Genomic DNA, 71841 nt, shown 5'->3' with positions numbered 1-71841 from the left:
GTTATTCTGCACAAACCAGAGAAATGGCTAGGGCAAACCAGAATAGATCATCTAGAATAGAAGGGCATAGCAGTGAGAAAGAGAGAGAACCTTTTTTTTTAAATTATACTTTAGGGATACATGTGCAGAATGTGGACGTTTGTTACATAGGTATACATGTGCCATGGTGGTTTGCTGCACCCATTAACTTGTCATCTACATTAGATATTTCTCTGAATGCTATCTCTCCTCTAGCCCCCCACCCCCTGACAGGCCCTGGTGTGTGATGTTCCCATCCCTGTGTCCATGTGTTCTTATTGTTCAGCTCCCTCTTTTGAGTGAGAATATGTGGTGTTTGGTTTTCTGTTCCTGTGTTAGTTTGCTGAGAATGATGGTTTCTAGCTTCATCCATGTCCCTGCAAAGGTCATGAGCTCATCCTTTTTTATGGCTGCATAGTATTCCATGGTGTACATGTACCACATTTTCTTTATCTAGTCTATCATTGATGGGCATTTCGGTTGGTCCCAAGTCTTTGCTATTGTGAATAGTGCTGCAATAAATATACGTGTGCATGTGTCTTTATAGTAGAACAATTTGTCATCCTTTGGGTATATACCCAGTAATGGGTTTGCTGGGTCAATGGTATTTCTGATTCTAGATCCTGGAGGAATCACCACACTGTCTTCCACAATGATTGAAATAATTTACACTACCGCTAACACTGTAAAAGCGTTCCTATTTCTCCACATCCTCTCCAGCACCTGTTGTTTCCCGACTTTTTAATGATCACCATTCTAACTAGTATGAGATGGTATCCCATTGTGGTTTTGATTTGTATTTCTCTAATGACCCGTGACGATGAGCATTTTTTCATGTTTGTTGGCTGCATAGATGTCTTCTTTTGAGAAGTGTCTGTTCATATCCTTCACCCACCTTTTGATGGGGTTGTTTTGTTCTTGTAAATTTGTTTAAGTTCCTTGTAGATTCTGGATATTAGCCCTTTGTCAGATGGGTAGATTGCAAAAATTTTCTCCCATTCTGTAGGTTGCCTGTTCACTCTGATGGTAGTTTCTTCTGCTGTGCAGAAGCTCTTTAGTTTAATTAGATCCCATATGTCAATTTTGGCTTTTGTTGCCCTTGATTTTGGCATTTTAGTCATGAAGTCTTTGCCCATGCCTATGTCCTGAATGGTATTGCCTAGGTTTTCTTCTAGGTTTTTTATGGTTTGGGGCACATTTAAGTCTTTAATTCACCTTGAGTTAATTTTTGTATAAGGTGTGAGGAAGGGGTCCAGTTTCAGTTTTCTGCATATGGCTAGCCAGTTTTCCCAATACCATTTATTAAATAGGGAATAAATTTCTTATTTCTTCCCCATTTCTTGTTTTTGTCAGGTTTGTCAAAGATCAGATGGTTGTAGATGTGTGGTGTTATTTCTGAGGCCTCTGTTCTGTTCCATCAGTCTATGTATCTGTTTTGGTACCAGTACCATGCTGTTTTGGTTACTGCAGCCATGTAGTATAGTTTGAAATCAGGTAGTGTGATGCCTCCAGCTTTGTTATTTTTGCTTAGGATTGTCTTGGCTGTGTGGGCTCTTTTTTGCTTCCATATGAAATTTAAAGTAGTTTTTTTTCTAATTCTGTGAAGAAAGTCAATAGTATCTTGATAGGGATAGCATTGAATTGGGTAGTCAGGCAGAAAGAAGCCACCTCTGGTTAATCTAAAATCTGCTCTTGAAGGAGAGCAGAGCTGGTTTCAGCAGCTCCTGATCTCCCTATAATTGTGAGTATTCCACTGTCACACAACACCAGAGTCATCTCTCACTCTGCATGACTTACAGAGGCTCAGGGCAACTGAGCTACCTTTTTCCAGAAGTGGGACTCTTGCAGAGAGAAGAGGGCCAGCAAAACTCCCTAGGGGCTGTGCCAACCAGGGTGACAGAAAAGGTGGAGAGCTGTGTGCTCAATCATTTAGTCCTGCTTTCACTTACCTCTTTCTTATCCCAGGGGAAAAAAATGTCATTGTGGGGTAAAGGTGTACTTAATGATCTTGTCTTTTAAAGTGATTTCTACTCATCTGTTATTTTATTTTATAAATATTTATTGAATATCCAATGTGGTAGTTACTAGTGCTCTTCACCAAGTATTTCTGACTCTGTGCTTTGTTGCATATTGTAGGATTGCATTTTCATGTTCTCCTCATGGTTGGGCAGAGGCATGTGACATCTTGGGCTAATGAACTGTAAGTGGCCAGAGCATTTAATTTCCAGTGTGAAACCCTCAAGAACCCTCTTTCTTTCAGCCATTGTGACCAGTAACATTTCAGATGGAGGCTATTCTATTGTCTTGGGTTCTTAATTGAGGATATGTGGACAAAAGTCCCCAGCTTGATCCCTGTGAACCTGAAGCATAAGTAACAAATAAACCTTTGTTGTTTTAAGCCACTGCAACCTGGGAGGTGCTCCCTGCTGCAGCATAACCTGGCCTATCCTGGCCTATATGCCTACTGTGTACCAGACTGTGCTAGACATTGGGGACACAATGCCTCACTCCAACACAATGGATCTCTTTGGGTGGAATTCTGGCTGTGCGGCAGCAGATGGAGAAACACAGTTCTTTTCGCAAAGATGACGTAAGTCTGTCCAAGGTGATGGCATGCCATGTACCATGGAAAGGTACTCAGGGTAACTGATGATTTTAAAAATAGCTATTTTGTGCCACAACTTTCCCTCCTCCAATTCGTGCTGCTGCTACTAGGCCTAAAGAAGACTGAGAAGCTTAGCTGAGATAGTGCTTCCCCAGAATCACCAGGGTAAAAATAGACATGAGGACCCCCATTTAGAGGGGTGATGTTTCAGGGAGTTTCAGATAGGGCCAAGGGATGAGTGTTTTAGTAACAAGCTTTCCAAGGGATTCCAGTGAACCACCCAGGGTTAAGAGCGATTGGCCTGGAGGCCAAAACTGTGAGGAAAAAGATCAGTCATGTTGCCTGATGCTTTCTTGGGTATCTTCAATAGGAAAAACCAAGTCCAGAGCAAACTCAGGGTTCACTGGCTAGGGCTTGCCCTGGAAAATTTGGAAATAAGCCTGTCTCAGCCTTCCTTTCCCTGGTGAGCTTCTGTCATTCCTCTGCCAGCCCTTTCCAAACCCTGTCCCTCCAGCAGAACCTGACTTCTAAGCCACTCCTTCAGGGCCTGATTAGGTACTGTCAGCCTGCAGATTCTACCATACGCTATTCCCAGAGTTAGTGTTTCATTATGGTGACTGTAAACCATGACCTCAGCATGACATTGTGGAACTCAGGGCTGCTGATTCTACTTGAGCCCACACTATCTACTTTTACCACCTATCCTCTCAGGTCACTCCTGTTGGTGTATTTGTTTGTCATCTCAACTGGATTATAAACTCCTTTGAGAGCAGGGACTATAATGTATTCATATTTGCTATGTCTTTATTCATCTCTGGATAATAGACAGTTGGCTGTACTTTGTTTTAATTGTTGTTTTGGAGTCTTTAGTGATCTCTTTCCATTTTCATTACCCAGGTTAACAGAGATTAGAATCTACATAAAAATTGCGGTATTATCCTTAGAAACCTAGAAACCAAGGGGTTTAATAGAGCCTATTCTAGGATAACTTATGTTGTACTAGAAACCAAAGGTTTGAATAGAGCCTCCTCCAGAATGATTAAGTCACAGCCAGCCTGATGGGGATGAGAATGGCCAGGGCTGGGGGCTGAGTTAGGGAGGATGCTGGCTGCCAAGACTTGCGTAAAAGTGATATGAGCTCTCCCCACTAAGCACCCAAGCCACTACTAGTCTTCTTGAGGGAGAATCTAGATGAAAGGGGCAGATGGGAGGACCAAACTGGTCAAGAACTAAGCTGCTATATTCTCTCTCCATTCCAAGATGTCTGAATAGGAACAGCTCTGGTCTACAGCTCCCAGTGTGATCGATGAAGAAGATGGGTGATTTCTGCATTTCCAGCTGAGGTACCTGGTTCATCTTACTGAGAATGGTTGGACAGTGGGTGCAGCCCATGGAGGGTGAGTCAAAGCAGGGCGGGGCATTGCCTTACCCGGGAAGCACAAGGGGTCAGGGGATTTCCCTTTCCTAGCCAAGGGAAGCTGTGACAGACTGTACCTGGAAAAATGGGGCAGTCCTGCCCAAATACTGCACTTTTCCAACTATCTTAGCAAATGGCACACCAGGAGATTATATCCCACGCCTGACTCAGTTGGTCCCACGCCCACGAGGCCTTGCTCACTGCAAGCACAGCAGTCTGAGATCAACCTGCAAGGCAGCAGGCTGGCAGGGAGAGGGGCGTCTGCGATTGCTGAGGGTTGAGTAGCTAAACAAAGTGGCCAGGGAAGCTCGAACTGGGCGGAGCCCACTGCAGCTCACCAAGGCCTGCTGCCTCTGTAGACTCCACCTCTAGGGGCAGGGCATAGCTGAACAAAAGGCAGCAGAAACTTCTGCAGACTTAAACATCCCTGTCTGACAGCTCTGAAGAGAGGAGCGGTTCTCCCAGGATGGTGTTTGAGCTCTGAGAATGGACAGACTGCCTCCTCACATGGTTCCCTGAACCCTGTGTAACCTAATTGAGAGACACCTCCCAGTAGGGGCCAACTGATACCTCATACAGGCAGGTGCCCCTCTGGGATGAAGCTTCCAGAGGAAGGATCAGGCAGCAGTATTTGCTGTTCTGCAGCCTCCGCTGGTGATACCCAGGCAAACAGCATCTGGAGTGGCCCTCCAGCAAACTCCAACAGACCTGCGGCTGAGGGACTTGACTGTTAGAAGGAAAACTAACAAACAGAAAGGAATAGCATCAACATCAACAAAAAGGACATCCACACCAAAACCCCATCTGTAGGTCACCAACATCAAAGACCAAATGTAGATAAAACCACAAAGATGGGGAGAAACCAGAGCAGAAAAGCTGCAAATTCTAAAAACCAGAGCACTTCTTCTACTCCAAAGGATTGCAGATCCTCGCCAGCAATGGAACAAAGCTGGATGGAGAATGACTTTGATGAGTTGACAGAAGTAGGCTTCAGAAGGTTGGTAATAACAAACTTCTCTGAGCTAAAGGAGAATGTTCGAACCCATCACAAGGAAGCTAAAAACCTTGAAAAAAGATTAGATGAATGACTAACTAGAATAAACAGTGTAGAGAAGACCATAAATGACCTGATGGAGCTGAAAACCATGGCACGAGAACTATGTGATGCATGCACAAGTTTTAATAGCCAATTTGATCAAGTGGAAGAAAGGATACAGTGATTGAAGATCAAATTAATGAAATAAAGCGAGAAGAGAAGTTTAGAAAAAAAGAGTAAAAAGAAATGGACAAAGCCTCCAAGAAATATGGGACTATATGAAAAGACCAAATCTACATTTGATTGGTGTAGCTGAAAGTGACGGGAAGAATGGAATCAAGTTGGAAAACACTCATCAGGATATTATCCAGGAGAATTTCCCCAACCTAGCAAGGCAGGCCAACATTCAAATTTAGGAAATACAGAGAGCACCACAAAGATACTCCTCAAGAAGAGCAACCCCAAGACACACAATTGTCAGATTCACCAAGGTTGAAATGAAGGAAAAAATGTTAAGTGCAGCCAGAGAGAAAGGTTGGGTTACCCACAAAGAGAACCCATCAGACTAACAGCGGATCTCTCTGCAGAAACTCTACAAGCCAGAAGAGAGTGGGGGCCAATATTCAACATTCTTAAAGAAAAGAATTTTCAACCCAGAATTGCATATCCAGCCAAACTAAGCTTCATAAGTGAAGGAGAAATATAATCCTTTACAGACAAGCAAATGCTGAGAGATTTTGTCACCACCAGGCCTGCCCTACAAGAGTTCCTGAAAGAAGCACTAAACATGGAAAGGAACAACCAGTACCAGCCACTGCAAAAACATGCCAAATTGTAAAGACCATCAATACTAGGAAGAAACTGCATCAACTAATGGGCAAAATAACCAGCTAACATCATAATGATGGGATCAGATTCACACATAACAATATTGACCTTAAATGTAAATGGGCTAAATACCCCAATTAAAAGACATAGACTGGCAAATTGGATAAAGAGTCAAGACCCATCAGCGTGCTATATTCAGGAGACCCATCTCACATGCAGAGACACACATAGGCTCAAAATAAAGGGATGGAGGAAGATCTACCATGCAAATGGAAAGCAAAAAAAAAAAAAAAAAAAAAAAAAAAAGGGTTGCAATCCTAGTCTCTGATAAAACATACTTTAAACCAAGAAAGATCAAAAGAGACAAAGTCATTACATAACAGTAAAGGGATCAATTCAACAAGAAGAGTTAACTATTCTAAATATATATGCACCCAATACAGGAGCATCCAGATTCATAAAGCAAGTCCTTAGAGACCTACAAAGAGACTTAGACTCCCACACAATAATAATGGGAGACTTTAACACCCCACTGTCAATATTAGACAGATCAACAAGACAGAAGGTTAGCAAGGATATCCAGGACTTGAACTCGGCTCTGCACCAAGCAGATCTAATAGATATCTACAGAACTCTCCACCCCAAATCAACAGAATATACATTCTTCTCAGCACCACATTGCACTTATTCCAAAATTGACCACATGGTTGGTAGTAAAGCACTCCTCAGCAAATGTAAAAGAGCAGAAATCAAAACAAACTGTCTCTCAGACCACAGTGCAATCAAATTAGAACTCAGGATTAAGAAATTCACTCAAAACCACACAACTACATGGGAACTGAACAACCTGCTCCTGAATGACTACTGGGTACATAACGAAATGAAGGCAGAAATAAAAAGTGTTCTTTCAAACCAATGAGAACAAAGACACAGTGTACCAGAATCTCTGGAACACATTTAAATCAGTATGTAGAGGGAAATTTATAGCACTAAATGCCCACAACAGAAAGCAGGAAAGATCTAAAATCGATACCCTAACATCACAATTAAAAGAACTAGAGAAGCAAGAGCAAACATATTCAAAAGCTAGCAGAAGGCAAGAAATAACTAAGATCAGAGCAGAACTGAAGGAGATAGAGACACAATAAAACCATCAAAAAATCAATGAATCCAGGAGCTGATTTTTTGAAAAGATCAACAAAATTGATAGACCACTAGCAAGACTAATAAAGAAGAAAAGAGAGAATAATAAAATAGATGCAATAAAAAACAATAAAGGGGCTATTACCACCGATCCCACAAAAATACAAACTACCATCAGAGAATGCTATAAACACCTCTATGCAAATAAACTAGAAAATCTAGAAGAAATGGATAAATTCCTGGACACATACAGCCTCCCAAGACTAAACCAGGAAGAAGTTGAATCCCTGAATAGACCAATAACAGGCTCTGAAATTGAGGCAATAATTAATAGCCTACCAACCAAAAAAGTCCAGGACCAGACGGACTCACAGCCGAATTCTACCAGAGATACAAAGAGGAACTGGTACCATTTCTTTTGAAACTATTTCAATCAATAGAAAAAGAGGGAATCCTCCCTAACTCATTTTATGAGGCCAGCATCATCCTGATACCAAAGTCTGACAGAGACACAACAAAAAAAGAATTTTAGACCATATCCTTGATGAACATCGATGCAAAAATCGTCAATAAAATACAGGCAAACTGAATCCAGCAGCACATCAAAAAACTTATCCACCATGATCAAGTGGGCTTCATCCCTGGGATGCAAGGCTGGTTCAACATACACAAATCAATAAATGTAATCCATCATATAAACAGAAACAAAGACAAAAACCACATGATTATCTCAATAGATGCAGAAAAGGCCTTCGACAAAATTCAACAGCCCTTCATGCTAAAAACTCTCAATAAACTAGGTATTGTTGAAACGTATCTCAAAATAATAAGAGTTATTTATGACAAACCCACAGCCAGTATAACACTGAATGGGCAAAAACTGGAAGCATTCCCTTTGAAAACTGGCACAAGACAGGGATGCCCTCTCTCACCACTCCTATTCAACATAGTATTGGAAGTTCTGACCAGGGCAATGAGGCAAGAGAAAGAATTAAAGGGTATTCAATTAGGAAAGAGGAAGTCAAATTGTTCCCTGTTTGCAGATGACATGATTGTATATTTAGAAAACCCCATTGTCTCAGCCCAAAATCTCCTTAAGCTGATAAGCAACTTCAGCAAAGTCTCAGGATACAAAATCAATGTGCAAAAATCACAAGCATTCCTATACACCAATAACAGACAAACAGAGAGCCAAATCATGAGTGAGCTCCCATTCACAATTGCTTCAAAGAGAATAAAATACCTGGGAATCCAACTTACAAGGGATATGAAGGACCTCTTCAAGGAGAACTACAAACCACTGCTCAATGAAATAAAAGAGGACACAAACAAATGGAAAAGCAGTCCATGCTCACGGATAGGAAGAATCAATATCGTGAAAATGGCCATACTGCCCAAGGTAATTTATAGATTCAATGCCATCCCCATCAAGCTACCAATGACTTTCTTCACAGAATTGGAAAAACTACTTTAAAGTTCATATGGAACCAAAAAAAGAGCCTGCATTGCCAAGACATTCCTAAGCCAAAAGAGCAAAGCTGGAGGCATCATGCTACCTGACTTCAAACTATACTACAAGGCTACAGTAACCAAAACAGCAAAGTACTGACACCAAAACAGAGATATAGACCAATGGAACATAACAGAGCCCTCAGAAAAAATGCCACCCATCTACAACCATCTGATCTTTGACAAACCTGACAAAAACAAGAAATGGGGAAAAGATTCCCTATTTAATAAATGGTGCCTGGAAAATTGGCTAGCTATAAGTAGAAAGCTGAAACTGGATCCCTTCTTTACACCTTATAAAAAATTAATTCAAGATGGATTAAAGACATAAATGTTAGACCTAAAACCATAAAAACACTAGAAGAAAACCTAGGCAATACCATTCAGGACATAGGCATGGGCAAGGACTTCATGTCTAAAACACCAAAAGCAAAGGCAACAAAAGCCAAAATTAACAAATGGGATCTAATTAAACTAAAGAGCTTCTGCACAGCAAAAGAAACTACCATCAGAGTGAACAGGCAACCTACAGAATGGGTGAAAATTTTTGCAATCTACTCATCTGACAAAGGGCTAATATCCAGAATCTACAAAGAATACAAACAAAATTTCAAGAGAAAAACAAACAACCCCATCAAAAAGTGGGCAAAGGATATGAACAGACACTTCTCAAAAGAAGACATTTATGCAGCCAACAGACACATGAAAAAATGCTCATCATCACTGGTCATCAGAGAAATGCAAATCAAAACCACAATGAGATACCATCTCATACCAGTTAGAATGGTGATCATTAAAAAGTCAGGAAACAACAGATGCTGGAAAGGGTGTGGAGAAATAGCAACGCTTTTACACTGTTGGTGGGAGTGTAAACTAGTTCAACCATTGTGGAAGACTTTGACCTTGGTCACCATGGCCATGACCTGGGCCAACTCATGATGAGTAAGAGGATGGCAAGTTGAGGCAAGCTTGGCAGCCCTGATATTCCACAGTGAAGCTCAGAGGTGAGTTGGGTCATCAGTTTGTTAGAGAGTAGAGAGCTTTTTGAAGGCTTTCTGAAAGCAAGCACTATTTCCTTCCTCCATCGACTTAATGGTCAAGAGAACTTCTGATAAGAGCTGCTCACAGAACACATTAGAAAGAGAGCAGGCTCTCTTGCAAAGCTCATAGCATTTCCCCCAAAATCTTCCTGAGTGAGCTTTTGAAAACACACCTCCATCCCTTTATTTATATAGTCTAAAACCTGTTAAGGCAGCTATAGCAGGTACTTTCTTAGGGTCCATGAGCCTCTTGGGATTGATGAAAATGTAATGTGTATGAAAAATTTTTTGGTGAAAATCATCAAAAGCTTTCTTTAGATTCTCAATGAAGTTCTTTACCTACAAACCTAAAAAAAAAAAACTCAAAACAAAACACAACAACAAACAACAACAACAAAGAAAGATTGGTCTAGAGAATAGAGAGTAAAAGTCTCAGCTCCTTGGCATGGTAAAAAAACTCATCACAACCTAGTCCTGTCCCACCCCAGCCACACTTTCTGTGCATTGTGAAATCTAGGCATTTGGTACTCCATTCTTTTTTTTTTTTTTTTTTTGAGATGGAGTCTCACTCTATCGTCCTGGCTGGAGGGCAGTGGCATGATCTCAGTTCACTGTAACATCCGCCTCCCAAGTTTAAGCAATTCTTCTGCCTCAGCCTCCCGACTAGCTGGGACTACAGGTGAGTGCCACCACACCCAGCTAATTTTTGTATTTTCAGTAGAGACAGGGTCTCACCATATTGGCCAGGCTGGTCTCGAACTCCTGACCATGTGATCCGCCCACCTCGGCCTCCGAAAGTGCTGGGATTACAGGCATGAGCCACCGGGCCTGGCGGTATTCCATTCTTGAAAAGCCTCGTGGACTATTATCCTTAAGGATATTTGCATGTACAATCAATGTGATCTTTTCAAGTAACCAATTTTGATTTTGTTGATTTTCTTTATTGTTTTAGTATAGTCTATTTCATTTACTTCTGCACTAATATTTATTTAGTTTTTCTTTCACTTGCTTTTGGTTTAGTTCACTCTTCCTTTTTTAGCTTCTTAAGGTGAAAGGCTAAATTATTGCTTTGAGATCTTCTTTTGTGATATAGGGGGTTGTAGTTATAAATTTCCCTCTAAGCCCTGTTTTTGCTGCTTTCCACACATTTTGTTATGTTGTGCTTTTGTTTTCATTCATCTTGGAGTGTTTTCTAATTTTTCTTGTGATTACTTTTTTGACTCATTGGTTATTTAGGTGTGTGTTATTTAATTTCCACATATATGTGAATTTCCCAAATTTTCTTTTGTTGCTGATTTCAAATTTCATTCACTTGTGGTCAGAGAACATACTTCGTATAATTTTAATTCTTTTATTTACACTTGTTTTATGTGCTAACATATGGTCATTCATGAAGAATATTTTGTATGTGCTCAAGAAGAAAGTATATTCTAGTGTTGTTGCATGGAGTGCTCTATTATAGATGTTATTAGGTCTAGTTAGTTTATAGTGTCCTTCAAGTCTCCTATTTCCTCATTGACTTTTTGTCTGGTTGTTCTATCCATTATTGTGGGTATTGAAGTATCCAACTATTATTGTCGAATTGTCTGTTTTTCCCTGATATGATAGTTTCTGCTTTATATATTTTGGGGCTCTGTCAGGTGCAGGTGCATATATTTATAATTATTATATATTCTTTTTTTTTTTTTTTTTCCAAGATGGAGTCTATCTCTGTCACTCTGGATGGAGTGTAGTGGCGTGATGTCAGCTCACTGCAAACTCCGCCTCCTGGGCTGAAACGATTCTCCCACCTCAGCCTCCTGAATAGCTGGGATTTCAGGCACGTGCCACCATACCTGACTAATTTTTGTATATTTAGTAGAGAAGGGGTTTTATCATATTGGTCAGGCTGGTCTTGAACTCCTGATATCAAGTGATTCACCCACCTCAGCCCTCCAAAGTGCTGGGATTACAGGTGTGAGCCAACATGCCTGGCAGGATTAACTCTTTTATCATTATAAAATGTCCTACTTTGTCTCTCATAATGAATTTTGTCTTAAAGTCTGTTTTGTCTCATATTATTATAGTTATTCCAGCTCTCTTTTGGTTTCTGTGTACATGGAACCTCTTTTTCCACCCTTTACCTTCAACATATTTTGTCTTTAAAACTAAAATGTGTCTCTTATATATAGCATATAGCTTGATCATGGCTTTAGAAATTCATTCTGCCAATTTCTACCTTTTAATTGAAGAGTTTCATCCATTTACATTTAGTAAAACTACTGATAAGGTAGGATTTATGTCTATTATTTTGCTATTTGTTTTTTATATGTCTTACATGTTTTTGTTTCATTTCTGCTTTGTGTTAAACAGTTATTTTCTAGTGTTCCATTTTAACTCCTTTGTCATTTCTTTTACTATATAAATTTTAAAAGTTATTTTCTTAGTATCCTGATAATTTCAATTAACATTTTAAATTATAACAGTCTATTCAGATTAATACCAATTTAATTTCAATAGTATAAAAAATCTTCGCTCTTATTACTTCCATTCTCTTCTTACTTTGTGCTGTATTGTCATACAAATTGTATATTTTTGCACTGAATGCCCATCAATACAGATTTATAATTATGGCTTTATGCAATTGTCTTTAAAGTTAGATGGGAGAACAAAAAGAATTACAAACAAAAAAATACATTTATACTGTCTTTTATGTTTACCTATATACTTTCCTTTACTAGCATTTTTTATTTCTTAATATGGATTTAAGTTACTGTCTTATATCTTTTTATTTCAGCCTAAAGGACTCCCTTTAGTATAGTTATGCATCACTTAATGTTGGAGATACATTCTGAGAACTGTGTTGTTATGCGATTTTTCATTGTGTGAAATAGAGTGTACTTACAGAAACCTAGATGGTATAGCCTACTACACGCCTAGGCTGTGTGGCATAGCCTATTGCTCTGAGGCTACAAACCTGGATAGCATATTACCATATTGAATACTGAAGGCAATTGTAACACAATACTAAGTATTTATGTATCTAAACATAGAAAAGATGCATACAAAATATAGTATAAAAACTTCATTATAATCTTGTAGGATCACTGTTGAATATGTGGTACATTGTTGATTGTCATGTGGCACATGACTGTATTTCTTATAGGACAGGTTCACTAGCAATGAATTCTCTCAGTTTTTCTCTACCTGAGATTATCTTAATTACTTTTTCACTTTTGAAGGATAGTTTTGCTAGATACAGAATTTTGAATGACAATCTTTTTCTTTAAGGAATTTGAATGTGCCATTCTGGTTTCCATGGTTTCTGATGAGAAGCCAACTCTTAACTGTTAAACTGTTGATTGAGGATCCCTTTGTATATGATAAATTGCTTTCCTCATGCTGCTTCCAAGAATCTTTCTTGTCTTTGGCCTTAAACAATTTGATTATGATGTGTTTATGTGTGGATCTCTTTGATATATCCTACTTGGAGTTTATTGAGTTTTTTTCCATGTGCAGATTGATATTTTTCATCAAATTTGGAAAGTTTTTGGTAATTATTTTTTCAAATATTATTTCTACTTCTCTCTTTCTTGGATGCTCATTACACACACACACACACACACACACACACACACAGAGTACATATTTTTGATGTTATCTCAAATGTCTCTGAACCTTTGTTCATTTTTCTCCATTCTTTTTTCCTTTCTATCCCTTAGACTGTATAATATCAATTTACTTATCTTTAATTCACAGGTTCTGTCTTCTGCTTGCTCAGATCTGCTTTTGAGCCCCTCTAGTAAATTTTTCATTTCAGTTATCGTGCTACTTAACTCCAGAATTTATATTTGGTTCTTTAAAAAATACATAATTTCGATCTCCTTATTGATATTCGTTACCTGATAAGATTATTCTCATACCTTTTTCTAGTTCTTTGGATATGGTTTTCTTTAGTTCTTTGAATGTATATAGAATAAATGATTTAAAGTTTTCATCTTATAAGTTCAATATATGGGCTTCCTCAGGGACAGTTTTTATCAATTATTTTTTTCACACTGTGTATGTGCCTCACTTTCTTGTTTCTTTGTGTGCCTCATAATTTCTTACTGAAAACTGCATTTTAAATAACATAATACAGCAACTTTGGAAATAAGATTCTCGCCCTTCCTCGGGGTTTGTTGTTGTTGATGTTGCTTCTTTGTGTGTTTAGCGACTTTTCTGAGCTAATCCTGCAAAGTCTGTATTTTTTGTCATGTGTGGCCACTGAAATTTCTGCTTAGTGTTCAGCTAATAATTAGACAGAGGGTGCCTTGATGCTTGGAACCAATAAGTCACCTTGTTTTTGCAGAGTGGCTCTGTGTGTATGTTGGGACATGCCTTCAACACTCAGACAGGACATTTGACAACTCCACCTTAGCCTTCCTGCTTGGGCAGAGCCTTAAGCTTAGCCCAGGTTGAGAGCTCAGGACCTTCCTTAGTTTTTTCCTGCAAATGTGCACAGCCCTAGGCATGTGTACCCTCCTGTGCGTACATATGGCTTTCTATATTCCTAGGAATATTTCAGAGCCTTTCAAGGCCCTTTATAGATATTTTATTCCCCCAGATTTTCTTTTTAAGGTTTTTGGTTAGCCTGTTTTTTTTTTTTTTTTTCCGCCTCAACTGTTATCCATTGTTTTAGGCAGCCACAAAGTCCAACAATTGTCTCCAGTTGTTTTCAACAAATACCCTTGAAGAAAAAGCTGTTCACTCCAGGCAAGTTTTGAGACAGGTGAAATAAAGACAGTCTTGCAAATAGTATCTTCCAGGAAACCACTAGACAGGTCAAATAATTACAACTCTCTGGGAATGAGGATTTGAAGGAACTCCAAGGCTGTTCTACCCCTTCTTGTAGCTGCCAGGCTGCTGGTTTCCATGGTGATTGTCGTTTGTTGGTTTTCAAGGCTACTGCAGAGTTGGGGTGAGGGGGCTGGAATTGTAGCAAGTTAAAATGCCACAAGGCTCACTCTTCTTACTAAAATTATGTCATTTTTTTTTCTTGAACGAAGACTTCCCAGATTGCTATAAACTTTTGATTAACTTCCAGAGTTCTGAAAAATTTGATTCTCACCATTTTTGCCATTTTTCTCATTGCTTTGAGGGAGGAGGGAATTTTCAGAGGATTTTACTCCTACCATTTTCATTGACATTACCTGCAAAATATTTTAAATATCCTTCTCTGTGATTGCTTTGTCGCTTCTCAAAACTCAGTTCAAATGTCTCCTCCATTGCGAAGCCCTCTTCTTTGTATCCTCAGGGCAGCTATTCCTCTATTCTCTTATACCTCTTGGTTTATGCCTTTGTTATTTCACTTTTCATAATAACAATTAGTTATATCTGTTTCTATCCCTTTTTTCAGTCTGTAAGCACCCAGTCTTTGACTTGTTCATCCCCCATGCCCAGGCTCGTTTCTGACACACACTAGATACTTAGGTTTGTAGTCTGAAGAATATTGTCCTAGGATACCTCAGAGCCTAGCCAAAGCTTCTGAGTTCCAGCCACCATTTCTTTCCTTCTCCTTCTATAATTCACAGCTGACCTCTATCTCTTCATTGTCTTATGTGTGCCCTGGTGTGATGACCATAAGTTCAGAGTTGACACAGAGTGTATGATATAGTTTGGATCTGTGTCCCAACTCAAATCTCATGTCAAATTATAATCCTCAATGTTAAAAGTGGCCCCTGATGGGAGGTGATTTGATCATGGGGGTGGATCCTTCATGATCAAGAAACCTTCATGATTCATCATCCACTTGGTGCTATTCTTGTGACAGAGTTCTCATGGGATCTGGTTGTTTAAAAGTGTGTGGCACCTCCCCCGTCTCTCTCATGCTGTTGCTCCTGCCATGTTAGAGGCCTTGCTCCCCCTTTGTCTTTCACCATGATTGGAAGCTTCCTGAGGCCTCCCCAGAAGCAGAAGTCACTGCTTCCTGTACAGCCTGTGGAACCGTAAGTCAATTAAACTTCTTTTCCCTAGAAATTATCCAGTCTCAGGTATTTATTTACAACAGTGCAAGAATTGACTAATACAGTGTATGAGGAAAATAGGGAGCAAAAGTTAAATCCTGTGTGGGTGATATTCAGCAACAACAACAACAACAATAACAATAGCAGCTACTGTTTGCTGAATACAGTCTGTGCTAGACACCAGGCTATGGGCTTTATAGGCAATATCTCAATGAATTCTAACATCAACCTATGAGGTAAATACTATTATCCTCATTTTACAGGTGAGGCTGAGTAAGGGAAGTGGGAGAATTGAGGTTGGATGAAGGCCTGACTCTAAAGCCTATATTCTTAACTGTCCCATCTGAGGGGTTTTTGAGCAGCCAGTTGGAGGAAAGGAAGCCCCACTTGTGTTTACCTTCCCTAGGACCTATTCTGCCTCCTTGTCTAAAGAGATGTGCCTGCTCCCAGGTGTGTTTAGCCCCGTGTGGGCTCAGCTGGGTCACCTTGTGCTTTGAAACAAGATAGCACTGAGGGGCTCCTGCTGCAACTGGCTCCCAGGACAGACAGGGGCAGAGGCCCCACTTCCCTGGGCATTGGGGTGACAGATGTGGCCCTGGGGCAAGAGGTGACAAAGATCTTCCATCATCACCCCAACAATTCCAACATAGTGACAGCCCCAGACTGCTAGAAAAGCCAACCCACATGGAGGCGAGATAAAATCCAGAGGGCTCAGAAACGTTTCAACAAATGCTAGTATCAGTCTCCCCAATACAGCTCTGTCAGCAGGAAGGGAGAATTCTGCCAGCATGCATGGGGCACACTTTTTGGCACACGGGACCTTGTTGCTAAGCAACAGTAGTTGGCCTCCCCTCCTCCCCATAACCTTTTCCTCTGTTTCTGTGTTTCCAGTTAGCAGATGGGAGGGGCTGGGGTTGCCTAGCCCAGCCCAGCCCTTGTGCTCCTTTCCTGCAACAAGGGGCCTATTCATGGGTCCTGAGCAGGGTTCATTGTCTCTGTGGCGCGTGTCTGTGTGAGTGTTGGAGTAGGGATACAGGGAGGGGCCATGTGTGAACCAGGGAGACCTCATCTTCCAACCAAGCTTGCTGGGCTAGCTTTAATCAATGCTGGCCTGAGAACAGGAGCAGAACGCTGCCTAGTAGACCCTGAGGCTTTACAACAGTGTCACTGACCCTTATGGTAAGGCTATGCCTCTGTGCCACCCCTGCTGTGGCCTCTCTCCCTTTCTTTCTCTCTCCCTCCTCTGCCCTTGGGATTCTAGGCTGGTGGAAAGAGCCTCCTGAGGCAGCTGTGGTACAGGGGCTGGATCCTAGCAGGGGCCCTGTGCGGCCAATTTCCTGTTTCCTCCTCAGGGACTGCCTTTTATTCTCCTCTTTTTTGTCCCTCTTAGACCTATCAAGTGCTTTGCACATACGTGGTGCTCAACAAATCATTATTACATTGAACTTCCACTCAAAAAGAGGAGCAAGGAGTCCTATAATTTTAAAGGCCATTTTTTTTTTTTTAGGCTACCACATGAGCTTGGGCAGTTGAATTTTGAGGTGGAGCAGTACATGAGGTGAGGCCAGTTTGTTCAGAGGCTGGGTTTAAAGCCAAGCTTCCTTGGTACTGAGGCAGGAGAAAAGACTGGCCATGCCCTAGAATTCTCTAGATCAGGCCTGCCTCTCCACTCAGAGGGACATCAGCTCAAGAGCAATCACACAATCCCAGAGAAGAAATCCAAACCTCATCCTCTGTTGCTGCTTCTCTACTCTCTTATGGGTGCTTGACTGGCTCTCCCAAGGCTGCTGTCCTCCAGCTTTGCTGCCTGTGTCCTGTGAGTCTCATCTCTAGGCACAAAAAAGAATGTGTGTGGTATGATACAAACCATGACCTCTGTTTCTCCTGGAAAAGCAAGGCTTGCAGCTCTTGGGAGGTCCAGTCCTATAGGTTCTGGGCTGTGGTTGGTGTGGGGAATAGGGAGGTGGGGCTGGTAGCTCATTCTATAGGCAAGGTGTTGGGGCTGCTGCCCTGGCTGTGAGCTGAACTGGCATGGGTGCTTTGGGTCCAGTGGAATGATTTTTGGGACAATTTGGAGGTGACTGACCTAGGTGAGTCTGACAAAGGCTTTCCTTCCTCCTGCCGGAGGGTTAGGAAGACTGGATCAGTGGAGTACGAAGGCATGACTGGGGAGGTTTTGGTGTGAAAAGAACATTTCATGCGACACATGAAAATCACATTTAAGCCAATGCTGTCTTGGAGTCAGCATTTCAGGCTTTTATTCTCATTGGGTACAACCCTATGTGCTGATAGGGAAAGATGCAGGGGAGACGAGTCTGCAGGGGAAATGGGAGTTGCTTCAGTTTTGAGAGATTTTATCTACCCTACTGGATTATAAATTTTGGGGGGAAGGATCCACAGCTTATGTGTAGTTCTTATTAATATTATTATACTTAACATTTATATTGGGCTTTACAATTTATACAGCCATGTTAATTCATGTTTTCTTATTTGTACCTCCCTCTCTCCCTCCCTCCCTGTTTCCTGTCTTTCCTTCCCTCCTTTAATGTACTTTAACTGAATTCCCACTTTGTGCCAGGCTCTGTGCTTAGCCCTGGGATGCAAAAACCAGTGAGGAAGGAGAGAAAAGGAAGTAAATGAGCACAATATAGGGCCCAACAGGTGCTGTATGCATTGAAGGAAGCTTCCTGGAGCAGTGACGTCTGTGCTGTCTTGAAGGGTCAGTAGGAGTCAGTTACATGGGGAAGGGGAGAGCAGGTGCAAAGTCTCTCTGTTGTGAGAGTGACTGCAGGTACTGAGGTATGGCATGTATGTCAGTGTGACCCCAAATTTTGCTGTGGAGGGAGAAATGCTGGCAGTGAGGATGGAGAGGTGAGGCAGGGCGAGATCATGGAGGACCTTGTGAGCCATGCCACGGAGATCTGGTTTGATCCTGAAGGCCACAAAGACTCATAGGGTAGAGATGGGGCTCACATGCTCATATTTGCATTTTAGAAAGATTACTCTGACTTTATGGCGTGGAGAATAACTGAGGGAGACAAGATACTCAAGGAGGGAGATTATTCCTTGGAAAGTAGGAGTTATTACTCTTATTTTACAAATGAGACAATTGAAATTTGAAGAGATGGCCTGAGTTGTCCACGTTCACATAGTAGGTTGTAGACCTAGCTTTGAACTGTCTGGTGTTTTTTTTTTTTTAAGATCTTATTTTCATTACTCCTTTTCATGGCTCATGAGCTTCAGGCACACATATGACTTACTCTGCTCTATGCTTTCTTATCCCCATGCCTTTGCTAATCCAATCCTCTTCGTCTGGACTACCCAATGCCCATGTATATAAGCTCAAACCCTCTTCATCCCTGTGGGCCTCAGAGGCTGCTTTTTCTAGGAAACCTTCTGTGATCACCTCAATGAGAAGTAAGCTCTTATTCTTTTGGATGATGATGGTAGTGTATTAGTCTGTTCTCACACTGCTATGAAGAACTGTCTGAGACTGGGTAATTTATAAAGGAAAGAGGTTTAATTGACCCATAGTTCTGCATGGCTGGGGAAACCTCAGGAAACTTACAATCATGGTGGAAGGGGAAGCAAACACACTCTTCTTCACACGGTGGCAGGAGAAAGAAAGGCAGAGTAAAGGGGAAAAGCCTCTTATAAAACCATCAGATCTTGTGAGAACTCACTCACTATCATGAGAACAGCATAGGGGAACTGCCCCATGATCCAATCACCTACTACGAGGTCCCTCCCCTAGTGCGTGGTAATTACAATTCAAAATTACAATTCAAAATGAGATTTTGGGTGAGGGGAGAGCCAAATCATATCATTCTATCCTGGTCCCTCCCAAATCTCATGTCCTCATTTCAAACACAATCATGCCGTTCCAACAGTCCCCCAAAGTCTTAACTCATTCCAGCATTAACCCAAAAGTCCGAGTCCAAAGTCTCATCTAAGACAAGGCAAGTCTCTTCTGCCTATGAGCCTGTAAAATCAAAAGCAAGTTAGTTACTTCCTAGATACAATGGGATGCAGGCATTGGGTAAATACACCTATTCCAAATGGGAGAAATTGGCCAAAACAAAGGGGTTACAGTCCCCATGTAAGTCTGAAATCCAATAGGGCAATCGTTAAACCTTAAAGTTCCAAAATTATCTCCTTTGACTACATGTCATACATCCAGGTGACACTGATGTAAGAGGTGGGCTCCCATGACCTTGGGCAGCTCTGTCTTTGTGGCTTCACAGGGCACAGCCCCACTCCTGGCTGCTTTCATGGGCTGGTGTTGAGTGCCTGCAGCTTTTCTAGGCTCACAGTGCAAGCAGGTGGTGGATCTACCATTCTGGGGTCTGGAGGACGATGGCCTTCTTTTCACAGCTCCACTAGGCAGTACCCCAGTGGGGACTCTGTGTGGGAGCTCCAACCCTGCATTTCCCTTCCACACTGCCCTAGCAGAGGATCTCCATGAGGGCTCCACCCCTGCAGCAAACTTCTGCATGGGCATCCAGGTGTTTCCATACATCCTCTGAAATCTAGGTGGAGGTTTTCAAACCTCAGTTCTTAACTTCTATGCACCCACAGGTTCAACACCATGTGGAAGCTGCCAAGGCTTGGGTTTGCACCCTCTGAAGCAATGACCTGAGCTGTACCTAGGCCCCTTTTAGCCACAGCTGGAGCTGATGCAGCTGGGACACAGGGTACCATGTCCCAGGCTGCACAGAACAGGGGGGTCCTGGCCTGGGCCACAAAACCATTTTTTCTCTCCTGGGCCTCTGGGCCTGTGATGGAAAGGACTGTTGTGCAGTCTCTGACGTGCCCTAGAGAGATTTTTCTCATTGTCTTGGTGATTAACATTTAGGTCCTCATTACTTATGCAAATTTTTGCAGCAGACTTGAATTTATTCTCAGAAAATGGGTTTTCCTTTTCTATCACATCATCAAGCTACACATTTTCCAAACTTTTATGCTCTGTTTCCTCTTGAACACTTTGCTGCTTAGAAATTTCTTCTGCCAGATACCCTAAATCATCTCCCTCAAGCCCAAAGATCCACAGATCTCAAGACAGTGTGGTGATTCCTCAAGGATCTAGAACCAGAAATACCATTTGATCCAGCAGTCCCATTACTGGGTGTATACTGAAAGGATTATGAATCATCCTACTATAAAGACACGCGCACACGTATGTTTACTGCAGCACTATTTACAATAGCAAAAACTTGGAACCAACTCAAATGCCAATCAATGATAGACTGGATAAAGAAAATGTGGCACATATACACCATGGAATACTATGCAGTCATAAAAAAGAATGAGATCATGTACCTTGCAGAGATATGGATGAAGCTGGAAGCCATCATTCTCAGCAAACTAACACAGAAACAGAAAACCAAACACCACATGTTCTCACTCATAAGTGGGAGTTGAAGAATGAGAACACATGGACATGGGGAGGGGAACAACACACCCTGGTGCCTGTTTGGGAGTGGGGGACAAGGGGAGGGAGAGCATTAGGACAAATACCTAATGCATGTGGGGCTTAAAACCTAGATGACAGGTTGAAAGGTGCAGCAAACCACCATGGCACATGTATACCTATGTAACAAACCTGTACGTTCTGTGCATGTATCCTGAAAGTTAAAGTAAAATAAAAGAGTAGACTATATGTCACATGGTTTCATTTATATGAAACTATAAAAAAGGGAACTCTAATATACAGTGAGAGAAACAGATCAGTGATTTTCCAGGGCTGTGGGTTGGGGAGGAGTTAACTGCAAAAAGGCAGAAGGAAAATTTCTGGGGTGACCTTAATGTCTTATATTTTGACTGTGTTAGTCATGTGGGTTATATCTTTATCAAAGTTATTGATCTGAGAACTTAAAATGTATGCAATATTTTGAATGTGCATTATGCCTCAATAAAGTTGAACAAAATACCCCCTGCTCCCCACCCCCCAAAAAAGAAAAACAAACAAAAAACCACCAAAGTTCCACAGATCTCTAGGGCAGGGGCAAAATGCCTCCAGTTTTTTGCTAAAGCATAGCAAGAGTCACCTTTCCTCCAATTTCCAAGAAGTTCCTCATCTCCATCTGAGACCACCTCAGCCTGGACTTCATTGTCCACATCACTATCAGTGTTTTGGTCAAAACCATTTAACAAGTCTCTAGGAAGTTCTAAACTTTCCCACATCTTCCTGTCTTCTTCTGAGCCCTCCAAACTATTCCAACCTCTACCTGTTACCCAGTTCCAAAGTTACTTCCACATATTTAGGTATCTTTACAGCAGCACCAATTTACTGTATTAGTTTGTTCTCACACTGCTATAAAGGACTACTAGAGACTGAGTAATTTATAAAGCAAGAGGTTTAATTGACTCACAGATCCTCATGGCTGGGAGGCCTCAGGAAACTTACAATCCTGGCAGAAGGGGAAGCAAACATGCCCTTCTTCACATGGTTACAGGAGAGAGAAGTGCAGAGTGGAGAGGGGGAAAGCCCCATGTAAAACCATCAGATCTCATGAGAACTCACTCACTATCATGAGAACAACATTTGGGAACTGCCCCCATGATTTAACCACCTCCCACGAGATCCCTACCCCAACACATGGGGATTCCAATTTGGACTGCAATTCAAGATAAGATTTTGGGTGGGGACACAGCTAAACCATATCAGGTAGTTTAGCTGAACTTTTCTTCTGTCATTTAACATATTGTGCTTTACATGACTTATCTTCAGGACCAGACTACAGGTTCTTTGATGCAGTCAGAGTGGGGAGTGGTCTGCACTGGTTTATTCTGAACTCCCGATAGTGTCCCTTATAGTGACCTGTGCGCTTGGACCAAATATCTATGGAATGAATGAATGGGTGGGTGGGTGATTTGTGGAGGGGCACTTCTTCTTCTGAGATAGGAGGGAATGAAGATGGGTGGGATCTTGAAGTTGAAGGAGGGTATTGAGGGACTTTAGCAGATGCCTTCAATGTTTATGGAAGATGAAGGAGTGGCTAAGAGTACGGGCTTTGGAGTGGGCCAAATCTGCATTCAAGTGTTTGCTACTGGCCATGTGAGAGTAATGACAGTGGGGTTAGGGGCCCCAGGAGGGCATGGGGGACCTGGCAAGGTGTTTGTGGGAATATACAGGGAGTCCTCAAGATGAATAGAGGTTTACAAGTGGCAATGGAAGCACGACTGGGGTTAAAGAATGGGGAATTGGACTTGGCTGTGACTTCTCTCAGCAATCCTTGATGTAGGAATCCTGGGTGTCTAACACTTACTTCCCCAGAGCCTGATGCTGGATGACCAAGCCCCTGTGGAGGCCCAGTATGCAGAGGAGGGCCCAGGATCTGGGATCTTCAGAGCAGAGCCTGGAGACCAGCAGCATCCCAGTAGGCCAGACTGGGTCATAAGGGAATGACAGGGTGGGGACAGTGGAGGGCAATCATCCTACATTTCCTGGATCCTCCTTGGGGTCAGCCCCACATGATTGATGGTGAGAGGCTGTCTCACTCTTTATCCCCAGACCTGCTTTTGCTTCCCATTTCCCACTTTAGGGATTGAGTGGGATTTGTGGGCCTCAGTGATCAGGCCCTCTCCATCCTCCCCTGCCCCCAACCCCTCCATAATCTGGGCTGATGGGACAGGAGGAGGTGTCCTGTTGGAGTTCTGTGGGTACCTAGCCCCATGGTGGTGACTTAGGGTGAAGTAAGGCTGGCTGGCAGGAGCAGAAGACCCAGATACCCCTCTGTCCTTTCCCACAGTTTCTCAGGTGGTGTGCTGGCGCTCCATGCGACGAGGCTGTGCAGTGCTGGGAGCCCTGGGGCTGCTGGCTGGTGTGGGTGTTGGCTCCTGGCTCCTAGGTCAGTGCTGGGGTCCCTTCTCTGGTGTGGGGGAGGTTGGAAGGGAGAAGCAGGTGCTGAGCAGGCATTAAAGGTAAATAGGACAAGTGTCTTCCTCATCTACTCTGCGCAGGCAAGGGGAGAAAGGGTGAAATCGCAGCAGGAGGGATCTAGACTCTACATAAAGAAAAACAAAGTGTATGATCCAGGGAGGCCTTAGTCAGACTTTTTCTGGAAATCTTTCCCAGTGAGAGAGGTACAGAGAGAACACACACAGAGAAAGACGGAGACATACTGAGAGACAGAGAGAATGAGAGAGAGAGCGAGAGAGAGAGAGAGAAAGAGTCAAAGAGGCAGAGATAGAGGCTGAGGCCAAGAGAGATGGAGCGCTGTGCCCCTCCTCAGTGGGTTGGTTGGGGACCTGCCTGAGAGCAAGGTGGCTGATGAGGAGGTCAGCACCTTGACCCCCTCCTTTGGAAATCAGACCCTTTCTCTTTGTTCTTCTCTGAAGTGCTGTACCTGTGTCCTGCGGCCTTTCAGCCCATTTCTGGAATCTTGCAGGATGAGGAGATAACTTTGAGCTGCTCCGAGGCTGGTGGTGAGGAAGCTCTGCTCCCTGCACTTCCCAAAACAGGTGGGCTGCACCCCTGAGGCTATGGACCTCCCTCCCCAGCAGGGACCTGTCACAGCTGGGGGCAAGAGAACCGACTCTGAAGGGCCATCTGTTCACTGCCAACCATATATATTTCCCTCCTCTAGTGTGAGGGCGGTGACAAGGTGTCACCTTGCAGAAGTGATCTCTGATTGGGGCTTTCAGCGCTCTCTGAAGACTGTCCTGATCTCTAGCTGGGGCAAGGTCCAGAGACCAGGCTGGCAGGAGGGATAGAAACTTGCCAGAAGTTAGAAACCCAGAAACTTGCCAGGATAGAAACCCCAGAAATTTGGGGCAGAGTGAGTCAGGGATGTGGGGGAGGAGGGGTCAGGTGTGTGTGGGAGCCAGTGTGTGACCAGCAGGGCCACCTATGGGTCTCGGAACATTAGCCCACCTTGTCCCCTGTCTCCCTCTCCTGATTGTCCCCTCTCCTCCACGTAAGAGCTGGGGATCAGAAGGTACAATGCTGCCCAGAGGCTACGGGTTAGAATAACCTCATTAGAATAAGGTTGGAGTCTGTCTTTGACTGTGTGGCTTTGGGCACATTACTTCTTGTAGCTTCTGTTTCCTTCTCCATAAAATGGAAATACAATATTTACTGCATAAATTTTTTAAGAATAAAACAAACTAATCTAGGAAAAGATATTAGCACAGAACTTGTGTAGTAGTCTGTTTGGTTTGCCATGATTAAGTACCACAGACTGGGTGGCTTAAACCACATTTATTTTCTCACAGTTCTGGAGGCTAGAAGTCCAAAATCAAAGTGCTATGAAATTCAGTGTCAGGAGAGAGCCCTTTTCCTGGCTTGTAGATGGCTGTCTTCTGCCTGTGTCCTCCCCGGGCCTTTCCTCTGCTCTTGAGGAGAGAGGGAGCTCTCTGGTGTCTCTTCCTCCTATAAGAACATTGACTCTATTGGATCAGGGCCTCACCCTCGTGACCTCATTTAACCTTAATCACCTTCTTAAAGGCCCTGTCTCCAAATCCAGTCACATTGAGGGTTGGAGCTTTAACAGATGAATCTGTGTGTGTGTGTGAGGGGTGGGGTGGGGACACAAGTCAGTCCATAAGAGCCTGGAAAAAGCATACACTCAACAACCGGTAACTATTATTATCACAAGATTTGATATCAGAAGACCTGGACTTAAATCCTGGATCCATCTCTTCCTGACCCTGTGATCTTGGGGAAGGTGCTTAAATTCCAAGCCTTAGTTCTCCTTCTGCAGAATAGAGAGGATGGCACTACCCATTGCAGAGGGCTGCTGTGACAGTGAGTGGCACAGCACACTTAAAAGCTCTTGGTTGAAATAGAAAACGGAAATGCTCTACCAGTAGGGGTGATACTGCTCTTGGGACTGGTCTCACTCCCTGGGCAGCAGGGAACTTGGCACTGGGTGACCCAGATACTGTCATTAAAGCCTCTTCAAGTACTACAGAGTCCTAGGTCCAGCTCTTCCTGTCCCACCCTACCACCATCTTTCCCCATGTGGTTTTCATGCTGTGATTTCAGTATCTTTCAGAATAAACAGCGAAGACTTCTTGCTGGAAGTGCAAGTGAGGGATCGGCCACGCTGGCTCCTGGTCTGCCATGAGGGCTGGAGCCCCGCCCTGGGGCTACAGGTCTGCTGGAGCCTTGGGCATCTCAGGTAACAGGAGTCAGATGTGGGTCCTGTGAAGGGGGAGGCCTGGCTGGCTGGCGAAGGATGGGAGTTGGAGACCTCTATCTGCCCATCACTGGTCAGTATGCTCAGGAAATGTCAAGAGGTCTTTTTGGCCATCTTTTGGCCTCTAGGCACAATGGTACCCCAGCCCATTTCTCTGTTTGGAGTATTACTGCTTTTTAACAAGCATAAATCCCAGCAGTAGTCATTATCACAGCCTTGTGGTTACTATACTAGTATTATATCTTGTACACATTCCAGTTATGATTTCCTCCTGTTCTATTCCCCTCCTCTGCCAAGACTCACTCACCACAAGGGAGTAAACCTCACCGACATCAAACTCAACAGCTCCCAGGAGTTTGCTCAGCTCTCTCCTAGACTGGAAGGCTTCCTGGAGGAGGTGTGGCAGCCCAGGTAGGACTACTGAGGCGGTTAGGTGAGTGGGTTCCCTTACTTCCTGGTGGTCAGTCCAGCAAAAATCTCCTTTCTTGGGATCCTGGTGGTGAGGACACTGGTGGCCTAAGATAGGAGGACAAAGAGAAACATTTCCTAATCAGAAATTAACAAACTCAGTTCACATGACCCCTGTCTGTCACCACTTCACAGGAAATGTAGGGTTGGTTATCACTGTCACAAGATTTGAAATGGTACTCGTGACCATTTTACAGGTTAGGACACTGAGGCTTAATAAGGTTAAAGGGTCTTGTCCAAGGTCACATAAGTAATAAGCAGCCAAGTCAAGCCTTGAAACCAGGCTCCTGTCTCCAAGCTCAGTGCTCTCTGAATCCTGTCACACATTATTTGGATAATTTGGGTATTTCAGGAGAGAGATGGTTGAGTTGCTCTGGCTAAGAATTGCTTGTAGTCTGGAGAGTCTCCCAGAGAAGAGGGCTGTGGAATGGAGCAGCCCCTGCCCCAGATCCTGGGGATGGTCTGGTGTGACTGGGGCACAAGCCGAGAGGGTTGCACCTTCCTAGGCTTCCTCAAGCTGCCTATCAGCCTCCTGGGATAGATGGGTGGGCACCCCCATTACCACATTTCCAAATTGAACTGTTCCTTCAGGCCCCTCCTGTCCAGCTCCTATGCTCAGGAATGTGGCTGGAGATGGGAAGGTTCTGACTGGGTTCTTGTCTTGGATACCTGAATGGGAAAATGGAAGTAGGGGTGGGGCTGACTCCTCCAGGGGAGCCAGGAGGGCTGTGTATTTGGGAAACTAGGAGACACTAAGAGGGTCTAGACATTGGGCTGCTAGGGGCAAGAGGTGAATAAATAAAGAGAAGAGAGTTTAGGTCAAAAAAGGAACTAAGCTAAGAGAGAAAAGGGGAAAGAGGAGAGCAAGAGTATGAATATGCAAGGCCCAGGCAGAGGGACCGGGATGGAGAATACAGCACACCTAGGAAGGAGCATGGGGTGAAGAACCCTGGTCACGCACCCACTCAGCTATCCGTTCATTCATTCATTGAGTGTGTATTTATTCAGGACACTTAGTGGTAACAGTTGATCTATGTCCCAGTTGATCTGCAAGGACCATGAAGTCCTTCTATTGCCCTCTGGGAGATTAGGCAGGAGGTGTGCTGCTGTCCTGGGGACCAGTGATGAGGAGGAGTCTGAGTGTTTGGGTGGGGGCAGGAAGGAAATGGTGGTATTCTTCAGGCTGTGGCTACATGACAGCCTTAAGAACTGTCTACCACCCCTACCAACCTCCCCCATTCTTCACATCCTTGGATGTGTGTGGCCGCAGCTTCTTGCTGGCACCTCTGTTTTGTAGGAACAACTGCACTTCTGGTCGAGTTGTTTCCCTCAGATGCTCTGGTGAGTCATGTCTTGGTCCTGGGGAGGTGGCAGGGGGAGGAAGGGGTGTTCCCCCTGCTTCAAGTGTGGAAGAGCCCTATGGTGAGGCTCTGCTGGGTCTGGGGTGGGGGTCCTTGCCCACCTGCCCATCTGCCTGACAGGCCCCTTGTTGCAGTTGCTGTTCTGCCCCAGCAGAGCCCTTTCTAAGCCTCCATCATGTCCCTCACCAGCCACAGATCTGGGCTGATGATCTCCTTCCTTCACTACCTGCCACTCTCTTCCTTGACCTCTAACACCCACTCCGCCTTTTTTCTGGAGAGCCCCAGAGGTGAAATTATTATTGGCTATTGAGTGACCCGTTAGCACCTTCAGGAAACTAAGGGCAGGTGGTGAATTAGGTACCAAACGGGAAGCAATCTGTGGAGTTCCTTTCATTGGTCTTCCTGTTCATCTATCCGTCTCTTCATCTGTCCATTCAGACATCCTTCCACACACCAACACTTCGACCTCTGCTACTGGACGGGCATTCTGTGAGGCACTGGGGCTTCATACCTAACACAGGGCTCCATGCAGACACAGTTTCTGCTCTCAGCAGGCCCACAGCTGGATGGGGCAGGCAGGGCTGAAATCAACACTTCTACCTTCCCATCCCCCACACTTAGGACCAGGAATAAGAAAGGAGAGCTGTCCACATTGGCTGTCTGGGGCTTGGCACTGGGTCACGTTCCCTGAGAGTTAGGACCATGCTGACACTCACCTCTCTCTCTCTTTCTGTCTCACCCATCTCTGTTGGCAGAGTGTGGAGCGAGGCCCCTGGCTTCCCGGATAGTCGGCGGGCAGGCTGTGGCTCCTGGGCGGTGGCCGTGGCAGGCCAGTGTGGCCCTGGGCTTCCGGCACACGTGTGGGGGCTCTGTGCTGGCGCCACACTGGGTGGTGACTGCTGCACACTGTATGCACAGGCAAGTCTCCGTGGCTGCTGAGGACAGACTGCCTCGGTTGCCCTTTCTGTTCAGCTGTTGGTGTGTCCTGTATCAAATGTTCATGTCCAACCGTCTCCAGCTTTTTGCTCCGAGAAGGTAAGGTGTTTGTGAAGTTCTCCCCATTCAGTATCAAGAACAGATCTGCACAAATAACAGTAAGGATATGAAGATTTGTTCTGTATATTCATCAGCTTTTTTTTTTTGTTTTTGATAGAGAGTCTCACTTTGTTGCCCAGGCTGTAGTGCAGTGGCGCAATCTTGGCTCACTGCAACCTTCGCCTCCTGGGTTCAAGCAATTCTTGTTGCCTCAGCCGGGAGCCACCATGCTCAGCTAATTTTTTTGTATTTTTAGTAGAGATGGGGTTTTGCCATGTTGGACAGGCAGGTCTTGAACTCCTGACCTCAGGTGATCTGTCTGCCTCGGCCTCCCAAAGTGCTGGGATAACAGGCGTGAGCCACTGTGCCTGGCCTCGTCAGCTTTTAAGTGTTAAAAATACTTTCACATTCACAGCACCCTGTGTTTCTTCAGGTTTATCTTTGGTTCAGTCATTTTCCATGTAATTATTTGGTTAATATCTTTCTTTCCCTTTAGACTGGAAGCTCTGCAGGAGCAGGGACTCTCGGTCTTATTTACCACTAAATCTCTTTGTAGATTTATCCACTGCTGTGTCCCCAGGGTCTAGAACAGTCCCTGGAATATAGTAGGTGCTTAATAAATATGACTTGGAGGAATGAATGGATGATGAGTGAATAGCTCTTTGATCTTCTCTTGGTGCCGAACAGGGCAGAGAGTGTCATCCCCATTTTACCAAGGCTGGGAGGGAGAAGTGCCTCTCTCATGATCACACATAGTAAGTCGAGAGATAGGACCAGGGGAAGCGTTTCCGACACAAGGCCCTCTATGTGTTTGCTATAAAACTTGGAGGGAAGTTATGCAGGAAAGAGGGAGTGATGGTTGCAGATGACCCATAGTCTTCTCCATCCATCAGTCCTGGAGCATTTATTAAGCACCTACTGCATGCCCAGTGTCTTGCCAGCTGCTGGGGTGATACTAAGAGGCATGGTCCCTGGGGCCTGCAAGCTCACCACCCGCTGATGGCCCCCCGACCAATGGCCGCTCTGGCCAGCTTCCTCCACCTGCTACTTTACTCAGGAACACCTCTTCTGCCCCTTCCTTCCCCGCTCAGCATGGCCCCTGTGTGCAGTTTCAGGCTGTCCCGCCTGTCCAGCTGGCGGGTGCATGCGGGGCTGGTCAGCCACAGTGCCGTCAGGCCCCACCAGGGGGCTGTGGTGGAGAGGATTATCCCACACCCCCTCTACAGCGCCCAGAATCATGACTACGACGTCGCCCTCCTGCGGCTCCGGACCCCTCTCAACTTCTCAGGTGCGGCGCTGGCTTGAGGGTGGGCAGACTGGAGACTATGTAGAGAGAGGGCGGGGGCTGGGCGGGAGAGTGGTGAGCTAATTTCTGAAGTTTCCTCTGAACACTGTAAACCTTAAGACATTTTATTTATTTGGGGACTGTAGTGAATTTTGGCATCACCTGGATGTGAAATTGTTATCAACTCTTGTACTGGCTCTTTTGGGAAAAAAGGTTCAGGCCCTTTGCATGGCTGGGCTGCAGGTGAGCTTTGCCTTGAGGTCCCACGCAGCTGCTCCATTCACCAATAGGCTGCTCCACTCCTGTCCCCAGGCCAGTCTTGGGTCCTAGCCATTTAGTGCCATGTTACAGTTTATGAGATATATTTTTTTTCAAATATCTTCTCTTTCAGTCCTCGTAACGACCCTGATAGGTAGATGAAACAGGTAGATACAGACAAGGGCACTGCGGTGTAGGGAGGGAAGCGACCCTCTTCAAGCTCATGTGGCAAACAGTTCCTAAGCCTGATGCCCGGGCTATTCCTGCTGTTGCACCTGCCCTAGGTGGTGAGCCCAGGCTGCAGCCATACCAGCAACCAATTTCCCCCAACACACACGTACACGTGGACATTCACCTACAAACACACACACATGCACTCACAGTCACGTGCACATAGACTCACATGCATTCACACATGCTCACACATATGTGCTCACATGAACACACCTGCACACACACACCACACACACAAACATGCACACTGTGCACACACATATACATTCACATATACTCAACACTCCTTCCTGTCATCACCTGTAGCCTTAAGTTTCCCAAATAACAGTCATTGCCATACACATTTCACAAATTTTATCACATATGTGAACTATCATTCAACAGATAATATTTCTAAGGCTGGGCGTGGTGGCGCATGCCTGTAATCCCAGTACTTTGGGAGGCCAAGGTGGGCAGATCACTTGAGATCAGGAGTTCAAGGCCAGCCTGGCCAACACGGTGAAACCCTGTCTCTACTGAAAATACAAAAATGAACTGGGCATGGTGGTGCACGCCTGTAGTCCCAGCTACTCGGGAGGCTGAGGCAGGAGGATCACTTGAACCTGGGAGGCAGAGGTTGCAGTGAGCTGAGATCGTGCCACTGCACTCCAGCCTGGGTGACAAAGCAAGACTCTGTCTGAAAAAAAAAAAATTCTTCGTATATTTAAAAGAGAAATACTACTATATTAGTATCTAAGTAGTAGATACTACATAGATATCTAATGTAGTAGTATTTCTCTTTTACATATACTTATTTTGTTATAGTTAATAGCACATTTACTATATAATCTAGTAAGTAAATAGCATATTTGCTATTTAAATATACAAAATAGATGTAGTAAATAGATAATAATTAGTATCTCTAGTTAGAAGACCTATATTACTTACCTAACTAGAGAGCCTATACCTAACTAGAGAACCTGTGTTACTTACAGTAAATAGATACTAACCACAAAAATATGTAGCATGAAAAGAAATCAGTGTGGAAGTTCTAGGTAGCCGAGTCTGCTGCAGAAGTTGCTGCACCCAGGCGTGCTGTCTCCTGTTTGGATGGGAGGTTGGCAGGCTCTAAGAAAGGCACAGACCAGCCCCAAATGAAGTCTTTCTCTGTGATGCAGTTAGAGTGACTGAAAGAGAATTGAAGGACATGGCATTCTCCCCAAGCGGATGTTTACTCAATGACGTGCCTACATACTACCTAAAATCATGTATGGCTGCACCCATCGGATATGTCACACGTTTTTGGAAACACTGTCCTCATTAGAAGTTGGGTACCCATGGCCTGAAAGAATTTTCACCCCTACTCCGTCCCCAGGTGTGGGGAGGGGGCAGCATGGGCCCTGTCCACCCGTAGAGGATGCCATGCACACTACAGTTTGCATGCTGTCCTCTGTGACAGGGGACCCCTAAGATGGGACAATACACCACTTGCATAGCCATCTAGGAGGCCTGACTGGTGGAACCCAGGAACCAGGACTGTTTCAGAATGGGGGTGAGGAGGACCTGCCAGTCCTGGGTCCTTTGCTCAGGCTCTGCAATGGGGGAAGCCGAGCCTGACTGGGGAACAGGATCACATGCCTCTCTGCAGACACCGTGGGTGCTGTGTGCCTGCCAGCCAAGGAGCAGCATTTTCCGAAGGGCTCGCAGTGCTGGGTGTCTGGCTGGGGCCACACCGACTCCAGCCATAGTGAGTCAGCTCCCTGGGCCCTTGGTACAGGAGCAGGTGTGGGAGGCATTCTTCCCCAGGGTGAGGCATGGCCACATCCCTTGGCCACATGACAGTGCCAGCCCTGTTTTTCCCTGGCATCACCCTTGGCCATGACTGGGGGCTCCAGTCTCCCCTGCCTGGGCCTTTCTGGGGAGAACGTCTACTGAAAGTTTTCCCCAAACTCAGACCCTTTTACGCCACCTGCCCTTGTCCCAGGAGCGCCATGGTCTCACATTTGGTGTATATGTGAGTCCTCCTGCTCTTCCACTCCCAGCCCCCAAGTCTGATAGCCTCCTGCTTCCTTCCTCAGGGTCCACAGCTCCCACCCTGGGCTCACCTCTGTGGGTCTCCATGTCTCTGGGACTTCTAATTACCTCCCCTCTTGCTGTTCTGCCTGCCTGGGTCTCGCTTTATGCCCGGCAGTTTTTCTCGATGTCTCTCATAGCTTACAGCTCGGACATGCTCCAGGACACGGTGGTGCCCCTGCTCAGCACTCAGCTCTGCAACAGCTCCTGCGTGTACAGTGGAGCCCTCACCCCCCGCATGCTTTGTGCTGGCTACCTGGACGGAAGAGCTGATGCGTGCCAGGTGTGGCCTATGGTGGCTGGGGTGAGGGTGGGGATGGAGGTGGGGGTGGGAGGACAGGGGGCCTGCTTTGACTTGGACCCCTGCCCTGGTCTGAGCTTGTCGGTGGTGTGAGACCGCCTCTCTAGAAGGAGGTGCACCTAGGCAAGTCTGGAGCTCATGCTAAGGGTTTAAGGAGGGGTGAGGCCAGTAGGTGTCTCAGCTAGAAGCAGGAGGGGCCCAGTAAGGAGATTCCACTTGTCATAGTGGTCTGGTGCTCTCCAGCAGTAAGAACTAACTGGCTGTTTCTCTGTGTCTCTATGCCTGGATCCCATAGGGAGATAGCGGGGGCCCCCTGGTGTGCCCAGATGGGGACACTTGGCGCCTGGTGGGGGTGGTCAGCTGGGGGCTTGGCTGCGCAGAGCCCAATCACCCAGGTGTCTACGCCAAGGTAGCTGAGTTTCTGGACTGGATCCATGACACTGTTCAGGTGAGTGTGGGGGCAGGAGTAGGACAGGGAGGTTTCTAAAGGACCTGCCCCTCCAATGCAAGGAACCTTACCCCTTAGGCCCAGGTCCTGCTGGGGGCTGGGGAGGGGACTAGGACATGTTCTCCAGAGTGGGTGGAGGAAGAAGTGAAGCTTAAACATTGAATCCACTGGATTTCTATCAATTTAAGGATAAACTGGGTAAGAGTAGCCCTGAGTTTGTATCCTAGATCTGCCTTTTCCTGTGTCGACCTTCAGCAAGTTTCTAACTTTGGTAAACCTTAGTTTCCTGATGATAACCATCATGGCTGCTTATATGCTATAGTTATATGCTATTAAATAAGACCTGTACAATGCCTAGCACAGTGCTAGGCTTAGAGGGCGTGATCTGTAGTACTTTTTGTTTTTTTGAGATGGAGTTTTACTCTTGTTGCCCAGGCAGGAGTACAATGGCGCAATCTCAGCTCACTGCAACCTCCACCTCCTGGATTCAAGTGATTCTCCTGCCTCAGCCTCCCAAGTAGTTGGGATTACAGGCATTCACCACCATGCCTGGCTAATTTTTTGTATTTACTAGAGACGAGGTTTCATCATATTGGTCAGGCTGGTCTTGAACTCCTGAGCTCAGGAGATCCACCCGCCTTGGCCTCCCAAAGCGCTGGGATTATAGGCGTGCACCACCATGCCAGGCCTGTCGTGTTATTTATGTGTATATCTGTTACTGTCACTCATCCCTGGTCTCTAAGGCAGTTACTAGTGGCCACATTCCCTGCACTGTGGAGAGAGCTCAGCATTTAGCAGTTTGGGTTCTGCATGGACGTAAATTGTGTGACTCCGGGCAAGCCACTCTCCTTCATCTGTTCAATGGGAAGGCCAAGTGAGACAATGGGTATAAAAACACATTAGTGGCTGGGCGGGGTGGCTCATGCCTGTAATCCTAGCACTTCAGGTGGCTGAGGTGGGTGGATCATGAGGTCAGGAGTTCGAGATTGGCCTGGACAACATGGTGAAACCCTGTCTACTAAAAATGCAAAAATTAGCTGGACGTGGTGGCATGCACCCAACTACTCAGGAGGTTGAGGCAGAAGAATCACTTGAACCTGCGAGGCGGAGGTTGCAGTGAGCTGAGATCTTGCCACTGCACTCCAGCCTGGGCGATAGAGCAAGACTGTCTCAAAAACAAAACAAAACAAAACATTATTTACATAAAGTATTTTACAAATTTAGGGCATGGTCATGAAAAGCATCTTCCTCTAAGGTTGGGCAGGGATGGGGGTTGGTAGATAATACAGGGAATGTATGTATCGATCTTCTCATAGAAATCTTACAAAACATCTCGAGCAGCAGATAATTTTAGCCCCATTTGATAGAAGTGAAAATCAAGGCCCTGCATGGTTAAGTGATTTACTAAAATAAACGTTGCTTGGCTAGTGTAGAGCCATGCTGTGAATCCAGTTCCTTTCCCTTTTGGTCTAGGACTCCCTCCTCTGAGTCCGGCTGTTTCCTCCAGTCTCACTGCGCACGGCCGCCTCATGCTTCCTGGGGCCTCTAGCAGCTCCACTAACAGAGGAGGGGCAGCAGCCTCCGATGCCGAACGCATGGACCTCCTACTACTGTGCGTGAGGAACAGTCACCACCCTCTGGCCAGCCACCCAGCCACCAGGTCTCTCCTCTTGGGCCCTGATCTCAGAGTCCTCTTTCTCACTAGAGACTCAATGACAGAAGAGAGGCTGGGGCTGGGTTGGGAGTACTGTGGTTGCTGAGGGATGAGGGGAAAGAGGAGAGAGGTAGGAGCTGGAGATGAAGAGGCTGCTGGAAGCAGCAGGAAGCCTACCCTTTTTCTGCCCTCTCCCCTCCCTGCCCTTGTGTGAGTCTTCTGGGAGGGTGCTGGGAGGTGCCCCCAGTCCTGCCTTTTCCCTGTGCTCTCAGGTGGGCTAAGTGCCTCCCTAGAGGACTCCATGGCTGAGAGGCTCCTGGGCAGATGGGGTCAAGGCTGGGCCAGCCCAGATGAAGCCTACAGGAGTCAGGACCCTCTCCACTCCCCTTCCTGTTCTCACCTGGCTCTGGCTGGCCCTGTATGGGGTGGGTACACTGGAAAACAAGAAGGTTGGAGTTGGTCTAGGACATTGATTTTAAATGACAGTTCTGTGAACTGGTCCAAGGAGTTCTGTTATTAAAGTGATATATGGTCTTGGTCCAGTTTTCTCTGTCTGCCTCTCTCTCACTTGCACAAAGACAGACAGACAGACACAAACACACACACACCCACCCACACAAGCACATATTGCAGGGTAGAATTACAATTTTCCTGCTATCTTCTATACATGTTGAAGCTTTGGTGCTGACTCCTGCTCATCTACTCTAGAATTTTGGTTTGTGCTTGTTTTGCCCAGGCTGGAGTGTGGTGGCACATCTCAGCTCACTGCAGCCTTGATGCTGTGGGCTCAGTGAATCCTCCCACCTCAACATCCCTGGTAGCTGGGACTACAGGTGCACGCCACCACACACGGCTAATTCTTCTTTTGTATTTTTTATAGAAATGGGGTTGGCCAGTTGTGGTGGCTCACGCCTGTAATCCCAGCACTTTGGGAGGCCGAGGCGGGTGGATCACGAGATCAGGAGATCGAGACCATCCTGGCTAACACGGTGAAACCCCGTCTCTACTAAAAATACAAAAAAATTAGCCAGGTGTGGTGGCGGGCGCCTGTAGTCCCAGCTACTTGAGAGGCTGAGGCAGGAGAATGGTGTGAACCCGGGAGGCAGAGCTGGCAGTGAGCCGAGATCACCCCACTGCACTCCAGTCTGGGCGACAGAGTAAGACTCCATCTCAAAAAAAAAAAAAAAAAAAAAAAAATCTACATGTCGTGATCTGCAATGAAAAGCCTTAGCCATCCAGGTGCTGTGAGGTTTTGAGTTTGAGAACCACCTAAGTCAATGCTCTCTTGGGAAGGTTTGGTTTCCCTGCAAGGTCCGTCTCTCCTTCTCTCTTTTTTTTTTTTTTTTTTTTTTTTTTTTTTTTTTTTTTTGAGACAGAGTCTTGCTCTGTCACTCAGGCTGGAGTGCAGTGGCGCCATCTTAGCTCACTGCAAGCTCCGCCTCCTGGGTTCAGGCAATTCTCCTGCCTCAGCCTCCCGAGTAGCTGGGATTACAGGCACACTACAGCCACCATGCCTGGTTAATTTTTTGTATTTTTAGTAGAGACGGGGGTTTCACCATGTTGGCCAGGCTGGTCTCGAACTCCTGACCTCAGGTGATCCACCTGCCTCCCCCTCCCAAAGTGCTGGTATTACAGGTGTAAGCCACCGCACCTGGCCCCATCTCTCCTTCTTAGCTCTTGTTTTGGAACTGGGTCTTTCGACTTGGCCTCTCTTTCAGAGTTTATGCCCAGTTAGCATTTCCTTGGTTAAGCCTCTCCCCTACTCTCTCCTCTCTAGCACTTAAAATGTAATTGGCATCTTGTTTCTAAAAACTGCAATGAATTTTTTTTATGGTGCTTACCCAAAGAAATGCAATCAGTATTTAGCAATAACAGAACTTTGTGAGTTTATCAGCATATTTTATGAGGAGTTGTACAAATGATTACTCATTTCTAGAGGGTCTGCTCCCTTTACATGAAGTGCACTATAAAATGAAGGTTTCAATTTACTGCCAGTTTATTAACCAGGGAAATAGTTGCTGGGAGTCTGCTGTCAAACTGTAGAAACAACGTGGGAGAAGTTCTGCTGAATGGCAAAATAGCCTCGCCCTGTGTCCCTGGAGGTCAAACCTTCAGCCTTTACCCTGAGATCAACATTTACTGCCCAGTTCCCTTAAGTCCCTGTCTCAGGAGGCACTGATGGGGTAGTGGATCCCCCTGGGCAGGGATAAGTTAACAGCAAATCCAGCAGCTGTGATATTTTTTTGTGTTTCTGATGTCAGTCATAATCATTTGCATATTTAAAGGGAAGTTTAAACAAATTACAGCCATCAAGGTCTTTCAGTAATCACTAACATTTGAATAGTGTTTTTCAGTGTAGAAAACATGCCCGTATGTGGGAGCTCACAACATCTATAGGGTGCAGATATTATTATTATTGTCCTCATTTTCCAGATAAGAAAATTCAGAGAGATTAAGTGACTCCCCCAAGAACACCCAGCTGGTAAGCACCAAAGCCAGGATGTCAACCGTGGGTCTTTTTACTCTAAATCCACATCACTGTCATGCACGTGGATGAATGAGATGGTCCAGTATCGCACAGCAGAACAGAATTGAAATGTACTTGCTCAGGTCACCTGGTCTAAGTCACCTGCTTACGGCAATGCATTGACACACCTACCTTTTAAAATTTGTTTTGTTTTGTTTTGTTTTTAGACAGAGTGTTACTCTGTCAGCTAGGCTAGAGTGCAGTGGCACAATCTTGGCTCACTGCAACCTCCGCCTCCCAGGTTCAAGCGATTCTCGTGCCTCAGCCTCCTGAGTGACTGGGACGACAGGTGTGCACCACCAAGCATGGCTAATTTTTTTTGTACTTTTCTTTTTTTAGTACAGATAGGGTTTTGCCATGTTGGCCAGGCTGGTCTCGAAATCCTGGCCTCAAGTGATCCACCTGCCTTGGTGTCCCAAAGTGCTAGGATTACAGCTGCAAGCCATTACACCCGGCCCTACTCTTTTATAGATGAAGGAACCAAAACCCAGGAATTTTAGAGGCTCCTGCCAAAGACCCTTCTCAGGAAGTATTCTTAGAAATTCCCAGTTCTCCCTGAGATTCATGGTCTAACTAAAACTTACAAATTAATATCTCCTATAGGAGAGCTATAAAGGGTACCCTAATTAGAGAATTTGCTAATAATAATTCCTTGCTTACCTGTACAGAAGCTCCTGTTCTCTTTGGCCAGGCAGTCAGATCTGCGGATGCAGAAGCTCTCACTTTCCTTGTTAGCATCTGCCAGTCCAGCTCTTTGGAAAGGGAAAGAAAGCGAGTGGCCTGGTCAGCTCTGTTCCCCTGAGCCTGCTCCTGGAATGAGGGGGTGGAGGTGGGGCCAGGAAGGTTGGGAAGATTCGGGTTGAGAAGGGCTTTAATGAGGACCAGCTGGGTTCCCAGTGCTCTTAAGCTCTGTAGGGAATTCGGAGGTAGAAAAGCTGACTGTTTTATTGGAGAAATGACTTACTTGCAATAAATTACTAGTAGCCAGCCAGGCACAGAGCTGAGTGGGGAGGTAGTAATTGCTCAGTGAGTTCCAAGAGCCTATTGTTAGAGAAGTCAGAGCAACGCTGTATGTGCGAAACCTCTGCCTTTCTCCGGTAGGATTCAGCATCACACCTGCTTGGGCAGAGATTTCCAGCCTCCTGAGATGTTCCAAGAGGGTCATTCCTGGCTGCCACGATGGGTGCAGATCCCTTCCCTCTTCTTCTATGTGCTTGTGGGGTCTCAAGGACTCTAGAGGGTTCAGCATCCCTCTAACATCAGATGCAGGTTCTCCCCTCCTGACACCTTCCGTGGAGTCGTGCTTTTCCTAAAAGGGTTTCTGGGAACAAGGGGCGGCCCTGCCATTCCTCAGGAACGTTTCTCAGGCTCTTTCTTATATTTTCTTTTTGGAGGTGCTTGGCTCACCCACAATAGGACAAAACTGGAAATGCTATAAATGCCTAGAGCCAGTTTGGTAGCTGTCAGATGTTTTCCCAAGTCCCTCTGATGCTTCTTCTCTCCTCTCTCCTCCGCCGTCTCCTGGCCATGCTCTCAGGACCCTCTTGCTGCTCCACGGCTACTCAAAGGAAAACCTACTTTCACCTGTCCCCACTTTCCAGTCCAGCATCCTGGGTCTGAGCCCTGTCTCTACCTCCCCCGTAGACATGCCACAGCAAACACACAGGGTGTGCCCCACCCTCAGGACTCTGTGTCCTACTAAACTGATCAGAGCAGGGTGTTGTTAATGACTCTTTCAACTCTGTGTTAAATCCCTCCACCCCTAGGCAGGTTCCTAAGGAAGTAGGTAGGCAGCGGCTTCCTACTCTTGAGGGCTGAGACTGGTCTTTCTCACACATTCAAGGCTGGGAAAGAGAGAAGCCAAGCAGGGGTCTCCCCAGGATGGAGCACTCCAGGTGGATTCGTGGAGGTTTTCACCTGGAGGTGGTGCTGGAGGGAACCAAGCTGGGGAATCAAACAGAATGGAGAGAGAAGTGGCTGCAGAGGCACAGAGCCCTTGCTACTTAGCATCTCCCGGAACAGCACATGGGCTCCAGGAAGGCAGAGACTTGCAAAGGGCTGGGCTCATCTTGGAGTTTTCTCCCTTCCAAGGAACCTCTGGCTATAGCATCTGATAGTAGGAAACAACGGTTCTAGATGCAGAGTTCCATCACATCCCACGTGGGAATGTGTTCTCCAGCAGGTGACACAGTCTCCCTGGATATTGGTCTCTCATCTGTCAACTTAGAAGTCTGGCAAGATGGTCTCCATGGGATCTGCCTTGTCAGACCAGCTTTAACTCAAACTTCTTTTGCCTCTTGAGATGTGTGTCCACCACTTCCAGTTTGTGTGTCCACCACTCCTCCTTTAGGAGGAGCCTGTTCCCTGGGACAGATCTATAGAAGTCAGCTTGCTATGGCTTCACAACACTGCCAGGCTGCTGTCCCTGGGAGCCCTCTGCATCCATGGGAGCAACAGAAACTGGGCAAAAGACTTGGAAGGCAGCTTTCGCCACGTTGCTGTACCCAGCATTTGTACCCTGGGCAAGGATTCAAGGAAAGGTTGAGCCCCTCAACCTGGCAGTTTTTTGGGTGCTCCCAGCTCACTTTCTGACACCCCAGACTCTGTCTGAAGCCTTATGGGCCCTAGCTCCCCAAAGGCAGCTAAAGGAATTTCCTCTCTACCGCAGACAGTGAATGCTTTCCTTCTTCCTGTTTTCCTTGACAGCTCCTAAGCTGGCCACAAGGACCCACTCCTTCCTCCAGCCTTTTTTCACGCCTAGAATAGTGAGGAAAGCTGTGGGTTAGCAGAACCACTAGAAGACGTCTGGGATCCAAGCTCTGCTCTGGACTTAGCCACGTGCCAGACTCAGGCAGGGAGGATCAATTTTCCCACAGCCCCTCCGTTAGGCTGACGCATCTTCCCAGTTGGCCCAGGACTGTCCTGGTTTTAGCACTGAAAAGCTTATGTCCTGGGAAACTTTTCAGTTCTGGATAAACTAAGACAGTGGCTCACCCTAAGTCCAGTGCCTCTCTTCTGTATAAATGGAGTTCTGCAAAATTCAGTGCACCCCCTACTCCTACTATCCTTCCTCAGTTTGATTGAGCTTAATGGAAGCACTCCCTGTTGCCCAGAGTTGGAGGAGGAAGGTCCTAGGAATTCTCAAGGTCTGAACTGTTTTGCAAAGGCTGTGACACCAGCAGATGCTGCCTTGCCCTTGAGGCCCTTATGGAGACAGCCCCTCCTTCCTCAGGGCCCGCAGCTGCCCTGGTTGCCACTTCTTCCCTGTGGTAGCTTCTGAGCCAGTAGCCAGGACAGCCCTCCCTCACCTCACCTAATGTTTTGAGCAAACAGCCTGGCCCTCCCAGGCCCAGAAGCTCTCTGGCAATTTGCAGGAAGCTAGGAAGGTGAGGCAGGTGTAATGTTACTCCGGCAAGCCATGCATGTCGATGTCCCAGTTTCCCCAGGTCACTCTGATTTCTGGTCCCCAGAACCTGGTGCGGGCTCAGCATGTTACAGGTGCTGGCTTCGAGTGGTTGGGCCCACTCAGGAGGAGGAGGAGAAGGGCCTGCCGCCCCTACAGGAGCTGGGTGGGCTGCTTCTCCTGGCCTCTGTCTTCCAAAGATCGTCAGAGAGGAGCAAAGAAGAGACTGCCAGACTGCCAGAGCCCACAGGGATTGTGTGAGGTTTGTTTTTCCTCAGCACTCTCTGCAGAGGTGAGGACATGAATAAAAGAATGAGGGAAGATTTATTGTTCCCACATCTTGGCAGTGAGCCTGTATTTGTATAGCAGATCCAGGAGGGGGCTGGAACATTCGAGAGGACTGCTGAGGCCCAGGCAGAAAGTCAGACCTTGCAAGGTTTTCTGGAGGGACCCAGGTGGGTGGTGGAGGGCGAAGGTGAGGCTGGGAGGAGTGGATTTAGACCAACTCCTCCCCAACCATCAGGGGCCAGAGTGTCCCCACCAACCACCAGCCTTTTCCCACACATGAGGTGGGACAGTGAACAAAGTTTTGGACTAGCAGAACCATTGGCAGGCAGGTGGGGTCCAAGAATCTCCAAACCCAGCGGCACGTGATGGGCCTGACAGGGTGTGTTACCAAGGAAGATCCCAGAAGAAAGGGCTCCAGCTGGGCTTGTCTGTCACTCCTGCTCCTGATAATGGACACAATCCAGAAATGACTTTTATGGCCTAGCCTGCCTGGGGCTGGGTGGGCCTGGGTGGGGGCTGAGACTTGGGACTCGGAACCTTGCAGCTGAAGATGACCTTGCATGTATGTTACGCCTGCATGTGTGTCTAAGGCTGTACAGCCCATGTTTTGTTGACATTATACTGTCCCTGGGGCCACCAAAAGGTGGGCCTCATTTTGTATCACGTCAATCCTAATGGGTCAAAACTGGTGGCGGAAGGTAGCAGGAGAGTGGAAAGCCTGGGGGGCTTGGGAGGCTCTGAGAGATCACAGGATCCATGTGCACGCATGTGTGTTGATTTTGTGGGAAGCTTGAAGGGCCTGAAGGAAGCAGAGAAAGGGAGGGACTCGAACTTCTGACCTCAAATGATCCACTTGCCTCGGCCTCCCAATGTGCTGGGATTACAGGCGTGAGTCACTGTGCTTGGCTGGAGGGAGGAAGTGTAAGGATGCTGAGGTAAGACTCTGCAGAGCTTCTCCCCTAATTGTGAGGGAGGCAGATCTGATTCCAGCCACTTTCCAGGGCCTGGAATCAGATGCAGGGCCCACCACGTTTAGCTGCCTCCTTCATGGACGATGTCAGGGAAATTCTCATGCCAACGACCATGCTGCATCCTCAGCAAAAATGGCCTCATCCTTCATGAGTGACCATGTTAAGCCTATCCCCTCATACACATGCTCACATACCACCTTGACATTTACCTGGCAGGCAGGATCATAAATCAGGACAAAGAATTAATTGCAATGGTCCTATACAAGAAATAGAGACCTATAGTAGTAGGTGTGTGTGGAGGGGTCATTTCTCCACAGAGTCTTCTGAAGTTTAGGTCATCCTCTCTCAAGACTCCTCCAGGCTCACATTTGTGAGGTCCAGACAAGAGTGTGGATAGAGGCCCATATAAATAGTTTAAAGTAGTACATCACCCTAACACATTGTGAAACTAAAAACGTTCTATCTTCTTACCGTAAAAAATAGACCATATACAATTATGGAAGGTCAGATCCAAATTTTGAATTCTTGAAGTTTTGGATTCCATCCTGGAGCTTGGCTGATGAAGAGAGTAGGCTTCTGGCCACCTTTTCTTCCCACGCCCTCAGCCAGGGCCGTCTGCTAAGGGCCGTCTGCACAGCCATGCAGGGGTATGCCCAGCAGTGGCACCTGTGCAGCCTCTGGAAGCGGGCTTAGGGACCTTGGGAATTTCATGATCTAGAGAGAGAGACAGGTCTGGGTAGGCACAGGACATCAACATTGCAAATTCTGCCCTTAGGGTGGGTCTGGTCAAAGAAGGCCCGGGACAGCAGGGCTGGGACTAGGGCGAGGCAGGTGATGTGCCTCAGTGCAGATTTAAGGAGGCATCACTCTCAGGGTCACACAAAGGCAGGCCGGCTCCTGCCTCACTCTGGTCTTGGCCCTGCAGGGGACGGGTCCTTTAAGGTGAGCAGCTCGGAGCAGGGAGGGCTTCTCCCATCTGGTCTCCATGGGTATTGGGGTATTGATGGTTACTCCTAACCTTCAGAGTGAGACAAAAAGGCAGGATGACAGAAATAGACGTGTCTCCTGTGAGTCCTTACTTCCCTAAAGTACTGTAAAGCATCCCCTGATACATTTCAGGGAGCTCCATGTCCGCATCAGCCCAGCCCCCATGGTGGTCCCTGGGCTCATTCTCTGCGGAAAAGTACCCAGAGTGATTCATTATCATCCCCACTCACATGGCCTCCTAGAAATCAATGTCAATAAGCACCGAGAAAAACTCTAGTGTACAAATACACTGTACTCCAGAACTCTGGCAGGGCAGACTTCAGTGAAAACTAAGGTAAGCCGAAACTAATTAGGCAAAAAGGGACGTGCAGCGTCAAGGAAAAGCTGTGGAAGAGGAGCTGGGGTGCGAGTCCAGATGCATTTTGGAGAGGTCTGCGTTAAACTGAATCACCATAGAGGATGCTCATGAAACAGCAGAGAAGGATGGGAGTCAGCTGCGGGCGTTCTGGAGCCTGTTGAGCAGGTACTTGGTGCTCAATGTGTGGAGGTATTGGGCGGGGTGAGGTGGGGTGGGGTGGGGCAGGGCGGGGCGGGGGCTGGGTGGGGAGGAGGGGAGGGTGTTGGCCCAGAAGCTGGCAAGCCTGGGCTCTAACCTGGTCTCCAGTGCTTGTTGACCAGCCCAGCTAAGTCACTGGACTTTGCTGAGTTTCTATTTTCTCCTCCGTATGATGGGACTAATAATATGTCCCCTGTTTAACTTGTGGAAAAGATGGGAAGACCAAGTCAAGTAGCAAGAAGGCTTTGAAGGTTGTGTAGGGCTAGGCCAGTGTAAAAGGTTGTGGTTAACCTGTACTGGCAAGACTGACAGTTGTCTTATTTATCCAGTCAAACCCCATTTATTGAATGTGTCCTTGGTGCCTTTCGCTATCTAATCCTTGAGCACCCAGAGATGAATGAAATATCACTGCCTTCAAGGAGCTTACTATCTAGTTGGAGACAGATGCTGAAAAGTAGCTATATTTGTTTGCTGTTAGTGCACAAATATGAAGTATTTTGAAAGAGTTTGCTACAATTACTTTACAACCATTTATGGATAGATACTTGTTGACAAGAAAGAATTGATGTGGTAAATGTAAAAATTTCTCATCTACTATCAGCATGTAACGTTTTAAGAACACCAATAGAGGCAAATGGTGTTTTGATTGCAACCTCAGAAGCATGGTTTCCATACCAACCTATCTGCACAGAATAAAAAGCCCAAGGCAAAAATGCTGCTTCTAATTCACAAAATGGTAGCTTTGGCTGAATCATCTCTTTAATAGAAAAGACTAAGCCACGTCCCTCCCCCCACAGTGCCCCAGCAAAGTGTGCATACTTACACACACGTACATATGAACTGAACACACAGTGATGGGTAAACTGGGCCCTTAGGGGATTTAGACCAGGGCCTTGGCAGAATTCTGGCCCATCACCTTATGTCTCTGGTCTCAGTTACCTCATCTGTCTAATAGGAGTAACACTGCTTCACAAGTGTTATTCAGTGTTATGACGCTGAAATGGAATCAAAGGTATTATTATCTTGAAAGAGCAGGGAAAAGAGTAATCACGCAGGTAGTCCAGGAACACAGCTTAATCTGGAAGGGCTATTTCTGTGCTCCTGGGAGGTGGGCAGGCGTGGCATGAGAGGCTTGGCTGTCACTTCCTCCCCTTCTGTCCTCCGGCTGTCACTTCCTCCCCTTCTGTCCTCCCTTCTAGCCTCTTCCCTCTTCCCTCTGTCTCCTCCCTCTCTTCCTTCTACGTTATTTTACACCTGTGTGTGCCGGAATATAAAGATAAATACATCACTACATCAGCAGAAGCTCTCAGTCAGGTGGGGAACGTGGAGATGCATGCTGATGATTTCACTATAGAGCCAGGTGTAAGGCGCTACAGGGGCACCAATGAGCCATGGGCTGCTTAAGGAGATGCTGCTTGAGTTGGGTCCTGACGGATGAATTTCAGAACTGAGTTGGAGTGAGGGGAGGTGGCCGGGAGCAGAGCGGGAGAGAGAGAAGGGCATTTGGGGCCAAGGGAATAGTATGAAAATACCTGACATTTCCTAGGAAATACCAAGCAGTTCTGTGCAGCTGGAGCAGGGACTGATGCCAGGGAACAAGAGATGCCAGTGAACAGTGTGTGGGAACGAGATTGCTATGCCCTTGTCTTCCAAGCCGAGGAGTCCTCACTTTGTCTTATGGGGAATGGGAGGAGCCGCTGAAAGTTTTCAAGTAGGAGAGAGTCACAATCATAGGCGTATAATGGAGAGATTGCATTGCTCTGGGAGAGGCATGGAGGAGGGTTTTGAGGGACACTGGACTACCATTATAACAATTATAGTGGGGTTTCAAACTTCTTCCAATAATAAAATATTTATTTGGAACCCTTAAACATAAAAGAGATGAGAGCAGTATTTTATGCCCATGCATGTATTTTGTAATTGGTGATACCTACTCTGTATTGATGTGAATGATGTTGTTTTGATGAGCACAGAATATTGAAATCAGGGCCTATGCATCAAATTGCAGAGTTGTATCAGTGTTGGCATCCAGTTTCTCTCTAGATTTTGGTTTGGGTTGCATAGCACCAAGAAATCCTGATTTATACAGTTGAGTAGTTGCAAATAGCAATAGCCTTTTCACAGCTTGATTCTTAGGGTCCTTTTTTTTTTTTTTTTTTTTTTTTTTTTTGAGACGGAGTCTCGCTTTGTCACCCAGGCTGGAGTGCAGTGGCGCGATCTCGGCTCACTGCAAGCTCCGCCTCCCGGGTTCCCGCCATTTTCCTGCTTCAGCCTCCCGAGTAGCTGGGACTACAGGCGCCTGCCACCTCACCCGGCTAATTTTTTGTATTTTTAGTAGAGACGGGGTTTCACCGTGTTAGCCAGGATGGTCTCGATCTCCTGACCTCGTGATCCACCCGCCTCGGCCTCCCAAAGTGCTGGGATTACAGGCGTGAGCCACCGCACCTGGCCCTTAGGGTACTTTTTAATTAAAACGAGAAAACTTCATTCAGAGGCCTGCATAACAATAAGTTAATTTGGCATCCTAAGCTAATGGGCTGGTGGCCTCTATGTATCAAAATTGGGTATATACCACATTTTCATTGTGGTTTGTTTAGATGGTTAAAATACATTTTAAATGAAATTTAAAAATGTTTGAGAACCCCCCTAGCCATATATGAGAACTGGAGATATATGAAATTATTCCTACCTTGAGAGTGAAGGGTATTTTGTGACTTGTGTCAGTCGTTCACTGGGAGACCACAATTGGCCTTCACCATGGCTGACACTGGACTGTTGGGGTTGCCTTGATAAAGACTTCTTTCCTGTGGTGGTTGAGGAGCTTCTCTCAAAAATATTGGAAAGTGGGGGTGGGATGGCTACACTGGGCTCATCTTTCTTACAGACAGTGTGTGAAATTTGCATAATCTTGGTTAGTGTCTGAACCATGATTGTGGACATTCGGGAACCCACACAAAATGTTGCTGATGTCGGGATTTTGAAAGAGCCCACATCCATCTGGAAACTCCAGCCTGTGTACTCCCAGGGAGGCTCCAGGCAGTATAAAAGTCCAGCAAGAGGAGATTGGAGAGTGTTTCTTTTACTGAGCACTTACTATCTGCCAGATGCTGTTTTATGCGCTTTATATGTACTGACACTTTTATTCTTCACAGCATCCCTACAAGTTGATGGCTATTATTATTTCTATTTTACAAATGAGGAAACTGAGGCACAGAAGAGGTTAAACATCTTGCCCAAGTCACACAGCTAGCAAGTGGCAGAGCTTGGATTTGAATCCAGTAGTTTGGCACTAGAACCTGAATCTCTAGTTCAGGTGTGCTTCTGCTCTAGTGTGCTCTAGTGTGCTTCTTTAAGGAAAGAATTCATATTGGACCTTTGAAGTCAAATCTCTTCTAACTGGGAATGAACACTGCATTTGTGCTTCAATTGTTCCTAATCATGCCCCCAGTGCTAGTCAGAGAATGTGGGTTCTATGATGATGTTCTTATGATGATATTCAGGTTGAGGTTTCAGTGAAATTGTACAATATGCAACACCAGTGGGGAGAGGATAGTTTACATATATTTGACATTTTTTGAAATTTACTCTCTGGAGCTGGGCTTGAGCCAGGCATTCATGACACTCTCGGGTGCCATGAAGTCAGTAAATCATCCTCAGGGTCTGTGAGCTAGGCAGTCTCTGCTTTCTCTTTTAATTGTAGGACCCAAGGTACCAAAAGGATGGAACAGACCCAGGACACCTGCCAATCAGTGTGCCCCTGCCAATCAGGCACCGGGTAAGGTGTGGTCCAGGCCCCTGAATCCTCCTCGAACCCACCCTTATCTGGCATTGGTCCTTCTAAGTAAAGAGAAGCTGCCCATTTAAGCCTTCATTGTGACAGGAGGCTGAAAAGTGTAAGAGAAGGCTGGAGTGAAAGTGAATTGGCAAAGCAAATAAACTGAGAGGGAACAGCAGGTTGGCGGTAGCTACTGCAACAAAACCAGTCTATTAATGGAAGGTCCTAAGGGACCAGGCTGGATTTTTCTCAAGAATGAACGCTAAGCCAAGCTGACTGAATAAATGAAGACATGTCCATCAGGGGCGCACTGATTGGCAGAAGCAACATGCTGTAAAATCAAGTCATGGTCAGGGTCGAAGCTGACATGTTTGCTGAGTCTCAAAGTGGCCACCACTCGTTAAAGCTGGAAAAAATTTATTTCAGGATTTATGAAAGAAATCTCCTGCTGGGGACAATTTTATGGCGCTCCTTACTCTGATATTTGAACCACAGAATGAAAATAGCATCAAGAAAGGATTTAATGAGTTCTTGGAGAATGAAGACAGAAAGGGCTTATTAAGGAAAGTCAGGGAGGCCCAAGGAATTTGCCCAACTGCGTGGGAGAGCCACTGTGAAGTTCAGCATGCCTCCCCTGACCCCTGTGATGTCACCGCACACCCAAGTGTTCTTAAGTCATGATCTCAAGTGTCCCTCAAGGGTTCTGTTCAGGCGCCAGCATGCTGTACTCACCCCCAACCTCACATTCAGGGTTTTGTGTGAGCATCATGCCGGAAAATCTCATACCCCTTAGTCATAGCCCGTAAACCTCAAACTGTCAGCTCCTGGGGATCCTGTCCAGCTCAGGACTCAGAATGATTATTTCCATGTGGCCAAACTGTTGCCCCAGCACAGAAGAACAGGGAGAACCAGCAGTTTTTGCACAGCTACTTTGTATCAGGCACTACTACTGCACAGCTACTTTGTATCAGGCACTAAGCCAGGTGTGTTATTAAAGTTGGTTCTCTGAGTCTTTACAAAAACCCTGTGAGGAGTAGCCTGTTCTTCTCTGGGTAAGAGGAGATGGAGCCTCAGATATATTAAGTAACACACTTAAGGTCACACAGCTGGTGAGGGGTAGGAACAGATTCAAATCTACATTTTTTGGCTCCGAAATCTGTGCTCTTCTACTATTCCTGCCTCCCGAACAGAAGACAAGAAGAAGCTCCCCTCTTTGCCCTGAAGTTTAGAAGCAGTGTCTCCCAGCAGGGATGAGGCCAGAACAGTCCGCAGGGGAGTTAAAAGCTCTTAGTTCTTGCCTTGACCTTGGGCAAGTTATTTGACTTTCTGAGTTTCAGTTTCCAACATGGATAAAATAGGAATAATATACTCCCTCACCTCTTTGCGGAGTTGGGATCTAAGATAAAAGCAAATGTGCAGAAGCACTTGGCCACTGTCAAGCATGCATTTGATTGTTGAATAACTCTTGTTAAATGCTGTGAGTTTACCCTCTTCGTCCCACATCACGATTCATCGAGGTTTGCTGAGTGAATGTTGATCCGCAAACCTTCTGGGCTTGAGCTGATCAAGATCTCACTACTCAGCTAAGAGGAAACAGTCATTTGCTATTCCTTTCAGAGTCTGGTCATTGTGGGGAAGAATGGGGAAAAAAGTCCATCTAAGGGGCAAAACTTTCTTTTGTGCCAGCACAGGAAAGAAAGAAACTTTTGGATTTAAGGCCTGGCAGCCAGCCAAGCTCCAGAGAACAATGGAAGGTGCCCAGGCACCATGCAAGAGGGGAGGGCAGGTGATGAGTCCGTTACCTGAGATGAGGACGGCAGCTCCGGCCAGTATCACCGGCATTTCAGGACTTTCAAGTGTTAGACCGGGGAGGGGGTAGTGATGGCAAATGCAGGAGGTGATGTCTGTAGACCCTGGGAAGGACTGTGGCTCACCTGGGCTCAGCGATATAACGAGGAGCCCTTGTGACGTCTGGAGCCCTCCTGATCTCCAGCGGTCCCACTTGTCTGTCGTGGTGGGGTCCTACTGAGATTGCCTCTCTCTCAAAATACTTCCTTCATCCTCCATGAGAACTCCCCTTCCTACTACCTGTCCCTCGAGTCTTGTTGTCTGCTGCCTGTCAGGGATGGAAAACAGTGTGATCAACACCTCCCACTCCGACCCTTGTGTGTCTCCCGAGACATAACTGCTTTTTCTGTGCTGCTCTTCTAAATCTTTTCTGTGAGCAACCACTGAACCATCTGCTATGGCCAGGCACTGCGCTGCAGGCGGGAGGAGATGGATAAACAAATCAGCACTGACTTCATCATGTCTTTTTATTTTCTGTATTTTTTGATGTTTTGACATCTGGGGCCTGGCTGATTCTGGAGGGACTGCCCCTCCTAGGACTTAGTCAATTCCTGGATATAGAAAGGACTCAGTTGCAAGTGTGCCTTTCATATGCAAACCAACCAATCCAAAGCTCATACCCCCAACCACCTCTCTTATTGGGCTCTCATATGGTACTCACGCTCTGGGCCACTCTTATTAAAACAAAACAAAACAAAACCAAAAAACAAAAAACACCACAAAACCTGTAGATACTGATGGGGAAGAGAATGCCTTGAGATGACTTCAGGTCAGAGTAAAAGAGTAATCTGAGTATTTGCCCCTAGGACACCACTTTTAGGGCTGAGAGAGGTTCCTAGGGGCCGAGGAAGCCCCTGAAGGATGGTCCTAACTACCAAACAGAAATTCTGAGATACTAGGATTCTGTTATGTCATCTTGACGGCTCTGAAACAGTGAATGATCTGGCCTAAGATCGCCCTGTGGAGAGCAGATCAGTGAAAGAAGCAGAAAGGACAGGAAACAGGACTGGGCCGGTTTGATAAGGGATGTGCTTGTGTGTATGTGTGTATGTGTGTATGTGTGTATGTGTGTGTGTATTGGAGGTCTTTAGGAGAAGAGAAGCATGGAGGGACAGCATCAACACCTGGCATAGAAACCAGTCTTTGGCGCTGGTGGTAGTGGGGAGGAAAGATGGGTTATGGGGCACGCACTCACCCTTACTCCTTGGGACACTCATCATTCCCCAGACATTGCTTGCCTGTGACATCTCCATGGCAGGGGTGAGATGTGATGATGACAGAGGCAGTAGAGTAGGGCTTAAGAGCAGGACCTTTAAGGTTGCACAGACCTGGAATTTCAGCTTCAACTTTTACTGTGCCCTTGGACAAGCTACTGATCCTGTCTGTGTGGTTTTCTTTTTCGTTCTTTTTCTTCTTTTTCTTTCTTTCTTTCTTTTTTTTTTTTTTTTTTTTTTTTTTTACAGAATCTTGCTTTGTCACTCAGGTTGGAGTGCAGTGGTGCGATCTCTGCTCACTGCAACCTCTGCCTCCTGGGTTCAAGCGATTCTCCTGCCTCAGCCTCCTGAGTAGCTGGAACTATAGGAATGTACCACCATGCCCGGAAAATTTTGTTTTTTTTAGTAGAGATGGGGTTTTACCTTGTTGGCCAGGCGGGTCTCGAACTTCTGATCTCAAGTGATCCACCCACCTCAGCCTCCCAAAGTGCTGGGATTACAGGCATGAACCACTGCATCTGGCCTACTGATCCTTTCTGAACACTGGAAAATGGGGATAATACCCCGCTTAAAGGGTTGTGTGAGAATAAAATTCAATGATGTCTGCGAGGAGCTTAGCACATGGCAGGCACACTTTTACTCTAGGGTAATCCTCCACTGCTTGAATTGACCTTTCTCCCCGGATGTCTGCAGGGCTACTTCTTCTTTCTGACTTAAGTCTCTGCCATTCTAAAAAGAGCAAATCCTCCCTAGTCCTGGGGAATTCCTGGTCTTATTCTCTGCGTTATTTTTTCCCATAGTCCTTGTCACCATTTAACATAGCATATATTTTACAATTTGTTATTCCCCCCACTAGAATGTAAGCTTCATGAAGGCAGGAATTTTTGTCTACTTATTATATCCTGAATGTCTGACATGTAATAAGCATGCCATAGATATTTGTTGAATGATTGACTCACAAAATATATTATTAAATTTTAATTATACATATTAGTTGTTGGACACTTTTGCCATGTCATAACCTTGGAATAATTAAGTCTCATGAACCTCCTTACCAAGAGTCCGGGTCTCCTTATCAAAGGCGACCCTCCTTCCCTTAAGCATTAGAGACCAGACAGAAGGAAGATGGGATTCACACAAAAACTTTAATCCTCAGTAGTTCTCAATCCTGGCTGCATGTTAGAATCACCTTGGTGACTTTCTGAAAATAGCGATGATTGAACCACTTCTAGAAATTCTGATTTAACTGCTCTGGGATGTGGCTTGGACTTAAAATTTCTTTTTAAGCTGCCCTGTTGATACTACTGTTGAGGATCAATAAACTATGTGCACTCAAAGCTGCTGAAGGCTAGAGCATGAGGGTCTTGCACAACAGCCTGCATTGAGGTTGGAGGAGACGTTGTTCCCAGACCATACTGAGGGTCGGGCTGCTTATTCTTGCAGCCCAATGTGGAGATGCAGATGAACTGGGAAAGAAGAGAGTTATTTTTGTAACTGGGTACAGGGAGAAGACCTGCAAAAAATTGCCAGACCAACTCAAAATTACGAAGTTTTCCAGAGCTTACACACCTTCTAAGCTATATGTCTGTGTGTAAGTGTGCATGCATCTAAAGACATAAGTGATTAACTTCTTCTAATCCGTAACTAAGGTCTGAGTCCTGAAGGCAGTCCTCTGGAGCCTCTGTAAATTTACTTCATCTACATGGGTCCAGGCGCTGGGATGATTACCCTTATCTTGTCTCCTGCCAAATCATGGAGATTTTGGGAGTTCAGACCCCCAAACCTTCAGGCCCCCAATAAACTTGTTAGTGGAGGTCTGGAGAGTCTCTTCAGACCTCCAATAAAAACCCGTTTAATCCTAAATGGGTCCTGTTAAGAATTCCTTCATTATCTTGTCATGCTTCAAGGCCCAGGAAAGGCCTAGGCAAAACTCTTAGTGGGTTTTTGTTACGTTCTAGCCTTTGTATAAGGGGACTCTTTCAGCTTTTAACCTTTAACCACTCAGACAGTGCTGAAACAGTTGTTACAGAGGCCTGCCTGATCAGCCGTTAGTGACATCTCGTCTGCCACAAGGTAGAACAGTCTCTGGATTGACCAGGGCGCTCTAACCCTTTCGCCACAGGAAGATGGAACATTCCAACAACCAATTAAGAAAATAAGAGACCTATCCTGAAGGAGGACTTGTTCTCCTGCATTTATAATTTTGAGTTTAGGTTTAAATTAGCACAGTTCAGCTCCAAGCGGCTGTAAAACTCAAGTGGAGGCTTGAACCTACAATAATGTGAATATCAGTCTGGATGTAGGATATTCTGGATCCCTCCTCTCATCAGGGTGAGCAGAGGTCACTGCTTTTACTACACACAATGCTCCCCCTCTTGTCTCCTTTCTGCACTCTTCTACACTTAGCCAGTGGTGGGGATGCAGGAGACTTCTGCGAGCTAGAGTGAGGCTTCTTCACTACTAGCCACATGCAAGTGGGCTCCATAAGGGGTGAATAATCTCACTGTGCCCAGCGCTGTGCATACGTTACCCCTAATTTGTGCCTGGGCTTCTCCCTGCTGAGTCCAAGCAAAGGCCTGCTTTCTCCGCTAGACAGAGCTGTGGTTCTTTAGCATACATCAGAATCACCTGGAGGGATCATTAAAACAGAAACTGCTGGGACCCTCCACCAAAGTTTCTGATTCTGTAGATCTGTAGTGGGGGCTGCGAATTTGCATTTCTTTTCTTTTTTTTTTTTTGAGATGGAGTCTCCCTCTGTTGCCCAGGCTGGAGTGCCGTAGGGCAATCTCAGCTCACTGCAACCTCCGCCTCCTGAGTTCAAGCAATTTCTGGCTTATTTTGTATTTTTAGTAGAGACGGGGTTTCACCATGTTGGCCAGGCTGGTCTCGAACTCCTGACCTCAAGTGATCTGCCCGCGTCGGCCTCCCAAAGTGCTGGGATTACAGGGATGAGCTATCTCGCATGACCATGAATTTGCATTTCTAACAAGTTCCCGGGTGGTGCTGATACAGCTCCTCTGGGGACCACAGTTTGAGAATTTCTGCTTTAAAGAAACAAGATCCTTTCAGTCTGAATTCTCTGGGTATTAACCCAGTTTAGGGAACCAAACCCTGGGCACCTTCCTGGCAATGCAGGATATAAAGCTGTGTACTTTGTTCCTTGTTCACAAAGACCACTTAAGCAACCTATTTTTAGTCCTATTGACTGTTTCTTTTCTCCTAGTTCTCAGCCTTTTCTTCTATTTTGGATTGAAGTTTTCATCTTTGCATACATTCCAGGCTGTTTTATGACTTGCCTGTGCCTGGAATACCCTTTCCCTTTCTCTGTCTGGCTATTTTATTTGTCTCTTTTGGCTAGAAGGAATAGGCACTCACTCAAATTACAGTCATCCCTTGGTAGACGTGGATGGATTGGTTCCAGGACACCCCATGGATACCAAAATTTGTGCATACTCAAGTCTCGCAGTCAACTCTGTGAGACCCGTGTATACGAGAAGTCAGCCTGAAATATGCACAGGTTTTGTATTTCATGAATATTGTATTTTCGATCCCTGTTTGGTTGAAAAATATCTGTGTATACGTGGACTTGTGCGGTTCAAACTGTGTTGTTCAAGGAGATCAACTTACTTCATTTCATTTTAAAGGTCCCCAAAAAAGCTGAACAGATCACAGGAAGAGCAGAAACACGTACATGGTTCTGATTTCAAGGTGGCAGAATGGGCAGGAGGAGCAGAAGAAATCTGTGTGTCTTTCTTTCATCACTAGAAGTCCAATGTGCTATCCATTGTGCCACAGTGCCACCTATTTGTCTGTATTTCTTCTATTGTTTGACCACTAAGTGAATCAGCAGCTCTGTGTGTCTGCTCCTTACTTGGCTCTCTACCAATACCTTATACTTCCCCAGTACTCTATTTTTGTTGACTTTACAGCTTCTGCTTACTCTTCCTTGTCTTATTTATCATTTCTGTTTCCTTGTAACTTCGGCTGCCAAGACTCAAGTTTTATCTCATTGACATTCTTTCAGATAGAGCCACCACTAGGGTTTTAGGGTCCTGTTTATATAAACAATTTAAAGCACTCTGGAATGGTCAGGTGAGAACCTCTTAAAATCTTTTCCTTCATAAAAGCAACAGGAACTCTAGAAAAAAAAATAGTCAAAATTAATTTTTCAAAAATCTGGAAATTAACCAAAAACTTACAATAGTTTGAAAATGTTTTATTTAAGAAATAACTGAATGTTAGTAAGAACAGCACATTTTTGTAGCATTTAAACTTGTCCTATCCCTTCTCCTTCTTACCAGCTACTCAGTAATCTTGGAAACCAGCTAGTGTCAGAACTGTGCTATGAAAACCAGCAGCCTAGTGGCCACTGAAGAGAACAGAATGAGTTTGGAGCTCTTCAGAAAGCCTCATACCCAGAAAAGGGTTACTATTTGACCTGTCTGGCAGATCCCTGGAGAAGATCCATTCTCAAAGCTTGTCTTTATCATAGCCAACTCAGAGCTTAGACTTGTAGGAAATCATCAAGTCACCAACATAGCATATATTCCGGGAGTCCCAGAAGAAGAAGAATGAGAGAAAAGGACAGAAAAAATATTTGAAGGAATAATGACTAAAATCTTTCCAAATTCAATAAAAACATTAATTTACACACACCAGAATGTCAGCAAACTGATAGCAGGATAAACCTAAAGAGATCCATACCTAGACACATTATAGTCAAAATACCAAAAGCCAAAGCCAAACAGGGAATCTTGAAAGCAACAGGAGAGAAGTAACTCATCACCTACAAAGGATCCTCAATAAGATTACTATCTGACTCTCATGTAGGCTAGAAGGCATTAGGATAATGTGTTCAGAATCCTGAAAGAAAAAATTATGAACCCAAAAAACTAAATCCAGCAAAACTATCCTTAAAGAAATGAAAGTAAAATTTAGACAGTTCCAGATAAGCAAAAACTGAGAGAATATCTTGTTAGAAGACCTGCTACAAGAAATACTGAAGGGAGTCCTTCCCGATAAAAGGAAGGGTACTAGACAACAACTTGCATCCACACAAAGAAATAAGGAGCACTGACAAAGGGAACTACATAGGTTAATATAAAAAACAGTATAAATATTTTATATCTGTACCTCTTTTTCTCTCCATTTGATTTAAAAGACAACTGCATACGGTAATAATTACAAAACTGTATTGACATGGTTATAATGTATAAAAATGTAATTTTTATTACAATAAAAGTAAAAGAGAGGGAAAATGGAACAGAACTATATTGGATTAAAGATTTTGTAGGCCAGGTGCAGTGGTTCACGCCTGTAGTCCCAGCACTTTGGGAGGCCGAGGGAGGCGGATCACAAGGTCAGGAGATCGAGAGCATCCTGGCTAACATGGTAAAACCTCATCTCCACTAAAAATACAAAAAATTAGCCAGGCGTGGTGGCAGGTGCCTGTAGTCCCAGCCACTCAGGGCGCTGAGGCAGGAGGATGGCATGAACCTGGGAGGTGGAGCTTACAGTGAGCCGAGATCACACCACTGCACTCCAGCCTGGGCGACAGAGTGAGACTCCATCTCAAAAAAGAAAAAAAAACAGATTTTGTTTACTATTTTGAAAGTATTTGTATACTATTTTGAAATTATTTGTATTTTGAAATTAAGTTGGCTTTAATCCAAACTAGATTGTTTTAAGTTAGGTTGTATGTTTTAACCCCTAAGGCAATCACTAGAAAAATAACTCGAAAAATATTGTAAAAGAAACAAAGGAATTAAAATGGTATACTAGAAAATATCTACTTAGTACAAAAGAAGGCAGTAATATAGGAATAGAGCATCCGAAAACACATGAAATATAGAAAACAAATAGCAAAATGGCAGAAGTATATCCTACCTTACTTTAGGTAATTACATTAAATGTAAATGGCCTAAAGACTCCAATCGAAAGGGAGAGATTGGACACAAAACCATAATCCAACTACATGCTATTTATAATACAGATATTTTAGCTTCAAAGACACAAATAAATTGAACGTAAAAATATTGGAAAAGGTATGCGATGCAAAGAGAAACCAAAAAGAGCTGGAATGGCTACATTAATATTAACAAAATAGACTTTAAGACAGAAATTATTACTAGACAAAGAAGGACACTTTAGGCCAGGCGCAGTGGCTCATGCCTGTAATCTCAGAACTTTCAGAGGCCAAGGCAGGAGGATCACTTGAGCCCAGAGGTTCAAGACCAGCCTGGGCAACATAGTGAAACCTTATCTCTATTTAAAAAATCATTAGAAAAGAGAAGAACATTTTATAATAACAAGGTGCAATTTATCAGGAAGACATAACAATCAAGCATATACACATCTAACAAAAGGGTTCTATGTGGATTGAAGAAACAAAAGGCAACTCAGTAATAGTTGAGGACTTCAATACCTACTTTCAATAATGACTGAAAATCAGTAAGGAAATAGTGACAGCACTATCAACCAACTAGACCCAACAGATATCTATAGAACACTCCACCCAACAACACAGACTACACTTTCTTCACAAGTGCATATGGAACATTCTCTAGTATAGACCATAGTCCATAAAACAAATTATTATAAAAAAGATAGACAATAACAAGTTTGGTGAGGATGTAAAGAAATTGGAACTCACATATATTGCTGGTGAGAATGTGAAATGGTGCCAGTGACTTTGGGTAACAGTTTGGCAGTTCTTCAAAAGGCTAAACACAGAGTCACCGTATGACCCACAAATCCCACTTGTAGGTATATACTTAAGAGAAGTAAAGACATATGTCCATAAAAGTGTCTTTACATGAATATTTATTTCAGCATTACTTATAGTAGGCAAAAAGCAGAAGCAACCCAATATATCCAACAATTAATGAATGAATAAACAAAATAGGATATATGTATAAGCATACAATGGAATGTTATTTGATATATGCCATAACATGGATGAACCTTGAAAACATTATGCTAAGTGAAAGAAGCAAGAAACAAAAGACTACCTGTTGTATGGTTTAATTTATATAAAATGTCAGGAGTAGGCAAATCCATTGAGGCAGAAAGTAGATTAGTAGTTGCCAGGGTCTGGGAATGGGAAGTGACTGCTCATGGGTACAAGGTGTTGGAAGTAAAGCTTGGAGTCGCAAAGAAAATAAGTACTCAAACAAAAGATTTTTCAATAAGGCAAATTTACTTCTGTAGAAGGGTGTTTTTTGTAGGACTGGTTGTCACCAGAGTACATCGAACAAAGGAGGGAAAGAGTTTTTATTTTTAATGCGGTTTGTCCCTACTACTATGTCCTGTTTCTGTTGGCTGGAGTTGGACTGCACAATCTAAACCGAACCCGATTGACTAACTTGAAAGACAGCTTTGGCAGGAAGAGCCATTACAGCGGGAGGGGTAAATTACAGAGTAAGTAGCAGATGTGGGCTCTGTAGATAAGGACTGGCGGGAGAGTTGTTTACTGGAACCGGGGGCAGGGAGGCACAAAGGATAAGGAAGTTGGACGTTGAAAGTAGAGAACAAAGAAACGAAACAAACGAAACCTTTGAAGAGGAACTTCTCTTAGATGTGACAGAGGTTTCTTTGAGGATGTTTTGCAGAGAGCAGGTAAATGCAAACCTACCCCAGACGAATCCAATTTCTCAGAGAGAAACATTTCATATGGACTTAAAAATAGAAGCAATGTCTCAGGCGACTGTGAGACAGTGGATGCCCACACCCACCCTCCAGAAAATATTCTTTATATAGTAAGCTTTTTTGATAAAATATTTGTATCTGTCATGCCTCAGACTTTCTTGAGAATACTCATGACCACTGGGGTGGTTAGATAAACATCTTTACGAGGGGTTCTCTGAGCTACTTGAGCACTTTGGTATGCAAGAGTCAAACATTGGTCATCACGGAAGTTTTGCTTCAAGGTGGCATCACTCTTACCACGCAACAGGTTGTTTTCCTACAAGGGTGGTGAAAATGCTTGACAATTAGTTATCATGGCTGTGCATCTCTGTGAATATGCTAAAAACCACTGAATGGTACACTTTAAAAGGATGGATTTTATGGTATATGAATTATAGCTCAATAAAGCTGTTATAAAAATGAATGATAAAATCCATAGGTGCAAGTGAAGCACAGTAATTTATCAGTAAAGATTTAGAATAATGGGTAGAGAAGGGGTACTTGTGTATTTGTTTATCATCTAATCTGGGCCTGTTCTCTTTCTTCATGGTGTCTAGGCATCAGCTGTTCCTAGGAGCCATCACCTCATGGTCTTCATTGTTAAATTTACAGTTTCTGGCTAATCTTATACCTCCCACTAAGAAAAAAGCAGGAATGTTGTTATGATGCACAATACCATGGCTCTTAGAAATGTGTTTTTTATTGAAATGGTATAATCTTTTTGCCACTGCAATTCCCTAATACGATGCATTTAAGACTGGTTCCATCATGACTCATGACCCTGTATCATGTGTCACACCACCTGTGAGTACTGACTTCTAATGACTCTCCCAAAGGTTGTTACTATGCTTCTTTGTTGAGGATGATCACTAATACAAGTCTTTTTTTTTTTGAGACCGAGTCTCCCTCTGTCGCCCAGGCTGGAGTGCAGTGGCGGGATCTCTGCTCACTTCAAACTCTGCCTCCCGGGTTCAAGCCATTCTCCTGCTTCAGCCTCCCGAGTAGCTGGGACTACAGGCGCCCACCACCCCACCCGGTTAATTTTTTGTATTTTTAGAAGAGATGAGATTTCACCGTGTTAGCCAGGATGGTCTTGATCTCCTGACCTCATGATCCGCCCACCTCAGCCTCCCAAAGTGCTGGGATTACAGGCGTGAGCCACCACTTCTGGCCAAATACAAGTCTTAACCAGAGGATACAAAAAAAATGTGACCAATCCTTTGTACTATGGTCACATTAAATTCATCTTTTGGAATTTTGTAGCATAAACATTGAACAACACGTTTTACAACGATGTCTTCTTTTGACTTCTTTAGGGACTTAAGAATATGATTTTTTCCAATGTTGACTACCCTCTGGTCTTTCGCACACTGCCAGCTGCAGAGAAGATAGATGAGGGAAACACAGGTGGAGGGATAAGGGCAGTCTCTTGTCTGGGATGGCTTAAGACTAATCTAGAAGAACATGATGTCACCACTTCAGCTGAAATCAAGAGAGGACATCAATCAGAAGGGCCTGTTGGCACTGTGGAGCAATGATGTCTAAAGACCTTGGAGGTGATGATTCAGCTTCCCCAGGCAACTGCCTGACATGTGGCACAGAGCATGGATGCAGGGTGGGAGTGCATGTGCACCCCTATTGCCTTTGGGTACTGTCAGCTGAAGGTGGCACCATGATTGGAACACAGATGGATGAGAGCTGATGCATGGCCGCCCCCCACAGTTTAAGCCCAAGGATGGGTAGTGGATTTCTGATAGCCTAGAGTTATGAACTCATCTTGTGTCTGACAAGACTGTCACCAAAAGTGTGGTAACACCACGTTGACAGCCCAATCTTTTGCAATCCCATGAAAGAAATACTGCAGAAGCCAGCAGAAGCAATCCACTTGCCAAGTTGCCCTCCTGGAACCAGGGGCCACCCATGAGAGCCTACGACAACCACATCAGCCCTTGTGCTCCTTGGGGCATCTGGTCAATCTCCTGTGTGGGATAGAAGCTCTGGGAATACCCCAAAGGCGAGAAGCAGAGAAGAGGGCCTACGTCCTTCCTTGTCCAGGCTTGGAGTGCCTCACCTGGATGATACTGCTAGCCCCAACAGGTCCCAGACATCAGAGAGGAAGTGTGGTCTCCCTGAGGTTTGGGGCCCAGAACAGGGGTTCTGCTTGCTCTGATCTAAAAGCATTACTGTTCCTAGGTTTACTACTCACTACTAACTACTTTATTTTGTGCTTCTTGGTTTAAAAATTCCAGAGAAAATGGTTGTCTTAGCTGATCAGTTTTGCTCTGAGCCAATGGTATTCAACGCATGGCCTGTGGACCTCTAGTGGGTCTCCAAGACCCTCTCAGGGGTCTGTACAGTTAAAACTATTTTTTTTGTGATAATATTAAGATGTTATTTGCTTTTTTCACTATGTTGACACTTTCAATGATGGTACAAAAGCTATGCTGAATAAAACTGCTGGCACCTTGGCACAAATCAAAGCAAGGCCACCAACCATTCTAATAGTTGTAATTTTTTTTTTTTTTTTTTTTTTTTTACCATCGTGCACTTGAAGTAAAAAAAGAGTCCTTGATGAAGCAGTAAAGATTATTAATTTTATTAAATTGTGACTCTTGAGTACATGTATTATTAAAGTCTGTGTGAAGGGTGTGTATAGCATTTCCGCTGTATACTAAAGTACAATGGGAGTATCTTCGAAAAGCACTTACATGACTGAATTGCAAGCTGAACTAGCCACTTTTTCCTTTTTTTGAGACAGAATCTCACTTTGTTGCCTAGGCTGTAGTACAGTGGCATGATCTCGGCTCACTGCAACCTCCGCCTCCTGGGTTCAAGAGATTCTCCTGCTTCAGCCTTCTGAGTAGCTGGGTTTGCAAGTGTCCACCACCATACCCGGCTAATTTTGTTTTGTATTTTTAGTAGAGATGGGGTTCCACTATGTTGGCCAGGCTGGTCTTGAACTCCCAACTTCAGGTGATCTGCCCACCTAAGCCTCCCAAAGTGCTGGGATTACAGGTGTGGCCACAGCGCCCAGCCCCACTTTTCTCATAAATGTCATATTACTCGTGCGAACAATTGACAGAAAAACTATAGTTATTCAGATTTGATTTTTAGCAGACATTTTCTTGAAAATGATTGGTGTGAACCTGCCACCTCAAGGAAAACAACTGACGTTGTTGACGATGAAATGTGATGTTACAAGTGAATCACAAGGATACACAATGAACTGGAGAGATTTCTAGTTCCTTTTTTTGTTTGTTTTGAGATGGAGTCTCGCCCTGTTGTGCCCAGGCTGGAGTGCTGTGGCGCAATCTCAGCTCACTGCAAGCTCCACCTACCGGGTTCACGCCATTCTCCTGCCTCAGCCTCCCGAGTAGCTGGGACTACAGGCACCCGCCACCAAGCCTGGCTAATTTTTTATATTTTTAGTAGAGACGGGGTTTCGCTGTGTTAGCCAGGATGGTCTCGATCTCCTGACCTTGTGATCCACCTGCCTCGGCCTCCCAGCGTGCCAGGATTACAGGCATGAGCCACCTTGCCCGGCCGGAGAGATTTCTGGTTCTTAAGACTCTTCTGATGAGATTGGTGGTGATATTAATCAATGTGACATTTGAAATATTCTATAATAAAATGTGTCATTTGAAAAGTCTACATAATTCAGTAAACCTTTTTTTTTTTTTTTTTTTTTTTTTTTGAGACAGAGTCTCGCTCTATCATCCAGGCTGGAGTGCAGTGGCGCAACCTCGGCTCACTACAACCTCCTCTGCCTCCTGGGCTCAAGCGGTTCTCCTGCCTCAGCCTCCTGGGTAGCTGGGACTACAGGTATGCACCACCACACCCAGCTAATTTTTGTATTTTTAGTAGAGATAAGGTTTCACCATGTTGACCAGGCTGGTGTCAAACTCCTAACTTCAAATGATCTTCCTGGCAGTGAGCCACTGCGCCCAGCCAGGAACCGATACTTTCTAAATGACTGAGACATGGATGGTACATCATTGTTCAACAGTGAAGGATCCAGTTAAAGTCTGGGATACACCAGTAGATTTTAATATAATAGAGTATACAAAATTTGCCAATATGGTTTCTGGTACCCCATTTAGGAATCTACCCCTTTTCAGGTCTTGATGTAGTATCAAAGAAGAACAGCCACGATTATCTGAGATGGCTATTCAAGTTACTCCCACCTTTTCCAACTATATATCTGTGTGAGGCTGGATTTCTGCATGTGTCAACCCAAACAACATATAATGTATTGACTGCAGAAGCAGATATAAGAATCTGGCTGTCTTCTATTCAGCCAGGCACTAAGCAAATTTGCAAAACAGTGTATTCTTCTCACTAAAATATTTGTTTTCAAAAATTTAGTTGTTTGTCATAAAAATATGTTGTTTATGGGCCAGGTGCAGTGACTCATGCCTGTAATCCAAGCACTTTGGGAGGCCAAGGCGGGCGGATCACGAGGTCAGGAGTTCGAGACCAGCCTGGCCAACATAGTGAAACCCTGTCTTTACTAAAAATGCAAAAACTCAGCCAGGTGTGGTGGCGGACACCTGTAATCGCAGCTACTCAGGAGGCTGAGGTGGGAGTATTACTTGAATCTGGGCGGCAGAGGTTGCAGTGAGCCGAGATCCTGCCATTGCACTCCAGCCCCGGGCAACAGTGTGAGACTCTGTCTTTAAAAAAAAAAAAAAAAAAAAAAAAAAAAAAAAAGTTTATGTTAGAATATAATAGGTTTTCTATTTATTTTTAAATGAACTCCTGAATGAATGTTTTTAGAGTTAAAAATATGGTAACGTTGATCGATATGTGGTGTTGTGTAAAACATATGTTTAATATTAGTAGATATAAGCCCACATAAACAAAAGTTTTCTGTAGTTCTCAGCAATTTTTAAGCATATAAAGACGTTCTGAGCCCCCGGAATTTGAGCACTGTTGCTCTATGCCATGCTAGAAAGCCTGGGGATTGGTTGTCAGGCACCCCCTATTATGAAATCAGCTGTGTCAGGGAGCAGAAGATTTGGTGGGTAGGTCTGGGGTAAAGGCATGGCCATGACTACCCATTCCTCAGGTCAAGGTGAGGCAGCCATCCCTTAGAAGGAGCTGTAGGAGCAGCAGGTGCCATGACCAAATGGCCAAATGGCGGGCACACTGGTGGAGTTTGGCTCATCCTTTAGATGCTCACAGACTCCAGGACGCTGGTGTTCTCTTGGGCTAATGTGGCTATGCCCTAGACCTCGCTAAACTTCAAAGCCTTGTGATTTGGTTTGGCTCTGCATCCCCACCCAAATCTCGTTTTGAATTGTAATCCCCACGTGTTGAGGCACAGAAATGACTGGATTATGGGAGTGATTTCTCCCATCCTGTTCTCATGATAGCAAGTGAGTTCTCATGAGATCTGATGGTTTCACAAATGTCTGGCATTTCCTCTGCTTGCGCTTCTCTGTCCTGTTGCCGTGGGAAGAAGGTCCTTGCATCCCCTTCTGCCACGATTGTAAGTTTCCTGAGGCTTCCCTAGCCATGCGGAACTGTGAGCCAATTAAACCTCTTTGCTTTGTGAATTACCGAGTCTCAGGTAGTATCTTTATAGCAGTGTGAGAATGGACTAATACACCTTGACACCTTAGATGTTCAGTTAGAATGTCCTGTTCATAGATGTGTCTTTAGCATGAGAGTATAAGTTCCTCGATGAGAAAGACTCATTCGTATTTGTGACTCCAAGTTGTAATATAGGGGCAAAGAAACACATGACCCCTGCCCTCCTGGAGCTTATAGTCTGATGAGGAAGACTTAAGCATAATATTGCATGAATAATTATATAATTACAAACTATGGAGTAGAAGTATAGGGTACCATGAGAGAATAAAACAGCAGAACTAAATGTAGATTAGGGTGGTCAGGGAAGGCCTTTGCTAATGTGAATTTTAAGCAGACTTGAAGGATAGCTGGAGCTAGCCAGGCAAGGAATGAGCATGGGCACACAGGTATCAGTGTTCTCTTCTAGACACAAGGGCCAGAGTGTGCTGAGGGACTTGGGATGTTTGAGGACTGTGATTGGCAAGGAGGGGTAAGAGTGTAGTGTATCCTGGGAGAAGGTTCAAGAGGTGGTGATCAGGGGCGAGATCATGAAAGGTCTTAGAGCCACGTAAGGGACTTGTGATATTTCTTTTTTTCTTAGTACCATTGGAAAGTTTTAAGCAGAGGAATCATGTGATCAGATTCGGTTTGGGTGGCTCTGGCTACAGTGTGGAGGATAGACTGAAAGGGAACAGTGTGGGAGCTGAGACACTGGTGAGTGATCCACTTGAGAGGTAGATGATGGTGGCCCAAGCTAGTGTCATGGCAGTGAAGGAGAGAAGTGGATGGCTTGTAAGATATTTTGGAGATAAAATATTCTGGGCTTGGTGAAAGAATGAATAGAGGAGAGGCAAGGGAAAGGAAGATGCCAAAAATGTATCCTGGCTTTGTAGCTTGAGCACCTGGAGATTGGGAGTGCCCTTTTTCAAAGAGGAAGATTGTGGGAAGGGTGGAACCGAAGGAAGAGCAAGCTTTTCCATCTGGACTTGCTGGGTGTGAGGAGCTTTCGTTATGGAAGCCAGCCTCAGGAAAGGACTGGAACTCAGGCTCTGGGAGCTGGAATGGGTGAGGCTGAAATATTCCTCGTGTGGGATTGTACCCTGTGTAGAACTCTGTGGGCTGTTTCTTCACACGGACTGAGTTTCTTTGGAAATTTATTTGTATCATCCAGCATGGTGATGCCTTGGGAGAGGCTGGCAATTGAGGCTCGGCTCAACTACCTCCTTCTTCTAGGCTGACCACACTCCTCTTGGAGACTCTGGGAATCCTAGAAGGTGACATCTGAGACCCAAGGGAGAGAAGGGAGCATGGATAGACATGCTTCATAGCCCTATAACAATGCTAAAAATAATCAGACTGTGCCCAGTTCTGTATTCCAAGTCATGCGTAGAAGTCAGGTAGACTCTGTAGCATATACGATACTGTGTTTTTCAGAAATCCCAACCAAATCCTAGGTATTACTGCACAAACACCCTGTGCATAAATGCAGGGGAAGACAAATAAGTCTGAAGCTCTGGCAGAGTAGCTGAGACCAATAAAGCAAGGGAGAGAGAGCTGGAAAAACATCAAAGTAAAGCCAGTTGTCTTCCAATGAGTTCCAAATGCAGCAATCAAATATGTGAAGGAATGGAGAATTTCTCCTGGGCTGGGGTTGTGATGAAAGGTCCCCTTTGATAGAAGTGTTCTTGTTTAACCCTTTCTACATGTTCCCGCCACTGGGTGAGGTGGCACACAGCTTAAGCTGGTGGTCACAACCCCTATGTCTACACCAGGATAGGCAGCTGGAATTTGGTCACTATTTGTGGCATTGTGCTGTGAACTGCTTTGTGGGAATAATGTAGAGGGGATAAAGAAACTCCAGGCTGGGAGGAGGAAGGGGCCACAAGGAGAATCAGCAGAGGAGGCCGGGAAGCCCCCAGAAGGTTGTTGAAGAAGGTGAGCCTATTAGAAAAGGGGTGGGGAGTGGGAGAAATGTTGGACAGAATGAGAGGACAAGAACCAACAAAGAAGAGCAGAGAGAGGGATGGGAGATTCCTGATGGGGACCAAAATGCAGGGGGAAATGGATGTCCTGGGCAGCCTTCTGCAGGTCAGAAGGAGAAGTAGAGATGGCAGTTCCCAGGCCTAGGCTCCTCTGGTTGCCAAGTGCTTGGATGGAGGCATATGAAACTAGAGTGGAGACTGCTTCTTGAGCTGGCAATTTTGCCAGCAGGGTCACTCAGCAAACCATGGATCTAGAGACCTTCCTTAGCAAGTGATATGGTTTGGATTGTGTCCCCACCCAAATCTCATGTGGAATTGTAATCCCCTATGTTGGAGGAGGGGTCTGGTGGGAGGTAATTGGATCATGGGGACAGACTTCTGCCTTGCTGTTCTCATGAAAGTGAGTTCTCATGAGATTTGGTTGCTTAAAACTGTGTAGCAACGCCCACTTTGCCCTCTCCTCCTCCTGCTCTGGCCACATAAGACGTGCCAGCTTCCCCTTCTCTTTCCACCATGATAGTAAGTTTCCTGAGGCCTCCCCAGAAGCAGAAGCCTGTACGGCCTGTGGAATCATGAGCCAATTAAACCTCTTTTCTTAATAAATTATCCAATCTCAAGTAGTTCTTCATAGCACTGCGGGAATGCACTAATACAGCAAGTATCCCCAAATGCCTCTGCCATCATGCCATTTCTCACTCAGTGACTCTCCTATACCTGTAGCTTTAAGTCTAACCTTCATTCATCCATCTATTTACTCATTAATTAATTTAAAACACATTTATTGAATGCATTTTCTACAACGGGCACATGGTGGGTACAAGGGTTACAATGCTGTAGTCAGTCTCAAAGTATGGTCCCTGGACCAGCTACATTGACATCATTTGGTGTACTAGCTATCTGCAGCTATATAACAAATCGCCCAAAAACTTAGTGGCCTAAAACAACAGTAACCATTTATTGTGTCTCATAGTTTCTGTAGATTCTAGGTTAGGGTCTACCATGAAGTAGCAGTCACAAATTGGCTGAGGCCGCAGTCATTTTCACATTTGATAGGGACTGGAGGATCTGTTTCTAAGATAGCTCATTCACCCGGCTGGCAAACTGGGGTTGGTTGTCAGTGGGAAGCTTTAGTTTCTCCCATGTGACCTCTCCACAAGGCTGCTTGAGTATCCTTTCAACATGGCAGCTGGCTTCCCCCATAATAAACAATCCAAGAGAATAAGTTGAAAGCTGCAATGTCTTTTATAAGCTATTATTCAAAGTCATACACCATCACTTCCACGATGCCCTGTTGGTCACATAAGTAAACCCTATTCAAGGTAGGAGGAAACTCCACAGGAATATGAATATCAGAAAACAGGAATCACCAGGGCCAACTGTGAGATCTGGAATTTGTTAGAGATGCAAATTTGCAGACTTACCTGAAGACCTACTAAATCAGAAACTCTGGTGGGGGAGTCTATAACTGGAGTTTTCACAAGCCGTCCCTGTGATTCTGATGCACACTAAGGTTTTGAGACCATTGCAGTGATGGGTGAAGCGATCTCTGTTTTCCAGCTGCCCATAGCCTGGCTTTTAAGTTACAAAGAAGTTATGACACAATGCTGTAGCAAGCACATGGGAAGGTGTCAGGGAAAGTTTCTTAGCCTCGAATTTAAGGTCTGTCCTAACCTGAGCTGCTCTGATCCATTTGTTTTCATTTTTTTCCGACTTGGGTCCCCTGCTATAGTCTGATGATTCTCCTGTCCCCACAGAGCGAGGGAATAAACACCTTGTAGGTGAGTGAGCTGCTAATGGCTGTGACAGCATCTGGCATGGTCCCATCATATAACAGTTGCTCAATAAATGCTTCCTCTTTTCCATTTCCTTTGCTCCAGATTTTACATTTGGAAGACTCAGCTCCAGACTCCTTTACCTAACCAAATTCTAACCTTTCTTCAAGGTTCATTGCGGGGCCCCAGTTCCACGAAGCATCTGACTTCATCTCCCCTGGTCTCTCCCTTCCCCTCTCTGAATCTCTGAGCATTAAGAGTTTGACTCATACAACCTAGCCTGTGATTCTTTTGATGCATTCTGCCTGGCATTTTTTTCTCTAAGATTTTCCATTAGTGACGATCTTTGAGGCTCTTGTAACTGTGTGAAATTGCCTTGTTTATCGTTCTCTATCACCACCACCTATGATGCATCCCCTACCTCCACCACCTCCTCCCTGTGAAAGAACAGCCTCCAGTAGAACCTCTAAGTTGAATTGTTTTAGGTAGTGAGCTCCTACCGTGCACATGGCCCCAAGTTAGGTCCTGGAATAACAGTTCCCTTTTACATTCTATTACCCTTGAAGCATCCACAGCTCAGGAAAGGCAGCTCCTGTGGTTGAAAGAGTGTGAGACCCCAGGTGAAAGACCTGTAGGATGCTTGGTTTTCCAGCTCCCAGCCGGGTCATCCCAGGCAATTCTTCTTCACTGATTCAAACTTCAGTTTTCTCATCAATGAAATGGTGCTCCCAGCTGCCAACATCTGAAGGGTCATAGATTCCTAAGTAAAGAACAGGTGTGAGATGGAATTAAACTAGAGAATTGCAGGTGGAAATAAAATGGTAGTATTTAAGAGTTTTTGGTCACTTAACACATTTATTAAATGTTTAGTATGCATCAGGACCTGTATCAGACCCTGGTTAGAAAATGGTGAAAGAGGTCCCTTTGTTATCACTTGAGATTTTGCAACAGTTATCAGAAAGAACTAAGCAGAGTTAGGCAGATGCCTTTGAAGAAGGGGGCGGAGACTGTGTGTGGGAGAGGACTATGTGTGGGCGGAGACTGTGCGTGGACAGGACTGTGCGAGGGGGCAAAAAGAGGGACAGGGACCCTGAGGAGGTGCAGGGTAGGGTCTAGAGTCAAATGGTGCTTGTTCACAAGTAGTTCCCTAAGTTCTTCAACTTCCTTTCTTCACCCCATTGAGGGCCCCAGTCACTTGCTGCAGCACATAGTTGACCTGTAACTTGGAGGGTGTGAGGAGGAAGAGCTTTTAAAAAAGGGGGAGGTGGGGTCTCTGTGGATTCCTCTGAGTTTGGTTTCATTGGAAGAGGCCCCTTGGAGAGCTTTGCCCAGTGGCCAGTATCTCTCCCCTAAGGCCATTCTTCAAGCCCCACGCTCCTGTTGTTTTTTTTTGTTTTTTTTTTTTTTTGAGACGGAGTCTCACTCTGTCGCTGAGGCTGGAGTGCAGTGGCACAGTATCGGCTCACTGCAACCTCCATCTCCTGGGTTCAAGTAATTCTCCTGCCTCAGCCTCCCAAGTAGCTGGGATTACAGGTGCCCACCACCACGCCTGGCTAGTTTTTATATTTTTAGTAGAGACAGGGTTTCACCATGTTGGCCAAGCTGGTCTCAAACTCCTGACCTCAGGTGCTCCACCCACCTCGGCCTCCCAAAGTACTGGGATTACAGGCGTGAGCCATCGTGCCCGGCCTTTTTTGTTTTGTTTTGTTTTTAATGTGGCAGCTGAACTGTGACTCACTTAAATATTCCTCAGATTGTTTTCATTTTTAAAAGCAGTTGTCAGTTCTAACTGTCTCTAGCATGAATTCCCCTGTCCAGCTGGCTTAATTGCAGACATCAACATGCTTGACAACATTGTTTCATTTGAAAAGCCAGCCTAGAGACGGTGATTGTGGGGGCTGAAGAAGAGCTGCTTTGACTGGCGTCTGCAGGAGGCTGGCCATGCTCCAGTGGTTGGCTTCTAGTAAGGGACTGTACTTGGCCCTCTTTTGCTACATGATGCTCTTCCAGTCCCTCTCCCCTGATTGGGAAGAAAGCAGTCATCTGCTGGCCTCTGATGAATTTGTGTTCAGAGACGATGACAGCCGGATGTAGTGGAAGGATCATTGAAATGGAGCCAGGAGACCATGCTTTGTTGCAGCCCTGTCACTAGCTGGTATCCATGGCCAAGTCACAGAGCCTCTTTGGACCTTGTGTCCTCATCTGTTAGAAGAGTGGGAAGGATAACGGTGATTCCTCAAGTCCCTTCTTGCCTTATGATCCAAACTTGTTTCATGCCCTGTGAGTTTATGGATTCTGGCCAGCTACTTCTCAACACCTCTCTCTTTCCTCATCACATGCTGGAATTTCTTTGCATGCCAGTTTTCCTCCAGACAGGAATTCAGTATTTATTGTGCAAAAGATAAGAGATGAACGTTGTAATACTACGAATACCTGGCAGCCTACATGTAACACTTTATGTTCTATACCTAAGAAAAGTTCAAAGGAAACACTAGAAAGGCAATCTCCGGGGGGTGTCCAGTCTTAGATTTCATATCTAGGCTACATTTGGGTCTGTGTCAGTGCCCATGCTTAAACTGCCATCTCTACAGCCCAGTGTTCCTAAATAAAGCTATGATCTCCTACATTAATTATTATTGAAATGGTTCACACTGGTTTATCCTTGGTCATTTGCCAAATAGCTAACAGCACCTATCACGTGCAAAACTCTATGGCAGATATTGTAGGCAACAATAAGGAAGAACACTCTTCCCTGGGGACATAATTTTATAGAATGTGTATTTTATGCACTGATTGTACAAGGGGATAATCTCATGTTTTGAGCATCTTAAGATCTTAGCACATTGCCTTCAAAATAACAGCAATAACACATTTTTAAATTCGTGCAAAACTATGTGCTAGACCCCGTACTAAGCAGTGTAGGTGTTTTCTCATTTGGTCTGCACAATAACCCTATTCTATGATGTGGAAACTGAGGCCCAGAAACTTCAAGGTAACTTGTCAAAGTCATGTAAATGTTAATGACAGAATAGAGACTCAAACCAGGTCTGCCTGTCTCTCAAACTCATGTTTATCTCGTGAATGGTCTGCTTTGTGTAAAGTTGACAATCCATAAATATTGGTTGAGTAATTGAGTAAGTGAACAGTGAGTGCTTGAAAGAACGAATAAATAGAATTTTGGCTCAAGGGAGCTGTATGCTGCGCCCTTTACCCTGCTGAATAGGGCCCAGGCCCTATAGCTGGGTATGGTCCTCGGGTCCTTTTTGTCCTTGTCTGATCTTGCCTTGTAAAGGATGCAACCTCACCCCCAGCACACCTTCACCCGTGTCTACCTTTGAATTTGAGTGGAGCCTCTGCTTTGAGTCAACCAGGTAATTTCTTTTCATTTTGCCTCCCCCGACCACTCACCTCCACCCCAGGCCTCCTTCCACCTTAGCTATCACACAGTCCATTTCCTGGCCTGAGATCCTGAGATATTCTGGGAGATACTCAGAATAATTTGCTTATCTTCTTTCCAGATTCCCAGAATGGAGACCAGGCAGAGGAGCAGGGAGACATTTGATTTGTTGCTGCTCTCAGCCTCCTCTCAGCACCCTTGTCTACCACGCAGGGGTTCCGCCAAGCTGAGCTGAACCAGCTGCCAACTTGGGAGAGACCCAGGAGCTGGGAGGTACAGGCCAGTGGTAGTAGCCCTTCCAATGGGACCTCCAAATTCACAGCCACAGGAGTGGAGAAGCCCTGCTTGATGCCCTCTGGTGTCAGCTCCTGAAGGTTCTGAGGGGAGGGATGCCTCGGAGCACTGACCAGGAAGTCTGTAAACTCACTCCAGACCATACAGGGAAAGGGAGGTGCCACAGGTTTGCTTTGTCTGCCCTTCCTGACTGGTGCTACCTTTGTATTCACGTCAGGTATCCAGATGGATTATGATGTCTTTGGCCTCCCTGCAAATCTCAACCCTGCCTCAAGAAAGGGTGAAAGCATCATTCCTACTGAAGTGGAGGTGTCAAGGCCATCTAGAGATGGGATGAAGGGACGGAGGGGGAGAGGAAGTGGAGTGTGCAGGCCAGTCTGAGGCAAGACGCTGTGGGGGTGGGGAGGAGCTGGCCTGCAGATTGCACGTTGACCCCAGCAAGGCTGACCCTCAATGCCAACTGAGGGAGAGAAGGGCAGGTAGGAATCAGGTTTATTGAGCGCTTACTACTGTGTGCCAGGGGTGTTACCAGGTAGTTGGGTTGACTACTCCCGTCCTACAGATGAGGAAGCTGAATCTCGAGAGGCTAAGTGACCATATGCTCACAGCAAGTGCTGGAACCTGAATCTGCAGCCAGGTGTGTGTGACCTCAAAGCCCACGCCGCTCCCGCAGGAGCGGTGTTTCCCACCTGGCCCTTTTCATGCCAATGCGGCATGGACCCCTCTCCTCCCTCCTGCTTCCTGCCTGC

At 45.3% G+C, this 71841-nt stretch overlaps 1 protein-coding gene across 1 annotated transcript; it reads left to right on the top strand.

Annotated features, from left to right (window-relative positions):
- The first annotated feature begins 15596 nt into the window (after positions 1 to 15596).
- Positions 15597 to 34958, top strand: TMPRSS5 (transmembrane serine protease 5). Its single transcript, XM_008020921.3, has 13 exons — positions 15597 to 16759; positions 22857 to 22959; positions 23332 to 23430; positions 23921 to 24043; positions 25569 to 25704; positions 26020 to 26133; positions 27488 to 27531; positions 28307 to 28469; positions 29696 to 29874; positions 31991 to 32089; positions 32556 to 32698; positions 33012 to 33164; positions 34638 to 34958. The coding sequence occupies exons 1-13, from the start codon at positions 16757 to 16759 to the stop codon at positions 34650 to 34652; spliced, it is 1374 nt and encodes a 457-aa protein (XP_008019112.3). The 5' UTR covers positions 15597 to 16756; the 3' UTR covers positions 34653 to 34958.
- The last annotated feature ends 36883 nt before the right edge of the window (positions 34959 to 71841 follow it).

This window comes from Chlorocebus sabaeus, chromosome 1, assembly GCF_047675955.1.
Source record: "Chlorocebus sabaeus isolate Y175 chromosome 1, mChlSab1.0.hap1, whole genome shotgun sequence".
In the NCBI taxonomy this organism is placed as follows: domain Eukaryota; kingdom Metazoa; phylum Chordata; class Mammalia; order Primates; family Cercopithecidae; genus Chlorocebus; species Chlorocebus sabaeus.
This window is presented reverse-complemented; position numbering and strand designations above follow the sequence as displayed.

Excerpts from the sequence above, each read along its gene's own strand:
- TMPRSS5 (XM_008020921.3), top strand. Across the intron at positions 28,470-29,695 it reads GCTGCACACTGTATGCACAG|TTTCAGGCTGTCCCGCCTGT; the intron begins GCAAGTCTCCGT and ends CCCTGTGTGCAG. Across the intron at positions 32,090-32,555 it reads CCACACCGACTCCAGCCATA|CTTACAGCTCGGACATGCTC; the intron begins GTGAGTCAGCTC and ends TGTCTCTCATAG.